Source organism: Dermacentor variabilis, chromosome 7 (genome assembly GCF_050947875.1).
Source record: "Dermacentor variabilis isolate Ectoservices chromosome 7, ASM5094787v1, whole genome shotgun sequence".
Taxonomy (NCBI): Eukaryota; Metazoa; Arthropoda; class Arachnida; order Ixodida; family Ixodidae; genus Dermacentor; species Dermacentor variabilis.
Window position 1 is genome coordinate 6342913 of NC_134574.1, and position 72089 is coordinate 6415001.

Consider the following 72089-nt stretch of genomic DNA (forward strand, 5'->3'; position numbering starts at 1 on the left):
GGAATTCCCCTATAAACATGGCTAATAATCTGTGAAAATTTATGGACACAAATCTAAACCACGGTGACCCAATACTACTTTTAGGCGATTCTATTTTGCCAGGAGTCGACTGGAATGCGCTCTCCTTTAATTCAACCGCTGAGTCAGGCTGTGAGCAACTAATAAAACTTGTGTGTTGCTGAAATTTAACTCAAGTCGTAGAAGGTTATACCAGAATATGTACAACATCATGATCTCTTCTTCACCTATTCTTTGTATCTTCCGAACTGCTGTCATATCACTGTATATGTGAGCTCTGTGAGGGCTTGTCAGACGATAAAATGGTTATAATGGATTTGGACATGACGCCAGATCACCCGCATCGTAAACCTCCTAACATGTTTCTCCACTTTGATGCCACTGATGATGTCACTTTGTTGGACTTCCTGCAGTGTTCATTTGACAATTTCATTTGTCTTCTTGATACCAGTGCTACAGTTGACGAACTGTCGGATAGCTTTTCAAACTCAGTTGACTACTGTAAAAGGCGCTTTATCCCGAAACGTTCAATACGCGCAAGAAGAAGAACACAAGGATCACTAGAGAAATTATATGCGCTAAAGAAAATTAAAGCGGAAGCGGAGCGCAAACAGGATTATGTGTGATCATAATAAAAGGAGAGCCATTAGTCACATGAGTAAAAACCTGAAGCGTCTTGTCAGGGAGGCTAGGGACAAGTTTTATAATATAATGCTCAACAACTTTTTAAGCGATGCGCTTAGAAAATTTTGGCGCTTTGTCAATCCTTCAAAGTTTCAAAGTACTGGGTCTAACAATAGTCAAGAACGAGCGGAAAGCCTTAGTGGGACAGAAAAACGTATGGGACAGAAATGCTCAAGTCACCATGACATTTGGCGACACACTGCGCACGATGCGTTGGCAAGCCTATCTTCAGGAGAACCAAGGCTTTTGTTCGATGCAGATCTAAAATAAAGGACGCGAAATCTTGAACGCGTATTTCATTCTCAAAAATCACCCGGGATACCGCGTTAGCACACATTCTGTGGCGCTGGGAGAAATAGCTTTTAAATTAATAGACGGATGTTAGATCAAGCTATATGTGTCATTGTTAAATCAGATGTGCGTACAATAGCTTCTTTTTTGTCTTTTATTTGGTACATGGCAAGATAGAATCGCTGAATGCTGTAACTTGAACCTGAAACTGTTATATCATTATCAAAGGCACAAAACTCGTTACGCCTGCAGCCTAACGGCGACGCTAAATCTCACATACTTCTCCATTTATATTTCTTCCCTGTCTATCTCTTAACACTCAGTTTATTATTAACTTGCGCACTTTTGCGTACTTGTCAACCATACGAGTCCTTTTTCCATGTACACCTGGCCCCTCCCGTTTCTTTTTCGGCTGTCACCCTCCTATTTGTCCTTCGTTTTTGTCTTTGCCTATGGTATGTAATTTTAAAGACCCACACCGACACATTCCGGTGTCACAACGCTAACACGCCTTTTTCGGGGCCTCGACCACACAGAGTCACGCCACTTCTGCGAACCGCCGTGACCACGTCTACGCCGCACTAGTGAGGCTAACGTCCCTTGAACGACCAAGCTGCTGCCTTCCAACAGCCCTATCCATTTCCCAGAGACTCAACGTCGTCATCTTAACACCTTCAAAATTACCCGATGCGTTGCTGCTAAGCTACTCAAGTCTTTCTTTCTCAACTCGTCTGTCCTTGTTACTCGCACATTCACCGGCTCTTCTAAAACCATAAACCCATTCCGTCTACGACACCTTCGAGGGCCTCCTAACCTATCACTCCCGCATAGTGGTGCGACATGCTATGAATACGTATACGTTACGTTATCATACGTATAAGTATACGTTATGTAGCGCATTTTATGTATGCCCAACCATCCTATGTCCTTCTTTATGTCTTCTTTTTCTTTTTTTTTGCCTTCTTGCCATTCTCCAGCTTTTGTTCCCTCGTCTTTGAAACCACGCCTAGACAGGTGAAATGACAGCGCTCCATTTTCTTTTCAGTCTTTCTCTTTATGGCCAGACACCACCGACAACGCCTGCACCTGACGTCACTCAACTAACCCGTTAAAACTTACCTGCCGAGGATCACGAGGCCACCATTGACAAAGACAGGTCCTCCTATGGAAACATTGGCAAGCCTTTCTTAGGCACCTTATTCCTGTTTATATCCGTTATACCACGTGCGCCGCTCCATCTGTCAGTCGCGTTTTTCAATTTTGGACCTTCTTCTCATGGTGTTTCTCAATCCTCTCGCTTCTCTTACTAAGCAGGTAATCCATGTGTACTTGAGCTTCATTTTTTTTAATGTGCAACTGAACTTCATAACGCGAAAACTTATTATGCTTACCTAAAATTTGGATACATCAATATTGGAGCAGTGTATGCCAAAGGAACAACTGCGAAGAAAAAACGAGAGAATTAGGGATAACGAAGCCAACTCTTGAAAGTAAAAAGAATGGCGTCACGTCGTATGAACATGAATGCTTACAAACGTAGTTTTCCAGGAAGTGCACTTGAAAGTCCAAATTGCTTAAACGAGACCTGGAAATAAAAGAGACGGTTGAAGAAAAATGTTGCTTGGTTACGACATTAAGACATTAAGAAGCACATAGCCCTTGGCATTAGAAAGTGAAAAATCTACGTAGACACAATGCAAACAATATCGTCCTATAACATAAAAAGATGGCAGTGTATTTTACGTATAAATAATATGGATGGAGCAGAAAAAGCCAACGTCAGAGCGGCGAACTGCGGCCGGCGGCAATCACCCTTGGTTGGGCCTTAGAAAACATGATGCCGGCCGCTGACTTGGCTCGGACCGAAAAAATCTCTAAGCGAAATTCGTCGCCGGAAGCGGGGAAGGCGTTAAGGCTGTTTCACATGCTGCGACTGGAGCGACGAAAATAGGTGCAGTCACACGCGTAGCAATGCAATTTTTAGAGGGCCCATTTCACATGATTGCGATTACAACAATGCGACTAGTGCGACACCCACGGTTGCCTACTGCCAGCTTGCGTGGCACATGCTGCATAATTCTGTTAATGTATTGAATCAAACGCTTGCATTATATTATTGCTGGCTTTTCTTTATTAGAAGTAAATAATATGCTTGTTTTGTCATTTAAACTCGTGTTGAAGTTAAGATTTGTGTTGGAGTGCGGAGCGGTGGTTTCTGAAGTTCTGTGCGATGAGACACGGCGCACGTAAACAGCTGTTCACAGCTGGTTGTTCAACGCTGTGTGTTGCCTCATCTGCCTTCTACAATCATTTCGTTGAGCCTGCGCTACAACAATCTACAAGATGACCTATCAAAAAGTTCACATAGCTACCCTCACCGCACGTGCAGTATTCGGAATTCGGCCACTACAAACTCGTCCTGCCAGCCCAACGAGATCCTCGCGCTACCCGTGCTCGGCGTCAGCTTCTGCAGAAATTATGGGCGTTTATTGTTCGTGATTGGCAATATGCAGCGCCTGCTCCTAGCAATATTTTTGCACCAAACGGAACAGTAAGCACCAACCCGAAATCCCGCGTCGGCGCCTGAACGAAGCCCCAAATGATCTGTGTGATTACTGAACGCGGAATGTAAATTCGTGACATTCAACCTTAGTGGTAGTCTGGTTCGTCCATCGCGGCGCATTTTTATGAATCCATATATATATATATACATTAATAAGCAAAAGAACCTGCAGATTCAGTGCATGTGTTAGAATTTATGTGACGTGAATTTTTTCATCAAGTTGTCAAATAAACGCTTCTAAAGTAACTGCGATATATATAAGTGGTGTTATTTTAAACAATCCAATTTGTCATCTTTTGCAAGGTTTTTTTAATGCACCGCATGGGTCACAATCTTATCATCATGTAATGCTTATGCACTACACTGTTCACAAAATATCACAAAATTCAAACAGCAGTTAATGTAGAGGCACACTGCGAGACAACACCGTGGCGTTTGTTGAGGAAGGGATGGTGCGAGGTGCATGCAGATGAATTAATGACATGTGCTTATGTATTAATTTATTTATATACCTCGCAGGCTGCAAGGTTGGCGTATTAGGTGAGGGGGAATAAAGAAACAGTTACAAAAGGAAGAAGGGCACAACATCATACAACACTGAACAAGCAATAACACAAAAACCGCCCACGCACCCCGTACAGATGGTAAACCAGCGAAGCTGAAATGTGCGGCTCTACTGTTTATCACTTTGGTAATTATGACGGTTTATTAAAGTCTTTCTAAATTATTGGTTACATCTGTTTCTTAATGAGGTTATGCACACGTTTGGCTTGAGTTTATCACATTGTTTACTTGAAATTCCGCACATCGCCCTTCGCATATTTACCATCATGAAGGGTGCAATGAGTGGTTCATTGTATTATTCCAGCTGGTTCATCAAGGTCTTTCTGAATTATGTTACGAATTTGTGTTTCGCAATGCGTTAATCATAGTATTCATGACTCGGTTATGCACTGTATTTACCAAGTGACACATCGGCGCTGCACATTTCGTTTAATTAAATACAGGGGCAGATTATTGAACCCATCGCGAAGTCGGAGAGAGACGGCTGCACGCTCCCTCTGCTGCGAGAGAGAAACGACGTCACTATCAGTGTAGCCATGGCCCGCCGCCCGTTTGCTGCAAGATAATTATGTCATCAAGATCTTGTCTTAACCACGTACCCCTCTCTGTGCTTTCCAAGCAATACTACATAGATAAACGCATATGTTTTAAATTTGTAAGCATTTCTATGTCTACCCAACGCGAAATTTGTCCATCCGTCACCTAAGACGAATGAAATAGCTCATACCCCCGCAGTAGGGTCGCTGTGGGGGGACCACGAGTCTTTCTTCAAGGCATATAGAGTTTCACTGTAAAAAGAATGAACGCCCTTCTGCTAGAGACTAAAGCTATCATAAGGCGCAATAAAAAATGAAAGTTTATTGAACATGCCGAGTAAATGCTGGTTGACAAGCAATAAATCGAAGTGACACAAGAGGGGGAAACAAGACCTGATATGTGTCTAAACAGATGCCAAAAGGAAACCCAGCCATCTCTGAAAGTGTAACAGAGGCCGTGCTCACACAAGATTCGCCCAGTGTCTTAACATCTACAGCCTCCGTTATTTCTTTAGGCAGCAATCTGCACAGAATTCTAGCTTCTTCCTATACAATGCATCCTCGACATCTGAGAGTGCATTGTAAAGGAAGAAGCTAGCATTCTGACGTAATAATTTTGCGAAAGCCGCAAGGTAAAGAGAAGTAATTAATGAAGGGAAAATTAGACATCCACCCAAGCGTAGCTAAGTGCTACAAAGGAAACTCATACGGTTTCTTTGAAAGAAAAGCTCCGCAGTTGAAGAAAAATTTGTCCTTGTCCGGGACTCGATCCCGAGACCACCGCATTAACGGGGCAGTGACGCTACTATCTGAGCCAACCAGGCAACTAGCAGCTGGCAGTACGAAGTCAAATTTATAAACTTCTCAGAAACAAAGGCAAGAGTTTCACGTAATAATTCGGAGGAAACCTGCAAAGTGGATAGAAGTAATTAATAAAGGGAAAATACCCAAACGTAGCTAAGTGCTACCAAAGAACCCCCATACGGGTCCCTCGAAAGATAAACTTCGCAATTGAAGAAAAATTCGTCCTGTGAAACTTTTCTTCAACTGTGAAGCTTCTTTTCGGAAGAACCCGTATGGGTTTTCTTTGTTGCACTTAACTACCTTTTGGTGGATGTCTCATTTTCCCTTTATTAATGCAGCATTCTGTGCCGATCGGATGCCAAGAGAAATTATGGAAGCTGTAGATCTAAAAACGCTGGGAGAATCTTGTCAGTATGGCCTCCGTTAGAAATGAATGCATTTCCTGTGAATAGATACTCATAATTTTTTGCTTCTCGTTTTTATGTATGTTCGGCTTATTGCTTGTCAGCCAGCATTTACTCGGCGTGTTAACCTTTCGGTTGTTAGATAACCTCGGTTTTCTTGTTCGTTCATGTGTTCTCTGGTGCTGTTTGCGGCCAGGCTATTGTTGATATTTTTAGACTTCAACACGACCCTTTATTGGGCCTTATGATGCTTGTGTGTACCTTATATATTCATTTATTTGGACAATGTTGCAAGGGTGTACAGTGTGAAGCAGTAAGAGCCCATGGCACGCTTACTTCTAATGAAAACGTTTATTGTGAATATGCAGTGATATTTAAAAGTTACCAGAAAATAGAACAACAAGAAAGCCTGATAAAAACCAGTCTCTCATGAAACCAAACAATCAAAGACAGGAAAGAGAAAAAATACAAATAAATGTACAACTCCAGGGAAAAAGGCCTTGTGATCACCAACTGTGCATGCGACTGCCTTCCAAAAAACAAGTTTCTTTTTCCAATGGCATAGAACAAGAGGATTGTGCTTGCCTAAGCAAGCTGCCAGTCTATCTGTAGGAAAAAGAACAGTGTTTCTTGAAAGCAGCTGGCATTAATGATTGGCGATTGCAGTGATTTTTTTTCCTACACTTGGAATTTTTATCTGTGTTTTCTTTCAGTAACATTTTTATTTATGTTTGGTTGAATCAAACACCAATGTTTGCCTTGCCTTGTTGCTGTCTCTTTTTTTCTGGTAAACTGTACACATTGCCTCATTTTCACAATAAATCTTAGTTGGGGTATAGCCCTCATCCCTCTCTAGTGTCATCCGGTTGATACTGCTTCATGCCCTTGCAACATTTATGTGTGTATGTGTGTGTGCTATAGATATGCATTTGAAATGAGGGGCTTCGGCGGGGGCGTTGTTCTTCTCCTGTGCAGCCTCATGGATTCATTAATTACAGAGCAACAGAAAGACAATAGAGAAGAACGAAGTGAATTAAGAAAGTGCTGATATCTTCTCCATTGTCTATTTTTTCGCTGTAGTTAATAATGGATCTATGCCAACTCATCCAGTTTTCATTTCTTACCTTGGGCTCATGAGCCTGCTTGTGTCCTAGAATATCTGCATGACTATGTATCGTGTAATTTAATTTCTTAGCCGTGTGCTTGCAAGTCACAAGTCAATCTCCCAACTTTCCCGGCAACGTTTTGTGATCTGTACGTCCCAACAGTTTCTGGTGATTGCATGAGGGCATGCAGGATGTTCTAGTCTGCAAATTCGCTCTGCAAGTGCTGCTTTGATTGCTCTCAGTTCAGCTTTTCTAGTTGTATGGTATTTATTTTTATGTAGTATCATATACTACTGTTCTACTGTTATTGCGTCATCAGTGTACTGTATGTACTTGGAGTTTGTTTGGGTAATGATTCGCAACCTCTTTTGTGTGTTTGGCAATTGCATATAGTCTCCTAACCTAATTGTTTACTCCATATTGCACAATATGGGCCTCTCATGTTTCAAGTTCAAGTGCTCCTGAGGTTGTGTTTCTGTAAGGAGTGGTAGTCATATTTGCATCTCACATGCTAGCTAGCATAGTATCTTGTAACCAGGTTCCGAGGCAAAGAATTTGGGCAGCTGATCGCAATTCTACTCTGTCTAGGTGCTTGTTCCTTTGCTCTTTCCCACAGAAGTCTTCAAGTATGCTAAAGTTGGAAAAGCCTGTCAGTACCTCACGTCTGTATTCGGTGAGTTGTCTTTTTTGAGCGCTGCTGATAATTTATCGCGTACGATCCCTTAGACGCAAGTACAGCATCTGCGATCTTTCATAGTATCCGCTCGACCACCGCCCATGATTCTGAGATTATTCTTTTCAGTGTGTGTAGAATTTGTGCACAGGCATGGCATAATTATTTAGCCCACGTGCTGGCTTTGCCATCTTGGTCTTTGTGATGTGTGGTGCGCGACGTGGTGCGGGGCTCGGGACGGTCGAAAGCAGACGACGCGGAGTGCACGCGCGCCGAGCTGGAAGGAGGAAAAACGACGACGCCGAAGAGCACCCGGCACGTGAACGCGCGGCGCAGGAAAAACAACAAAAGAAAAAGCAACCAATGAGAAAAAACCACGGGGCGTCGGGCAGCCAATAAGTAAATGCCAAATCGGCCAGACCACGACAAAAAGCGTGGTGCGCTGGCAGAACGGGGGGCGACACGCAAGAGGACACGCAGGGAGACGCCGGGGAGACGCCAGGAAAGTCCCAGGAAACGACGGCAGGAGGAGGTCAACCACCGGAGCGGGCGTTGAAGACGGGCCGTCGGGTTCCGGACCCGAGCCCACCAGGACTTCACCCGCCCGGGGCCTCCTGCCAACCTGTCCTGTGCGTCGCCCGTCTACCTGAGCGTGCCGTCGGCTCCTCAAGGCCGGTGAGCTTTTGCGCCAGTGGGCAGGACGGGAACAGTCGGGCTTCGGGCCCGAGTTCTACGCCAGCTGCCCGGCCAGAACGCCACCCCCGTCTGCCGTGCCGCCTGCTGCCCGAGGCCGGCGTTCGAGCTTCCGCGCCGTGGGCGAGAGGGGAGCAGTCGGGCTACGGGCCCGAGCTCTCTGCCCGGCCAGAACGCCGCCGCCGTCCACTCCTGCCACCCAGCCGCCAGCGTTACCTCGCCTCGCCAGAGCTGGCGCGCTCCCGGCGCCCGGTCGGTCAACATACGCCACGACCTTTGGTGAGGCCGGCGCCACCCCTTCTGCCAGCTTGTCGCCGCGTTGCCGTGTCGAGACCGCGACGCGTCCCCGCCCTTGTGGGCACGCCCGAACTCGCACCCTCGTTAACCTCGTTAAAGCCCTAAGTGTGTTCTTGTTTTCTTGAGTGTGTATTTTAAGCATGTTTTCTGTTTCTTTTTATTTGCTTTATGCTTCTTTTGTGTGTGATTAAAAGTCTTTGTGTGTGCGTCCAAACCAACGGCTTCGTCCTCAATTGGGTTCTCGGAGGCTCCGCCTAAGAGAACCGCTAAAACATTGAGAACACGAACCTTTGCCCATAAGTGGGTCATCACAAATTGGCGTCCGTGCGACAGGACAAAGCCGTTCGTTTGGATCCTTCTTCTAGAGGTTAGGAACTATGGCTAACACAAGAGACTTGTTAGCGTTAGCCGAACGCATGGGCCTAGAAGGTGCAGAGTTGAGGGCATGGCTGAACGAGCAGGAAGCGCGTGCGCGAGAAGAGCAGGCAGAGGAGCGCAAGGCTAGGAGGGAGGAACTTTCATTGGAGGAGAATAACTTACAATTGCGGCTAAAAGTCGCAGAGGCGGAAGGCGCATATCTGGGCAAGAAACAGCCAGAAATTAGTCTGTTTGACTTAGCCACTGTGGCCCAGCGATTGGGTTTGCATGGGGCAGACTTGCACAGGTGGGTGCAAGAGAGATGGTTGTTGATATGCGGGAAAGCTCAGAGAGAGCGTGACAGGCGAATTGCAGAACAGGCAGCTGAGAGGGAGCGCCTGGAGGAAGAGCTTCGCAGGGTGCGCGTTCGCATCGAGGCACTCGCGGAGGCTTGCTCCGAAGGGACGAGCTCCATTGTTCAGGACGCAGCACAGCAATGCAGGGGCGACCCGAGGGTTCCCTCCGACATGACGTCAGGCCTTGGCGAGCAAAAAGTGTCTCAAGGAGAGACACCTTGTAATGATGCCATTGTAGGCAATGATACTGAGGTATGGTCACAAGACAAGGAGCATATTGCTTCCATACCTCAACTAGTGCCGCGTGAGCACAGCGCAGACGATGACTGTTTCGTGCAGTGTTCAGAGCTGCCGTGCATGGGTTTGGTTCAGAAAGTTGGAACCGAGCACCTCCCACAGGCTAAAGATAGCACGTCTGAGGATTCGTACCATGGGCAGGATGAACCTGAAAATATCAGAGCTGCTGAGGAACCAGGTTTGGTATCCATAAAAAGTATTGAGTTGTCCTCACTGTGTTCCTTGAATTCAACAAAGCCAACTGCTTGTGACCCTATGTGCACTTGGGAGGGCTCAGGCATCTGTACTCAATCAACACATATCTTTGAGGATTCAGTACATCCTTTGTGTTCTCATGCACTCGTGTGTGGTTCGACCACTGGCACTGGTGCGGCAACCACGCGTTACAAGGTTCCCTACCTTAGTACGCAGGCAGTGACTTGGTCGACACCAAGCAGAGACATCAATGCCTGGAGCGTTATGGCCACAGACGGGCCAGTGTACTCAAAACGAGAAGATAGATGTCTGGTCCGCCTCATGTGGGAAAGGGTCACCTGAAGGAGCCGATGCTTCGCTTATGGCTTTTCACGGATTTTGACCTCGGACTTGGTAACCTTCAACTTGACGGTTTATAGAGTTGGGATAGCCTTTGATGCTACACTTTTTATTCTATAGAGTTTGTTGTGGTGTTTTTCAATTACTGTCTGTCTTTGATCTGTATGCTCAGTGAACTGTACTGTGAGTTCTTGTGAACGGACAATGACTGTACTGTTGTGAACTATGTCGCGCACTGAGCGGCAGTTTTTCTTCTGAAAAACTTGTTAAAAAAGGGGCTTATGTGATGTGTGGTGCGCGACGTGGTGCGGGGCTCGGGACGGTCGAAAGCAGACGACGCGGAGTGCACGCGCGCCGAGCTGGAAGGAGGAAAAACGACGACGCCGAAGAGCACCCGGCACGTGAACGCGCGGCGCAGGAAAAACAACAAAAGAAAAAGCAACCAATGAGAAAAAACCACGGGGCGTCGGGCAGCCAATAAGTAAATGCCAAATCGGCCAGACCACGACAAAAAGCGTGGTGCGCTGGCAGAACGGGGGGCGACACGCAAGAGGACACGCAGGGAGACGCCGGGGAGACGCCAGGAAAGTCCCAGGAAACGACGGCAGGAGGAGGTCAACCACCGGAGCGGGCGTTGAAGACGGGCCGTCGGGTTCCGGACCCGAGCCCACCAGGACTTCACCCGCCCGGGGCCTCCTGCCAACCTGTCCTGTGCGTCGCCCGTCTACCTGAGCGTGCCGTCGGCTCCTCAAGGCCGGTGAGCTTTTGCGCCAGTGGGCAGGACGGGAACAGTCGGGCTTCGGGCCCGAGTTCTACGCCAGCTGCCCGGCCAGAACGCCACCCCCGTCTGCCGTGCCGCCTGCTGCCCGAGGCCGGCGTTCGAGCTTCCGCGCCGTGGGCGAGAGGGGAGCAGTCGGGCTACGGGCCCGAGCTCTCTGCCCGGCCAGAACGCCGCCGCCGTCCACTCCTGCCACCCAGCCGCCAGCGTTACCTCGCCTCGCCAGAGCTGGCGCGCTCCCGGCGCCCGGTCGGTCAACATACGCCACGACCTTTGGTGAGGCCGGCGCCACCCCTTCTGCCAGCTTGTCGCCGCGTTGCCGTGTCGAGACCGCGACGCGTCCCCGCCCTTGTGGGCACGCCCGAACTCGCACCCTCGTTAACCTCGTTAAAGCCCTAAGTGTGTTCTTGTTTTCTTGAGTGTGTATTTTAAGCATGTTTTCTGTTTCTTTTTATTTGCTTTATGCTTCTTTTGTGTGTGATTAAAAGTCTTTGTGTGTGCGTCCAAACCAACGGCTTCGTCCTCAATTGGGTTCTCGGAGGCTCCGCCTAAGAGAACCGCTAAAACATTGAGAACACGAACCTTTGCCCATAAGTGGGTCATCACAGTCTTACACTGGCCAAGGATTTGGGGCTGTTGACTTGCCGATATATTCGTCCAGCTATATGAAGCACAATGTGCAATTTGGGGTACTTCGTAATTCTGGTCTTATTACTGATGTCGATATGAGCTAATTAATCAGATAATGAGAGGCCAGACTGTCTAAGAAAGTCTTTCATGTAGTTCAGAGCTTGTTTCATCATTGTTGATTTCTGTATAAGTTAGCTTTCCCATAGACTGTAGTACTCGATAGACTGTAGTACTTCTGGTAGTATGCCAGTGCTTTTGATGTGGGCAGTTGAAATTTAGCTCCAACCCTCAGCCAAAATTTTCTTTTCAAATGGTTAAAGTTTAACTTACGTACTGTACTAGCAATTTTTTCTCATCGTTCTTCCTAGTAGAGTAGCATGAGATACCGTATTAAAAGGCTCTTCACTCTCTCCATTCTTTCATAAGTGGTATTACACAATGCCATCTAATAAAGTTACTGCTGCTTATGGCCCACTCATACCTAGTATGAGCTTTCATGTCTATTGATATTGTTGCAGGAAGAAAGCAGGCCCACGAGTGCAAAATAATGTATATTTACAACTCATGTATATGGTGTGCGGGCAACTGCCAGACTTTGTTTTCCTCTAGTCCAATTCAACTTCTTCCTTCCCTTCACCGTAACATCACCTCCCCGGCGGAGTAGTTCCGTCCCGGTGCAAGTTATAGAGCCTTACTTAACGGGGGGACATAGGGCTTGAGTTTGACGACGTGAAAAACATCGCTGGTGACGTTGGAAGGCACTGAAGGCTGACCGACTGGGGCAATCTCGTATGTCACGTCGGACAGTGGGCGTAAGATCTGGTATGGACCAGAATAACGGGAAAGTAGTTTTTCCGACAAGCCGACGCGACGTGAAGGCGCCCAGAGAAGGGCAAGCGAACCACGGGAAGAATGGTTGTCTCGGTGCCGAAAGTCGTAGCGCCGCTTTTGAGAAGCTTGCGAGACTGTGAGGCGATGACGGGCGACATCTCGGGCATGGGCGGCTAAGTCAATAGCATCGCGAGCGTAACCAGTGCTGGGTGATTGTACTGCGGCAGGTAGTACCGTGACAAAGGACAAGGTGGGGTCGCAGCCATACAAAAGGTAAAATGATGAAAATCCGGTAGTATTGTGACGGGACGAGTTGTAGGCGAAAGTGATGTATGGTAAAGCGACGTCCCAGTCACGGTGATTGACGGAAATATACATGGCCAGCATTGCAGTTAGCGTGCGCTTGAGTCGCTCGGTGAGGCCGTTCGTTTTAGGGTGGTACGTGGTAGCAATCTGGTGTTCTGTAGACCAGGAGCGGAGAAGATCATCCACGACCATCGATTGAAAGTAGTGGTGGCGATCCGTCAGCAACTGGCAAAAGGAGCCGTGGTGCAGGATGACGTCGTGTCGTCATAATCATTTATTTTTCCTTAACGACCCTGGTCGGCGTATTACATAAGGGGGGGTTACAGAAGATAAGGATAGAAACAAAGATATGATTACAATTTCTTACGAAACTCAGCCTGTGGATTCGTATTAAAATGAAGCAAAAAAAGCCAAGAGGCACAATGAATAGAATGAAAAAGCAAATCAGCAGAACAGTCACAATGCGAGACGGCAATCACAAAAGAATGAAGGCACAGTACGGTCATTATAAAGTTACAGTTTAAGGTGATCCGTAAGCATCTGCTTGAAGATAACGGGGTTGCGCTCGTTGACAACTCTATCTGGTAAATTGTTCCATTCTATAATGGCGCAAGGCAAAAACGATTGATTAAAGGAAGATGTTGAACCATGCAGATGCCGGATGCTGAAAGACTTCAAAAGGCGACGAGATGTACGGGTTGGTGGTATTAGAAACCTTCCATGCAGTTAGGGGAAGTTTTAATAAAGTCGCTGGAAAAGGCAAAGTTTTCCAATTTCTGACGCAACACCAATGGTTCGAGTCCTAGAGATGATTTAATCGGGCTGACACTTTCTTCACGGCTCTACCTGGAAGTGATGAATCTAGCGGCACGATTTTGTATTGATTCTAATATATTAAGTAAGCTTGGTGCGGGCTGGAATATGAACCTGGCAGCGTTTAACTCTAGAACGTTATCTAGTGAGGCGAGTCTAGCAGTGCTATTGGAGATATTAGAGGGCAGTAAATGGGATATAATAGGGCTCAGTGAAGTTAGGAGGCCAAAAGAAGCATATAGAGTGCTAAAAAGCGGGGAGGACCTGTGCTACCGGAGCTTAGCGGAGAGACGAGAACTAGGAGTCGGATTCCTGATGAATAAGAATATAGCTGGTAACATACAGAAATTCTATAGCATTAACGAGAGAGTGACAGGTCTTGTAGTGAAACTTAATAAGAGGTACAAAGTGAACGTTGTACAGGTCTACGCCCCTACATCCAGTCATGATGACCAGGAAGTCGAAAGCTTCTATGAAGACGTGGAATCGGCGATGGGTAGAGTGAAAACAAAATACACCATACTGATGGGCGACTTCAATGCCAAGGTAGGCAAGAAGTAAAGATGAGACAAGGCAGTGGGGGAATATGGCATAGGCACTAGGAATAGCACGTGAGAGTTATTAGTAGAGTTTGCGGAACAGAATTATATGCGGATAATGAATACCTTCTTCCGCAAGCGGGATAGCCGAAAGTGGACGTGGAGTAGACCGAACGGCGAGACTAGAAATGAAATAGACTTCATACTCTGCGCTAACCCTGGCATCATAGAAGATCTGGACGTGCTGAGCAAGGTGCGATGCAGTGACCATAGGATGGTAAGAACTCGAATTAGCCTAGACCTGAGAAGGGAACAGAAGGAACTGGTACATAAGAAGCCGATCAATGAGGGAAAATAGAATTCGAGAGCAAGCTACAGAACAGGTATTAGGCTCTAACTCAGGAAGAGGATCTTAGTGTTGAAGCAATGAACGACAATCTTGTGGGCATCATTAAGGAGTGTGCAATAGAAGTCGCTGGTAACGCCATTAGACAGGATACCAGTAAGCTATCGCAGGAGACGAAAGAGCTGATCAAGAAACGCCAATGTATGAAAGCCTCTAACCCTACAGCTAGAATAGAACTGGCAGAAATTTCGAAGTTAATGAAGAAACGTAAGAAAGCTGATATAAGGAAGTGTAATATGGATAGAATTGAACATGCTCTGAGAAACGAAGGAAGCCTAAAAGCAGTGAAGAAACTAGGAATAGGCGAGATTCAGATGTAGGCGTTAAGAGACAAGGCCGGCAATATCATTTCTAATATGGATGAGATTGTTCAAGTGGCTGAGGAGTTTTATAGAGATTTCTACAGTACCAGTGGCGCCCACGACGAGAATGGAAGAGAGAATAGTTTCGAGGATTTTGAAATCCCACAAGTAACGCCGGAAGACGTAAAGAAAGCTATGGGACCTATGCAAAAGGAGAAGGCAGCTGGTGAGGATCAGGTAACAGCAGATTTGCTGAAGGATGGTGGACAGTTTGTTCTAGAGAAACAGGCCACCCTGTATACGCAATGCCTCATGGCTTCGAGTGTACCGGAATCTTGGAAAAACGCTAAAATAATCCTAATCCATAAGAACGGGGACGCCAAGAACTTGAAAAATTGTAGACCGATCAGCTTACTGTCCGTTTTGTAAGGTAATTGCAAATAGAATCATGAACACCTCAGACTTCCGTCAACCAAAGGACCAGGCAGCATTCCGTAAAGGCTACTCAACAATAGACCATTATCACACTATCAATCAGGTGATAGAGAAATGTGCGAAATATAACGGACCCTTATATATAGCTTTCATTGATTACGAGAAAGCGTTTGATTCAGTCGAAGCCTCAGCAGTCATGGAGGTATTTAGGGATCAGGTTGTAGAGGAGCCGTATGTAAAAATACTCAAAGATATTTATAGCGGCTCCACAGCCGCCGTACTCCTCCATAAAGAAAGCAACAAAATCCCAATAAAGAAAGGCGTCAGGCAGGGAGATACGATCTCTCCGATGCTATTCACAGCGGGTTTACAGGAGGTATTCAGAGACCTGGATTGGGAAGGATTGGGGATAAGAGTTAATGTAGAATGCCTTAGTAACTTGCGAATCGCTGATGATATTGCCTTGCTTAGTAACTCAGGGGACCAACTGCAATGCATGCTCACTGACCTGGAGAGGCAAAGCGGAAGGGTGGGTCTAAAAATAAATCCGCAGAAAACTAAGGTAATGTTTAACAGTCTCGGAAGAGAACAGCAGTTTACGATAGGTAGTGAGGCACTGGAAATGATAAGGGAATACATTTACTTAGGACAGGTTGTGACTGCGGATCCGGATCATGAGACCGAAACAATCTGAAGAATAAGAATGGGCTGGGGTGCGTCTGGCAGGCATTCTCAGGTCATGAACAGCAGGTTGCCATTATCCCTCAAGTGAAAAGTGTATAACAGCTGTGTCTTACCAGTGCTGACGCACGGGGCAGAAACCTGGAGGCTTACGAAAAGGGTTCTACTTAAATTGAGGACGACGCAACGAGCTATGGAAAGAAGAATGATAGGTGTAACGTTAAGGGATAAGAAAAGACCAGATTGGGTGAGGGAACAAACGCGAGTTAATGACATCTTAGTTGAAATCAAGAAAAAGAAATGGGGCATGGGCAGGATATGTCATGAGGAGGGAAGATAACCGATGGTCATTAAGGGTTATGGTCTGGATTCCAAGGGAAGGGAAGCGTAGCAGAGGGCGGCAGAAAGGTAGGTGGAAGGATGAGATTAAGAAATCTGCAGGGACAACATGGCCACAATTAATACATAACAGCGGTAGTTGGAGAAGTATGGGAGAGGCCTTTGCCCTGCAGTGGGCGTAACCAGGCTGACGATGATGATGACAATGACGATGATGACGACGATGACGATGATGATGACGACGAGGACGACGACGATGATGATGAGGGCTCCGGATAACTGAGGCGTATTCAAGTTTACTTCGAATGAAACTTTCATAAGCTAGTTTTCTTGTGGATGATGGGCACAGCGAAAGGGTACGTCTGACGTAACCAAGTGATTTATTGGTGCCGGTAGCCAACTTTGTTATATGGTCGGACCAGGTCAACTTGCTATTAATAGTGATACCGAGATAACGACACGATTTAACGGTGGATAGGGCTGTCGAGTTTAAAAAGTACCGGTGATCCTTGTTAGAGTGTTTAAGAGAAAGCTGTATAACTTTACATATGGAGATGTTAAATTTCATTTAAGAGTAGGTACACCAGTTTCTAATAAATGTAAGACTTTTTGGAGCATTGCATGGCCGGTTTGGTCTGTAATGTGGCGGTAGATTATGCAGTCATCTGCAAAAAGTCGGATATTGGATGGTATGCCATTGGGAAGGTCGTTTATGAAGATGAGAAAGAGAAGGGGACCGAGGACGGACCCCTGTGGTACTCCGGAGATGAAGCTAGTACTGATTGAGCAATGATTTCCGATGGCTGTGTACTGTAATCGATGAGTAAGAAAACAACAGATCCATGACAGTGGGAGAGGGTCGAGACTTAGGCATCAAAGTTTGGCCAAAAGCCGCTGACGGGGAACAACGTCAAATGCCTTGGCGATGTCTAGTATATGACGTCAGTTTGAGGGGGACGAGTCTAAGTTCCAGTTGAAGTTCAGTAATAAATTCAAGAAGCTGTGTATCGCATCACGAACCTGGCCGGAAACCGTGCTGATTGTGAAAAAAGAAGGAATGATCACCAAGATGACATGCTATTTCCGAATATATTATATGTTTACAGTGAATTCTGGTTAGGGAAAGGGGGAGATAGTTGGAAGGGTCAGAGCGTCTGACTGACTTATATACCGGTACCACTTTACTAATCTTCAAGTCATTTAGAAGCGAACTATCAGTAATGCACTAGGTAAAAATTATTTGTAATATTAGACTGGAAATTGTTTTGGTACCTTTTAGTATCCTAACAGGGATGTTATCTGGCCCGGGGGCACTAGAAATCTTTAGGTTTTCAATAAGTTTCATAATGCCTTGAGAATTAATCGTAATGGGATACATGAGGGGAAAACTGTGGCTGGGCAAATCAAAGTCCTTCACTGCAGGCTCACGAGTGAAAGCAGAAGAAAAATATGAGTTCATTACGTCTTACCGCTGATCAAGCGGCACGTTTGAACCGTCAGGATAAGTCAAGGAAATGTTATTGGAGCAATTGTTTGGTTTCAGAATATTCCAAAATTTTTTGAGGTTGACACGTATGACGTTAGGCCAATCGTGGTGGAAGAACATTATTTTGGATTGTCTCAAAGTGGTAGTGTATTTGCGCAGGCATTTGAAGAACTTGTCCCACTTTGAACAAGATTTAGAGCGTTTCGCATCACGAAAGAGACGTTTTTTCCTTCCCAACAGCCTCCGAAGTGTGTTATAAAACCAGGGTTTTCCTAAAACACCGCAAATGCGAACAAGAGGTTCATGTCTCTCAAAAACCATAATGATTTATTCCTAACTAGCAACCAGTTTACATTTACCGTAGGAGAAGGAGCTGTCTCAAGAAAAAAAATTAAAAAGTGTTCAGTTCCGTGTTAATTTTGCTAAAATCTTTGTTGTAGTCCCTACTGTGTTGGGTGGATGGCTGTCTGAAATGAACTGGGATGCGGAGAATAAATAGAAGTAATTTGTGGTCGCTTAGACCAGCAACGGATGAAAGCAATTTTATTATTTTGGGGTTACAAACAAGGACGAGGTCTACAATGTTCTCCCCACGGGTTGCCATATTAACCATCTGAGTAAAGTTGAATGTAAGGATTGTGTCAAGAAAATTTTTGGATTGCCGGTTATGCGCTGCAGATTTGCCCAGTTAATGTCCAGAAAATTAAGATCACCACAGAGCATAAAATTCGCAGATGGGAAGCGTGAGTGAAGATTCGCTAGTACAGAATTTAGTTCATGGTTGAAAGAAACACCACAGTCAGGAGCACGATAACAAGCAATAATCACAGTCATACTTGACCGAAGTGATATGCTTGCGCAGAAAATTTCATTTTGACAGTTCAATTTGGTGACATATGAAGGAACACTTTCTTTCACAAAAATGATAATGCCGCCTCCCCTGCGCCCCAACCTGTCAAGCCTGTGAACAGCGTATGTTTGTCTATCATTTTATAGTTCGTGGTCAGCATTATTTGGATGCAGTGAAGATTCCGCAAGTATAGCGAGGTCAGTATTGTTGTCTTTCAAAATAGATTCTAGGGCGTCTTTCTTAGGCAGGTCTCTACGCATGTTTGCGAGCAAGACCGACATATTTTGATAACAGGGACAGTAATCAAGGCGAGGCAGGTCTGAGGGGAGAAGAGGGACGCGCATGCCTGGAGAGACGCATTGGCCGCTATGGTCTCAGTTCAACTGCACAATCAGATTGATCATTGTACGTGAATCGCTTGCCATCAAGCAGCAGCCTGTCAAAGCGAAGTTTAAATTATCTGCCGCTCTGTTGTCCGTGAAGATAAAGTTTCCTTCGCGCCTGTCGAACTCTGGCACAGTCATCATCATCATCACCAGTCTGGTTACGCCCACTGCAGGGCAAAGGCCTCTCCCATACTTCTCCAACCAGCCCGGTCATGTACTAATTGTGGCCATGTCGTCCATGCAAACTTCTTAATCTCATCCGCCCACCTAACTTTTTGCCGCCCCGTGCTACGCTCCCTTGGAATCTAGTCCGTAACACTTAATGACCATCGGTTATCTTTCCTCCTCATTACATGTCCTGCCCATGCCCCCCCCCCGTTTCTTTTTCTTGATTTCAACTAAGATGTCATTAACTCGCGTTTGTTCCCTCACCCAGTCTGCTGTTTTCTTATCCCTTAACGTTACACCCAGCATTCTTCTTTCCATAGCTCGTTGCGTCGTCCTCAATTTAAGTAGAACTCTTTACGTAAGTTTCCTGGTTTCTGCCCCTTAAGTGAGTACTGGCACTTCACCTGGCAGAGTAGACCTTCACCTGGCGGGACAGGCAGTCAACGTCTTTATGCAGGCGCCCTGACTTATACATAATAGAAAATGTATATTCTTGTAGATGCAATGCCCAACATGAAAGTCGTCCAGTTGTGTCCTTCAAGGAGGAGAGCCAGCAAAGGGCGTGATGATTGGTTACGACGCAGAAGCTCCGACCGAAAAGTTACGGCCGAAATTTCGCGACCGCCCATACGAGCGCAATACATTCTCTCTGAGTAATGGAGTAATTTCGCTCGGGCGCAGAAAGAAGGGGGCTAGCGTAAGCGATGACACGGTCTTGGCCCTGTTGAGGCTGAGCGAGGACAGCGCCGATGCCATGACCACTCGCGTCAGCTCGCACTTCAGTGGGCGCAGAAGGGTCAAAGTGTGACAGAATCGGGGAAGTTGTAAGCCGGTCAATGAGGGTAGAGAAGGCTTTCTCCTGCAGTGCTCTCTCAGAGAAGGAGACGTCTTTCTTAAGAACGTCAGTGAGAGGGTGAGTGATGTCAAAATGTTTCACAAATCGCCGTTAATAAGAGCATAAGCGCAGAAAACTACCGACATCGTTTGTTGAATCAGGTCAGGAAAATTTCACACGGCGTGAACATTCTGTGGGTGAGGTTGGATTCCGGCGGCGTTTACCTGATGGCCGAGCATGTTAACTTCACGGCGACCGAAATGTCACTTGGAAGAGTTTAGGTGAAGGCCAGCGTGCGAAACAGTATGGTTGTGAGGCACCGCAGGTGGCTCTCAAAGTTCGGCGAAAACACAGTCATATCGTCGAGGTAACGGAGACATGTAGACCACTTCAAGCCACGCAAGAGAGACTCCATCAAGCGCTTGAATGTATCTGGCGCAATGCACAATCTAAAGGGCGTGACTTTAAATTGGTACAGACCATCCGGTGTGACGAAGGCGGTTTTCTCGCGGTCCACCTCATCGACGCTATTCTGCCAATAGCCGGAGCGGAGGTGCATTGATGAGAAGTATTGGGATCCGCGAAATGCAGTCAAGAGCATCATCGATGCGAGGGAGGGGATAAACATCTTCTTTGTTATCCTGCTGAGGTGACGGTAGTCAACACAGAAGCACCACGAGTTGTCTTTTTCCTTTACTAAGACAACCGGTGACGCGCCCGGGCTACTGGAAGGTACGATGATGTCCTTGTCCATCATCCTGTCTACCTCCAACAGGAAGGGCCATCTGTATGATGGCCCTTCCTGTTGCGGAGACACGATATGGCCGCCTATGAATGGGGCTGGCGTCACCGGTGTTGACGCAATGCGTGACAATAGATGTGTGGCCACGGGGATGGTCGTACAAATCAAAGGTGTCCCGATAAGATAACAGGAGGTGACGAAGAGATGCTGTTTGCTCGGAAGGAAAGTCAGAGGCGATCATCTTAGAAACATAGTTCGCAGGTGTCGAGTACGGAGGAGCGGGTGACAAAGGTCCGTTGGTACTGAGGAAGGATTCAGAGGTCAAACAAGACATCCCTAAATCTTCCAAAGGAACGATATGCGCTAAGGGGATACCATGTGGCAGAACATGCAACGAAAATCCAAAATTGAGGATGGGCACGCGAGCGCCGTTTTCGCGGATCTGGATTAAGGTGCTCGGTAGTACTATATTGCGCAACAAAACCACATCAGTAAGCGGCGACACGACGTACTCGCCATCAGGTACGGGAGGACAGGGTGTCAGGAGGACACATTTAGTCACCTGAGGAGAAAACCTTCCAAGCTCAGCAGAACATAAGCGGTCTGAAGCACAAGTTGTTGCGTCGGCAGGAAGCGGCAGATCCAACTGTACAACACCTGCGGAGCAGTAAATTTGGGCAGAGTGTTTCGAAAGGAAGTCGAGGCCGAGAATTAGGTCGTGCGGACAGTGTTCAAGGACGATAAGTATCATCATCATCATCATCAGCCTGGTTACGCCCACAGCAGGGCAAAAGCCTCTCCCATACTTCTCCAATGACCCCGGTCATGTACTAATTGTGGCCATGCCGTCCCTGCAAACTTCTTAATCTCATCCGCCCACCTGACTTTCTGCCGCCCCCTGCTACGCTTCCCTTCCCTTGGGATACAGTCCGTAACCCTTAATGACCATCGGTTATCTTCCCTCCTCATTACATGTCCTGCCCATGCCCATTTCTTTTTCTTGATTTCAACTAAGATGTCATTAACTCGCGTTTGTTCCCTCACCCCATCTGCTCTTTTCTTATCCCTTAACGTTACACCTATCATCCTTCTTTCCATAGCTCGTTGTGTCGTCCTCAATTTGAGTAGAACCCTTTCCGTAAGCCTCCAGGTTTCTGCCCCGTAGGTGAGTACTGGTAAGACACAGCTATTATATACTTTTCTCTTGAGGGATAACGGCAACCTGCTGTTCATGATTTGGGAATGCCTGCCAAACGTACTCCAGCCCATTCTTATTCTTCTGATTATTTCCGTCTCATGATCCGGATCCGCCGTCACTACCTGCCCTAAGTAGATGTATTCCCTTACGACTTCCAGTGCCTCGCTGCCTATTGTAAATTGCTGTTCTCTCCCGAGACTGTTAAGCATTACTTTAGTTTTCTGCATATTAATTTTTAGACCCACTCTTCTGCTTTGCCTCTCCAGGTCAGTGAGCATGCATTGTAATTGGTCCCCTGAGTTACTAAGCAAGGCAATATCATCAGCGAATCGCAAGTTACTAAGGTATTCTCCATTAACTTTTATCCCCAATTCTTCCCAATCCAGGTCTCAATACCTCCTGTAAACAGGCTGTGAATAGCATTGGAGATATCGTATCTCCCTGCCTGACGCCTTTCTTTATTGCGATTTTGTTGCTTGCTTTATGGAGGACTACAGTGTCTGTGGAGCCGCTATAGATATCTTCCAGTATTTTTACATATGGCTCATCTACACCCTGATTCCGTAATGCCTCCATGACTGCTGAGGTTTCGACTGAATCAAATGCTTTCTCGTAATCAATGAAAGCTATATACAACGGTTGCTTATATTCTGCACATTTCTCTATCACTTGATTGATAGTGTGAATATGGTCTATTGTTGAGTAGCCTTTACGGAATCCTGCCTGGTCCTTTGGTTGACAGAAGTCTAAGGTCTTCCTGATTCTATTTGCAATTACCTTAGTAAATACTTTGTAGGCAACGGACAGTAAGCTGATCGGTCTATATTTTTTCAAGTCTTTGGCGTCCCCTTTCTTATGGATTAGGATTATGTTAGCGTTCTTCCAAGATTCCGGTACGCTCGAGGTCATGAGGCCTTGCGTATACAGGGAGGCCAGTTTCTCTAGAACAATCTGTCCACCATCCTTCAACAAATCTGCTGTTACCTGATCCTCCCCAGCTGCCTTCCCCCATTGCTTATCTCCTAAGGCTTTCTTTACTTCTTCCGGCGTTACCTTCGAGATTTCGAATTCCTCTAGACTATTTTCTCTTCCATTATCGTCGTGCGTGCCACTGGTACTGTATAAATCTCTATAGAACTCCTCAGCCACTTGAACTATCTCATCCATATTAGTAATGATATTGCCGGCTTTGTCTCTTAACGCATACATCTGATTCTTGCCAATTCCTAGTTTCTTCTTCACTGTTTTTAGGCTTCCTCCGTTCCTGAGAGCATGTTCAATTCTATCCATATTATACTTCCTTATGTCAGCTGTCTTACGCTTGTTGATTAACTTCGAAAGTTCTGCCAGTTCTATTCTAGTTGTAGGGTTAGATGCTTTCATACATTGGCGTTTCTTGATCAGATCTTTCGTCTCCTGCGATAGTTTGTTGGTATCCTGCCTAACGGAGTTACCACCGACTTCCATTGCACACTCCTTAATGATGCCCACAAGATTGTCGTTCATTGCTTCAACACTAAGGTCCTCTTCCTGAGTTAAAGCTGAATACCTGTTCTGTAGCTTGATCTGGAATTCCTCTATTTTCCCTCTAACCGCTAACTCATTGATCGGCTTCCTATGTACCAGTTTCTTCCGTTCCCTCCTCAGGTCTAGGCTAATTCGAGTTCTTACCATCCTGTGGTCACTGCAGCGCACCTTGCCGAGCACGCCCACATCTTGTATGATGCCAGGGTTAGCGCAGAGTATGAAGTCTATTTCATTTCTAGTCTCGCCGTTCGGGCTCCTCCACGTCCACTTTCGGCTATCCCGCTTGCGGAAGAAGGTATTCATTATCCTCATATTATTCTGTTCCGCAAACTCTACTAATAACTCTCCCCTGCTATTCCTAGTGCCTATGCCATATTCCCCCACTGCCTTGTCTCCAGCCTGCTTCTTGCCTACCTTGGCATTAAAGTCGCCCATTAGTATAGTATATTTAGTTTTCACTCTCCCCGATAAGTATAACAATGGTATAATGGCCCCCAACGGTCACACCTGCTGTGCACATTCCAAGGACAGGTGAATACTCCCATCGGCGACTTGCACAGTGCACAGTAAAGCGGGCGTCAGACCCTTTCTGAGGCTTTGGCGGAGAGTAGCGCTCATAACTGAAAGGTGCGCACCTGTATGAACGAGAGATCTAAGAGGAACACCATCAACTTCAATGTCCAGTAGGTTTCCACATGTAGGCAGGGTCAACAGAGGATTTGTAGGCCGGGTCGGAGTTGCAACTTCACCTCCGGGAGCTGCACCGCCTAGTTTCCCGAAGCGAAGCGACCGGTTGCAGAAGGGGATGAAGAGTGGTGAACGAGGGGCGAACGGGACCTACGACCTTTTGGAGACGGGGAGCGACTGGATCTTGGTGGAGCACTGTGGGCGTTGATGTTCCTAGTCGGCGTATAGGGCGAGAAAGCACGATTGTCTGGCACTTGGGGGCAGTGACTCGGAGACGACTACCGAAGAGGCGACCACCAGTGGTTGCGGCAATGACGGGCGATGTGTCCAATACCGGAACCTATAAAACAGGTGGGTTTATTATCCGCTGCGTGCCAGTCAGCTGGATTGCGACGGAGTGACGGAAAGCTTTGCGTCTGGGAGCGAGCGGCCCGGGGAACTGTGGTAGGTGCTTGCATGGCGGACCGAGCGTAGAGATGGAATGCCCAAACTTGCTGTTTCATCCGGAACGACCGCTTGTATAAGGGAGATAGCGGGGACGCTTTCCCGGCAGTGGTAACGAACTGGAGCTGGAGCCACGGCCTCAAGCTCACGGCGAACGATGCACGTGATATATTCCAGCCCTGTGGGCTGAACGAACCGCGGTGGGTCTGCGCAAGAAGGTGTCGCGGGCGGTATTGGAGAATCGGTCAAAAGTTTGAGTGACGCGGCGGCCCTTCGCTTGTTCGAAGCACCGGCACTCATTTGTAATTGCATCCACGGTGGCACAATCCTTACACATCAGGAGATTGAAGGCGTCTGCAATACCTATCAGTATGTAACCAATCTTGTCTGCCTCGGTCATGTTGTTATCAGCCTTGCGACAGAGGGCCAACACATCCTGTATGCACACGACATAGGATCCTGTGGACATCTTAGCGCAGCACGCAAGTTCTCTTTTTTTTTTGCTGCCAGCTGACGGCCGACATGTCTGCCAAACAGGCCTCGCACGTTTTCTTTGCAGATACCCCAGCTCGCTAGGTCAGCTTCGTGGTGTTGTACCATTGGTTCGCAGTTCCTCTGAGATAAACTATCACGTTTGCTAGCATCATTGTTGGATCCAACCTGTTGTTGTCGCACACTCGCTCGTACATCGTAAGCCAGTCCTCGACCTCTGCGTTTTCGGTGACACAAAATGTCCCTGGGTGCCGCGGGTGAGTGAGGATGACCGTTGGCACGGGCTGCTGAGGCGTTGTCGCTTGTGTCGGTTGATTTGCCATTGTGGCGGCAGGTAGACGACGTCCACTGCGAAGTTCCGTGATTTTACCCCGCACCTTCTACCAAAATGTTGCTGGAGGAAAGCAGGCCCACAAGTGTAAAATAATGTATATTTACAACTGATGTATACGGCGTTCGGGCAACTGCCAGACTTTGTCTTCCTCTAGTCCAATTCAACTTCTTCCTTCCCTTCAACATAACAATATTTATACATCTGTAGAACAAGTTACCTGACATTGTTTACTATATCTGACCATGCTTATTTGTGCACTGTTGTTGAACAATAGATTTGATGCAATGAATGTTTACACATTCAAAACAACAGTAAAAATGCTTGTTATACAATTGTGAGGTTTGTTTTGATTGGTGTTAGTATTGTTTGTTATATATTGCATAAGCGTGCCCCCTTTTGCAATAGTCTTGCAATGTCTAAGGGTTCAATAAATTATGGTCAACTTAATCAAACCGCAAGAGGTTTTTATATCTATGATTCCCATAGAAATGCGACTGCCACGGCTGGCAATTCAACCCGTCGTCTTGTGTTAGCAGCAGAATGTGGCAGACGAATAAATTGAACAATTTCATTGTCTACAGATGTGTTCTGTCGCTTGCCTGTAAGTAGGTAAAACTTGCAATAAGTGTGTCATGGCAAAAAAAAAACAGTTTGTGGTCCTTAATCGAATAAACTGCACATTGTGTATAGTTGAAATGCCAAAATGTCTCTTAAAATCAAAGGATTATGTGTTCTTACAAGCACCATAGTACTTCATTACTTAGAAAGGTAATAGTAACAGAAAATATTGTTTTAATGGTTTACACACTAATAAATATGATCACAAACTTATTAGAATTTGTTATTATAAACATGTAAAGCATGGATATTTCTGCGCTCTTTATTAGCTGGGGACGTGCAAGGACCGTTTATACTTAAAAGGTTCACAGAAAGCAATGCAACTGGCTGACTTCACTACACAGTTTTGATTTACTTTAACGTGTGCTCTTCTACCATGTCGTCTATACAAGAACAGGCTGTTTGCCTGTTTTTCGCATTCTCACACCAGTTTTACGTGACGGTGCAGGAGGCTGCGTTGTCACTGTGTAACTATAGGAAGCCAATTATTTACTAAATGTAGAGTTAACTACAGTTCAAAGCAAATGTTAATACAGGTGCAGTAATGATACCAAGTCCAGAACATATTAAAGGTTTATTGTTTTCTGCCCAGGAAAAAAAGAACATTCTTCCGAGTGGAGACGCAACCTAACGTGTGTGAAATATTCGAAAATAAATTGACGCGGTTTATTCAAGCCACGGAGTTAATGCTATCGCAGAAGATTTATTACGATAGCCTGCACGTTTGCCATGTCAAATTTAATAAGAGATGTAAGATATTATTTCAAGATGCATCGGGAAAGTCACGCTTGGAAACCGGCAAGAAAATGCAACTCAACAGTACCGCGTCCAGCACGTTGAGACTTTGGGTACATTGCCGCCTTGTCATTTGCCGTTGCCGAGGTTGAAGTTATTTAAGGCGCTGCATACGCGTGATTTTTGCATGCTAATCAAAAAAGAAAATTGCAGCCACTCCAAAAGACCATGTCCTCTCGTGGGAATCGAACAACCAACTAGCAAAGGCTCACGAAGCAAACGGGAAACTGCACTTCATTTGCTGCCTAGTCTGTCAGCGAACGCATAGAAATGGGAGAATGGAATCTGCGGTCAAAGTTTTTTTATTCTCCCTTCGCGTACGTACGAATTCGGCAACCTACGTCTGCGCACATTGCACTTGTTGAGCGAGACGCCAGTTTCCAAAACAAAACGGCGAAATAGCTCCAACGCGCAATTTCGTCCCTAAACCACAGCGATCGCTGCGGCGGTGCGGCTGTGCGACCAACCGGTTGGTCGAGGCCGAAAATTGGGGGGTCGGCACTGCGACTGAGATTTTCGTCGCAAGCGAACGAAATCGCACTTTCGGTGCGGCGAAAATCGCATCATGTGAAACAGGCTGTTGGCGGGCTCGGAAGGCATCGTGAGATGTTACCTCAGTCTGACTTACGGTAGCGTGCACGAAAGTATAATTCGTTTGTGAACTCAGGTATGGAACTTTTTTTAATTGTTTCGTAATTGACTGGAAGCTAGAAAACGGACATTCGTCTTATCATTAAGTTTGTTTTACAAACACACATTCATCTAGTTTGGCAACACTGTTCATACGTATAAACTAAATAGTGAGTTGATTCAAGAAACTATTACGCAAGGGGAAACTGGAGAGGGTCTTGAAACGCATCGTGGGAAACTCAACCACCGGGCAGGATGGCATACCTCCCTTGCTGTTGAAGAAACGTGGTAAACGGGCCCGGCAGGTAATGCAGGACGTGATAAATGCAATACTGTGAATTGGATCTATGCCGCGAAGCTGGAGGGTATCCAGGATCGGACTTGCGCTGAAGGGTGCTGACAAATGCCTACCGAAGAGGTATACATCAATAACGGTGACATCAGCTTTATACAGGCCATGTGGTCACATGCTAAGGGCTTTAATCCAACACTGGGCTGAGGAGGCTAATGTCCTAGGCGAACTGCAGAATGTTTTAGGCCTGGCCAACGGGTCGAGGGCAACCTGTTTGTTGCTTCTCAGAAAATAAATATTGCTAGACTTGAGGGCCGAGATATAGTAATGGCCTTCCTGCACATTGCTCAGGCATATGACTACATAGAGGACAAAGTACTGTGTGCCAAACTGCCGGAACGAGCACTACCTGGCAGCTTTCTCCGCATGCTACAAACTGCATACAGAGACAACCGTGCAGTCATAAACTGCGAAGGTGGCAATACTCGGCCAATAGAGGTCCGCAGGGGGCTGAGACAGGGCTGTCCTTTGTCTTTTTAGTGCAGTACTACTTGCCACAGTGATCCCAACGAAAAGACGACGACAGCCCAGCACGGTACGCAAGAAGGCGATCGGCGCTTGCAAGATTGAAGGCCAGCGGCGCTTTTTCCCGCACCCGCCTGATTGAGGGGCCCTGTTAAAATATAATTTGTGGACACCAGGAACCGACAGCTCACTGATTTTTTCTAGCCCAGATTTCCAATGCTCTTTATGTCATTCATCTCTGACATGGACAGACAGCTGGCAGAGTGTAGCCTTCGCTTTCATCTGCCATACATGTAGGAAGGGGCCTATCACAAACGCATTCTGCCAGCTCTGCCACACTATCTATACATTTTGTCAAGGTCTTTACTGACAGTGTACATGAGGAGAGAGCGGTCAAACTCGGTGAGAAACAGTCGAGCAGTCAAGAGCGGTAGGCGCGGTAGGCGCAGTAGGCGATATAAGTCTTTGTGCTTAATTTTGTTAAGGCGTCTGTAATCTACGCACAAGCGAATAGAACCATCTTTCTTTTCTTACGAGGACAATTGGCGACGCCCAGGGGCTATGGGATGGATGAATCACGCCACGCCGAAGCTTATCACTCACTTGTTCGTCGATGGCACGACGTTCAGAAGCTGAGACACGGTAAGGACGCTGCCGGAGTGGGGCGTGCGAACCGGTGCCGATGCTGTGCGATACTGTGGTGGTGCGGTCGAGATAATGTTGATGGCAATCGAAGTAGGTGGTAAATTCGCGTAGCAAGCTGATAAGTTTCTCACGTTGTGTTGTTGTCAGATCACCGGAGGTTGACGGATGGAAGCACTCGAACGGCGGTCGATTGGCACTGTCGAAGCGGCCAGTGACTTCGAATGTGCGTCGTCGGGAGCATCGAAGAGCATTGAAGAATCCCCAGTTTGCACATAACCGAGGCACTCTCCGCGAGGCAAAGTAATCGGCAGAAAAGACACATTGCACGCACATATGACACCTCGGAAAACACTTAGGGCGATGACGGCAAAGGGCAACGAAAGGGAACGGCAACGGACGAAGAAGTCACGTGGCGTGAATAGTACGGTTGCGTCACGTGCTGATGCGCAAAATACGAGACGACGGCGGCTGACTGAGGAGGCATATCAGTAACGTCGGCCACAAAAATTTTTGTAGACGTCAGAGGATCTTGGGGGTCCATGGCTGCATCGGCAAGAAAAGACAATCCAGCTCGGTACGGGCATGGTTAATGATGGCATTGTTTGACGAAAGGAAATCCCAGCCTAGCATAACATCGAGGGAGCAGGACGGCAGCACAACGAATTCCATGACATGAAGCGACTCTTCGATGACAACGCTTGCAGTGCAGGTTCCCAATGGTTCGACAGGCTGTGCGCTCGCAGTACTCAAATACACTCCAGAAAGTGACGTCGTTACTTTTCCTATCCGTCGGCAAAGTCCTGCGCGTAACGCAGAAATTGTTGCACCCGTATAGACCAGTGCGAATGTTCGAATCCTTTGGACGTATACCTCAATGACGTTGCAAGGCCTTTGGCAAATCGAAGGGGACGTAGTTCTCGCCTTGGAAACTGCGACACTTAGTTTCCCTGAGGTAGAGGGCTTGGCCGGCATCTCATCGGCGAGATTGAGTGCCAGTGTGGGAATGGGGACGACGAGCATGGTTGAGAACAGGGGTCTCATCCGGCGGCACAGGAGATTGTAGCTTTCGAGGGGCGTAAGTGCTCATGGGTCGGCGGTTCCCATAAACATGCAGCATACGGCGTCGACAAAAGCGAGAAACGTGTCGCGGAGCACCACAATGGTAGCAAATTGGGCGGTTGTCCGCGGGGCGCCAAGGATTTGGCTGACGTGGTAGCTGTGGTGTAGGCGCCTACGTGGTCGTCTCGTGTCTCCGTCCTTCGTCCGTTGTTTTATCTGGCGCCTTCTTTGTAATCAAGTGAGAAGGGAATCGGGGGCGGTCGCGCAATAGCTTGGATAGGTGGGCGTGAAACGAAGGGCGGCCTTGCAGCGACGTCAGCGTACGTCAGGGGCGCCGCGACGGTAGGCGGTTGAATAACAGCTGCAAGGCATTCGGCGACATTCGTCTTGATGACGCTCTCTAACCCCGGTGTGAATGGAGAGTATGGTTGAACGTTCGTAAAGGGTACCAGGGAAAGCTGCCGAGCAGCTTCTTCTCGCATGAATTCTTTTATGTGGAGCATTAGAGGCGACTCGTCAACATCTAGCGTCAGACCTGAGACAGCGGTGAATGCTCAGGACGGATGTCGTGTGACTACTCGCTGCCTGCGAAGTTCGTCGTAACTCTGACGCAGCACAAGGACGACAGACACAGTGGTCGGGTTTCGGGAGACCAACATTTCAAAGGCGCCGTCCTCAATTCCGTTGAGGATATGCCTGATCTTTTCGGCTTCTCGCATCGTTGAGTCGACTCTCTTGCACAGATTAACGACGTCTTCGATGTAGCTGGTGAAATTCTAACCTGGTTGCTGGGCGCGTCCGCGCAGGCGTTGTTCGGCCTGAAGTTTGCGGACAGCGGCATGACTCAAGACCTCTGTGAAGTTGGTCTTGAGCGGCGACCATGTCGAGATGTCGGATTCGTGGTTACGATACCACAAATGTGCAACGTTGCTCAAGTAGAAAATTACGTTGTTGAGCTTTGCCGTATCGTCCCAGTGGTTGTGCGTGCTGACTCTGTCGTACGGTGCGAGCCAGTACTCGACGACCTGATCACCGGTACCCGCAAAAATTGCAGGATTCCGCTGACGCTGCACGTCAGGACAGATGACAGTTGGTGCCGTGACTGCAGCTTGTTCGAGAAGGTTCGACAGCTTCTCAGGTATGGTTCGAGAAGGCCGGACAAGATCATCCGGCGTCGGCCGAGATGGTTGAAGGGTTCGGATTCGAAGTTCCAGCGTTGATGAAGTCATACCCCGCATTCTCTACCAAATGTCAAGGGGTTTATTCACAAGGTACATGAGGAGAGAGAGGTCGAACTCGGGGCGGTAGCCAAAAACCCTGCGAGCAGTACGAACCGGCGCCGTGGGTAAGGGCCGATTTACGCTCGAGCCGCCCATCGCCGCAAGCCACACCGCACGAGTGCGGTCGCACGAAAGATTGCACGAAAGATTGCACGAAAGATTGCACGAAAGATTGCACGGATCAAACACTTGTGCGAAAATTTCGGTTTGAAATGTGTAAGGTATAAACTGTGTACGAAATGTACACGGTAATTTTTGCACAAGTGCTGGATACGTGCAATTTTTCGCGCAACCGCAAATGTGCGGTGCGGCTTGCGGCGATGGGCGGCTCGAGCGTAAATCGGCCCTAAAACGCTCGTGACGCGTCTGACTTACCAACATATCTTCCTTACATTTCATATGCTGTAGATGCAGCGGGCTAACCGGCGGTCCTTCTTCGTTACAATTTATTGATTTTACTTTACTTTAATTTTCATTTTTTATTGATGTAAATATATTGCCGAACCGAAAGGGGCCAACACAGCTGGGCAGATATTGCGGTTAAATGTAATTAGGAGTAACACAACTTGAAATGCAATACTATTCCAAGTACAATAACAGTGTTATTCAGTGAGAGTACAATGAATGACAGTTACATGTATGAGTAATATAGACAGACAGGTAGAGAAAGAAATTCAAGCAATTATTTCTGTAAATCAGGAATTTTTGCAGAGAAAATATCTAACATAGGAAAATACTACACGACGAAAAAAAAAAGAAAGATACATACTACGGCACATAAAATTTGTGAGAGTGGAAAATAGAAGGAGATACGACAACCATACTTCTGTAAATCAACCAGGCGTGAAGGTATAAGCACAATCTCAGGTGTTTAGCATTTTGCTTTCAATAGCAGATGAGAACTGGGTAGTGTAGCAATTGTTGCTAGGCCTGCTGGTTGAAATGTAAAAAAAGATACATTGTTGCACTAACAGGAAAATAGATTCAGGTGGGCAAGTGAGAAATTACAGGTCGAGCCCTGAACTTCAACTGATTTTATCCTTACAGCAGAGCAGCGAGATTCAACAAATGCGCATGCGTACATCTGTGGTGTCTAGAACGATTACAGTGACGTTTTTAACGCCTGCATCTCGTTGTTAAAAAAAGCAGACGTATCGCTAATCCAACTCGTGCCTCTCTCTTTTATATGATATACCTCCAAAGGTTATCTTGCTAACATGTAAGCACTCCTACCAATTATCTTAATTTCACGTAGTAGTGGCTGACATCTGCCTCCCAAGGAAACCATGCAATGCTCTGGTAAATGTGCATTACCTTTGTTAACTATAAACAATTCATGCTACCTGGCGTGGTCATTGACACATGTCCGTGTTGATCCCAAGTAGGACTTCCCGCATTTCAGCAGTATCTTGTATATAACGCCCATCGCACATTTAACGTGTGGTCTAGTGTGGTTTTTCTGGCATCCTGACTTTTTGTCGAGGCGCCTTATGCGTGGACACTGTTCAGCCAACTTGCGTGGCGCCGAGAAAACAACTGGCACACCAAACCTATAAGCGGCTTTCTCCAAGTTGTGGGAAAGTTTGTAGACGTATGGCACCAATGCGGGTTTGCATCCATTTTGGTCAGGGCTAGGCATGTTTTTTTTTCCCTTCACCTTCTGAAGCAATGTTTTTAACACCGCCCCTACGACCGAGCTCGCGTAGGACTGTTTGTAGCCTCGCTGACTGCTTATCAAAGCTAGCCTGCATCCCGTCAGGGCACGACTTCATGAGAGCGGACTCAAGGCAAAGAGTGGCGATTGCTCTTTTAAATAACTTTACATGTGCCGAGTCATACCGCAGCTACTTCTCTTGCGCACTTGGGCAAAACAGCCAACAGACGTTATTTTTGTCAAAAATTAGAAACAGATCACGTAACTGAACCGTGCCATGGGAAGGTATTTCGTTTGTAAAAAGCATGCCCTTCCCATGTAGTCTAAAAACGGCTAAGACCTCATGATGCCCTGGTGAACGCTAAAACCATGGTTACTTTTTAAAAGAATTGAAAAATCATTGACATATCTAAAAGCCTTAAGGTCGAACCTATCGTCAAAGGAACTGGGCAGGTCGCTGTAAATTGGCGCCAAGAAAATGTCCCACAGTATAGCAGCGACGCAGGAACCAATGCAAATTCGTTCTGTTCAACGTACAAGTCGTCGTGAAAAGAAATAAAAGTATACTTCAAATGAAATTCCAAGAGAACCATAAAATTCTCGATAGACATACCCACAAGATTCTGAAGATCACCGGGGCTTTCCCAAAATCATAAAAGGTCTCAGAATTCAGGTTTGATGTGCCCTCGGCTCCTTACCCTTCTGGTTATTATTTAAGTGGAGTGCTGCCCTAGAAAATGCATCGCTCTCTTTAATTGATATTCTCGAAGAGCGCTGCAAGGAACAACTTACGATAATTGCTAATCAACTCGAGAGCATAAATTCATATGCATCGGAAAAAAGTGAACTCGAACAATTCGTCCAAACTAGGGAGAAAAAATTACTAAATACCAACAGAAAGGTTTTAGAGCTGCAGATCAACCGAAGAAAACTAATATAGCCCCTAAAGCACACAGCTCCACCGATATTCCTACAGGCGAGCAGCCAGAGCACTGCAGCAACATAATAGTATATCTCAGAGTCCAACCCCGAGGAAGTTGGTCTCCTTCAACGAGGATTACGTTTTGTCCCACACGAAGAACGCAGTAAACGAATACCAACTACAGAAAGATACAACGGAGTTTTCAAGACGCATGCGCATCAAGGAGTACTTTTTCGCTAGGCCAGATGTAGGAAAACAAGCTAGAGACTCTCTTAGGCCACCTAGCACGTGGAGACCAAAAATCTATCAGTGCCCAGCCCTGAATATATATATATATATATATATATATATATATATATATATATATAGCTAGCATTGTGTAAATAAAGCATTTTTTGTTGTTCTGCATCCTATGGTTGTAACCTAAGTACTTTTATATTTACAGCTTTACTATCTTACTGTGCTACCAATTTATCATGACCTTGTTAACCCTAGCTAAAACTGTATAATCACAAGCCTTTGTACTTGAACGTTCCAACTGCATATATTTGTTTCTTTTCTCATTTGCTGTAACCTACTTCCCCCTCTAATGCCTTTGGCCCTGGGGGTAATAATAAATAAAATAAAATGAAAATAAAAAGGGGGACCCATAAAAGTTCACAAGCCTCCTTCCTTTGCACCTGGGGCGACAACATGCTTTCATTACGGGGGAATGATGTTGGCTGACTGTTGCGTCAACTACCATGTCTTTAAAGTTGCAGCTCCGGAAATAGTTAACGCTTCGTACATCAGGGAACACATTTCTTAGACGCTCGTTACTTGATAATATTGGGTGGCATTTTCGTAGCATGGTATTTATTTTCAGGAGTGCATTAGATTATTTTGTTATAAAGGCAGATGGTTTGCCATATTCTGATATAGGCTGGTTCTTTGCTAATTTCGACTGTCTCTCCAATCTTCACGCTACATCAAAAGCCCTATCAAGAGCAACTTGTGGAAAACCTTTTTTTAAGATAATTCAGGTGGTGGGTATAGTAGTGATCGTCGCAGCAGATTCTTTTTATTCGTTTCGCTTGTCCGAGAAAAATTGTTTGCTTGCAATGTCGCATTTGATGACTGTTGTAGTCTAAATATCGCTGGCTATCCGTAGGCTTCCGGTAAAGTGTCGTCCTCAGTTTTCCATTCTCTATGTAGGCCTTCGTGTCGAAGAAGTTGATCTGACTAGAAGAGTGGTGAGCAGTAAACTGAGTGCAAGCGATTGAAATGGCTATTTAGTTTGGTTAAAGCGCTTGCGCCGTGTTCCCTTATTATAACTATGTCGTATATATAACTATAGTTATTATATATTATAGTTATTATAACTATAACTATATATATATATATATATATATATATATATATATATATATATATAAAGCTGATCTCAAAAGAAATTCTACGGTCCGCGCGGCATTGCGGGAAACGGAAACGTTTGCCCCCGCTCAGCGCCAAATCCTTAAAAAAACTCGCGGAAACGGATGATATTGTACTAAACATAGCATGCAAAGGCGGCATTATTGTAATATGTCCTATAGAAAAGCACATGAATGGGGCCTCCAACCAACTGCAACCACACCCATTACAGAAAACTCCACCCTAACCCAACTTCAGACTACATCAACACTGAAAAACAATAGCGGAGCTCCTGTCCAGCGAACTAATCACACAATCTGAATATGGCTTCATGATGCCAAAGAGCAATAAAGCAGGCCGATTTTAGCTTCTTCCTAAAATATATAAAGTTCGCGTCGAAGGAATATTTACAGGAAGAATCCCAGGTCGGCCTAGAGTGTCTAATGAAAACACACCTACCGAGTCACTATCTAAATTCTTAAATCACCGCCTGACAAGCCTCCGCACCATCCTTCCATTGTTTACTCAAGACACACCGTACTTCTTCTGAATTACTGACGGCATCAACGCCTACCAAATCATTTCCGATTGCGCTATTCTAGTCACTTGGGATGTTTTTGCCATTTGCACTAACCTACCCATGAGTGAAGCAATTGAAGCCCTTTCGAGATCCTTCGCAATCAATCCCAAAACGCACGCTCCCGAAGTTTATCTGTCGCTGCTTAGGATAGTTCTCACGCTCAACTATTTCGAATTCGATACTATTTACTACATGAAAACTTCCGGCACTAGCACGGGAACAACATTCACTGGCACGTGTGCGAACATTCTCATGAGAAAGCTTCAAGCAAACCTCTTGAAATCCTACCCTTTAAAACCCCTTACGTATCTTCGTTGTGCGGACGACATAGTTATAATAAGGGAACACGGCGCAAGCGCTTTAACCAAACTAAATAGCCATTTCAATCGCTTGCACTCAGTTTACTGCTCACCACTCTTCTAGTCAGATCAACTTCTTCGACACGAAGGCCTACATAGAGAATGGAAAACTGAGGACGACACTTTACCGGAAGCCTACGGATAGCCAGCGATATTTAGACTACAACAGTCATCAAATGCGACATTGCAAGCAAACAATTTTTCTCGGACAAGCGAAACGAATAAAAAGAATCTGCTGCGACGATCACTACTATACCCACCACCTGAATTATCTTAAAAAAAGGTTTTCCACAAGTTGCTCTTGATAGGGCTTTTGATGTAGCGTGAAGATTGGAGAGACAGTCGAAATTAGCAAAGAACCAGCCTATATCAGAATATGGCAAACCATCTGCCTTTATAACAAAATAATCTAATGCACTCCTGAAAATAAATACCATGCTACGAAAATGCCACCCAATATTATCAAGTAACGAGCGTCTAAGAAATGTGTTCCCTGATGTACGAAGCGTTAACTATTTCCGGAGCTGCAACTTTAAAGACATGGTAGTTGACGCAACAGTCAGCCAACATCATTCCCCCGTAATGAAAGCATGTTGTCGCCCCAGGTGCAAAGGAAGGAGGCTTGTGAACTTTTATGGGTCCCCCTTTTTATTTTCATTTTATTTTATTTATTATTACCCCCAGGGCCAAAGGCATTAGAGAGGGAAGTAGGTTACAGCAAATGAGAAAAGAAACAAATATATGCAGTTGGAACGTTCAAGTACAAAGGCTTGTGATTATACAGTTTTAGCTAGGGTTAACAAGGTCATGATAAATTGGTAGCACAGTAAGATAGTAAAGCTGTAAATATAAAAGTACTTAGGTTACAACCATAGGATGCAGAACAACAAAAAATGCTTTATTTACACAATGCTAGCTAGAACTGCTCGAAATATTGGTTATCGTAAATGGATACTTAACCATGAAGATGGTTCCATTCCGTCAATGACCGAGGAAAAATATGACTGCAAAATAATTTTGTGTGACATGATTAAAGACCAACTTTATAACGGTGGCCGATTTAAGGCGATACGTACGTGGCTGAAAGATTAAATCGTTGAGGAGTGTTGAATGATGCTTGAATATATGAAGAATGACTAAACATGCGATTTTACGACGAGAAGAAAGTGGGGTAAGTGCAAGGTTGGATTCCATGACAGACACGCTTGCAGTTTTGTTGTAATTACGTAAGGTGAAACGAAGTCAACTGCTTTGCACGAGTTATAATGAATTAATTAGTTTGTAAATGGCAGGATCCCAAACAGCGAATGCATATGCAAGCTTTGGATATATGAGAGTACTATAAAGGAGACTTTTTAGGGATGAAGGGGCGGTAGAAAAGTTACGTCGTAGGTAGCGAAGCGTGCGGTTAGCATTGCGAAATGCGTAGTTGGTATGGACATTCCTAGATAAATTAGCTGAGATGTGCACACCTAGGTACTTATAAGAGTGAACTCCTTCATAGGGAATAGGGAATGTTTAGGTAATATATACGCGTGCATTTAGTTACTCCGGATACCCACATGACCTTACTTTTGCCAAATTTTAGTTCCATTAGCCAATTTTTGCACCAGCTTGCTACACTAATTAGATCAGACCGAAGGTGGTTAGCATACTCTGCATTACTCATTTCATGATAGATAAGACAATCATCTGCAAATAGGAGAATGTTAGATGATAGTGACGAAGGGAGGACGTGAATATATATGGGGAAAAAAGAGGCCCAAGTACTGAGCCTTGAGGCACACTGTAAGTTGCGCTTCGAAGTGAGGAGTGATGGCCGTTTGCACTTCCAATTTGAGAGCGATTAGATGTGACGCATTCAATGCACTTCAGGATGTCAGCGTGAAGTTTCAGGGGACTTAGTTTACAAAGTAGAAGTTTGTGACAGAGCTTGTCAAATGTCGTCGTCGTCGTCAGCGGCGGCGGCGACGACATTTGATAACCTCTGTCTCAAACTTCTACTTATTAAACTAAGTCCCCTGAAACTTCACACTGACATCCTGAAGAAGAAGAAGAAGCGTCAGCGGCGGCGGCGGCGGCGGCGGCGGCGGCAGCAGCAGCAGCAGCAGCAGCGGCAGCAGCGGCGGTTATTCCCAATCCAGGTCTCTTAATACCTCCTGCAAACACGCCGTGAATAGCATTGGAGAGATCGTACCTTCCTGCCCGACTCCTTTCTTTATTGGGATTTTGTTGCTTAGTAGCAGACGACAAACCTTTGCAGCAAGGATGGCTGAAGTTCGCGGCTGCGATTTCTTATTTGTTCGGGTGCCGAGCAGCCGCCGCAGCCGCGGCCTGGTTGCGCCCACTGCAGGGAAAAGCCCTCTCCCACAATGTACTAATTGTGGCCATGTCGTCCCGGCAAACTTCTTAATAATCTCGTCCGCCCACCCAACTTTCTGCCGCCCCCTGCTACGTTTCCTTCCCTTGGAATCCAGTCCGTAACCCTTAAAGACTATCGGTTATTTTCCGTCCTCATTACATACCCTGCACATGCCCCCCCATTTCTTTTCTCGAATTCAACTAAGATGTCATTAACTAGACTTTGTTCCTTTACTCAATCTGCTCTTTTCTTATTCCTTAAAATTACACCCATCATTCTTCTTTCCTTAGCTCGTTGCGTCGTCCTCAATTTAGGTAGAACCCTTTTAGTTAGCGTCCAGGTTTCTGCCCCGTACGTGAGTACTGGTAATACACAGCTGTTATACACTTTTCTCTTGAGGGATAATGGCAACCTGCTGTTCATGATCTGAGAATGCCTGCCAAACGCACCCTAGCCCATTCCTATTCTTCTGATTATTTCAGTCTCGTGATCCGGATCCGCGGTCACTACCTGCCCTAAGTAGATGTATTCCCTTACCACTTCTAGTGCTTCGCTACTTATCGTAAAGTGATGTTATCTTCCGAGACTGTTAAACATTACTTTAGTTTTCTGCAGATTAATTTTTAGACGCACCCTTCTTTGCCATTCCAGATCGGTGAGCATGCATTGCAATTGGTCCCCTGAGTTACTAAGTTAGGCAATATAATCAGCGAATCGCAAGTTACTAAGGTATTCTCCATTACCTCTTATCCCCAATTATTCCCAATCCAAGTCTCTGAATACCTCCTGCAAACACGCTGTGAATAGCATTGGAGAGATCGTATCTCGCTGCCTGACTCCTTTCTTTGTTGGGATTTTGTTGCTTAGTAGCAGACGACAACCCTTTGCAGCAAGGATGGCTGAAGTTCGCGGCTGCGATTTGTTATTTGTTCGGGTGCCAGGCTGCTTCTTGTGCGGTGACAGCTGTAGGGAAGACGCTGACCTGTGTGCGAGCGGGTATGAACACGATGTTACCGGTGTTTGGGACAACATGGTCCACTTACGTGCAAGGTGTGCCTTGCAGACAAACGCCATGAACCCCATTTACATCATGTGGAGCTCATGTTCACTAGCCGATAAATTTTGTTGAGTGATGTGATCTCTCGATGTTTTTTTTATTCCACCCTTGCCGCAATGCTGCTTCTGTACCTGAATAATAAGCACCCGTCGTCATTACAGGCTTATATCAAACAAATCCGCACGGTGCAATCTCTGCATATGCCGTTGTGATTTTTCTGCCGATGAATACATGTGACATCGCCGAATAAGTGCAGTCATAGTCGACTCAAGAAGAGTAACTGCCAATTTATTATTAAACGCGTACACTAGCCAACGAAGGCTCCAAACACATGGGTTAATAAAGCGCGTGTTAGTGCTGCACAGCCGATGCCATTCTGCTGCATACGCCGATGAACTACCGTTCCCGCTGCAGTTTGTGCAATTTTAAATTCCCCAAGGGATCTGCTTGGAACCGTACAAAGCTAAAGACTGGCTAACTTTTCAGTACTTTCTTATATTACTAGAGAGGTGCCCCGTGATATATTTAAAAGCAGAGCAGCGCCAGTCAAAGTAGATAAGCGCTGGCGGCAAGGCCCGGTTAAGTCGTCTGCAGCCTAAGTGTAAGAAAGAATTTAGTTGAGTACAAAACTCACATGCAAGGAAGGACTACGTTGTGAAACAAACAAATCACTCGGCGTGTTAAGTTTGCTCAGGCAGCATCGAGATGTGATGACTTCCCAAACGGGACGCGAACTTCTCAGCGAGAAATGGAACAAAAATACCATATGCAGCAGCTATTAGCAATTCTCGCCCTGAGCTACCGGTTTTCTAAACACATTTCCAAAAACGCAAATAATATCTAAGATGCCCTCGGGCAAAAACAATAAAGCTGTTAAAGAAGCACTTCCTTGGTAGCATTCCGATAAGACACAGCGTGATTTATACCCTTTACAAACAAGGCAGGGTGAAAACTTCGCAGCTCAAAAGAATCAACAAGAGTTATGCATGGAGCAACTAGCAACAGTTAAACATGTGCGAAGCGACGCATAAAATAGATGTAAAAACATGAAGTGCGCGACAGCTGGTGCGAGGATTTACCGCGCCAAATGAAACTAAAACTTTCAGTTCTTACAAACTTCAGTAGCTTTAACATACAACGCAGTGCGCTCGTGCAGTCGGGCTGCCTAGCTAGCGCAACGCGGTAAAGAAGCTGAAAACAATATAAGCGGCAAACAGAATTCCGAACTTCAGCGAAATGCCTTTAAACCTCATGCTGCACGGCTGACGAACTTCGTTGCTCACGCGTCTAACTATGATCGAGTGGAAAAAAACACCGACGAGAGAAAGGAAAACCGACGAGAGAAAGGAAAGGATGAGAACAAGGAATTTCCCTTCGAAGCGACGATGCATTTTTGCTTCCGTTGCTCCTGCTGATGAGGCTATTAGCAATTAGCTAATTGGCAATTAGGCTAACCGTATCACCGGCACGTTTACCCCGCTATTTGAGCCCCCCACCTTGCAACAATTCTTCTCCGACATTCCCTGAAGCTTTGGGCACCCCCCACGTGCGAATGGTGTTGCCTACCTTGCTTTGAAAATGTGAATAAGACAGAGAAGCACGATCAGCGACACAACAAACTACGGCGCCCGCCAGGCTCCTCTCCCGCGTGTTCTGCGCAAGGCCGCCACCAGTGGCGCGTCCGTCGGCGTACACGGCGTGTACATAGCCATGATGTGTTCACCATTGTAGTGCCAGTGCGTGACTCTTTGTTATATGTAATTCAGTAATAAATTTCGATAGAATACTTGTTTTGGTATAGTCAATGGACAGGCATGGCAAATTCACACAGAACTTTAATATAAAACCACACAATAACGAATGCTTTTCACTAGCGATTTCAATCATCAACACGGTGGCGACGGCGATCAAAGCCTTTCACTTCGAAGCCGTAGCGGACGGCGCCTCAAAAAACGTAGAAGTTTACAAAATACACTGTTGAGATCGCTTCAAGGTTTCCTCGCCTAATCTCATAGAGAAATGGCAAACAATTTGCTATTCGCGGCGTCCTTACGCCACTGCAAAGCGGGCACGTGCCAGCCGGCGCGCGGTGTGCCGGCGGCCGAGCTTTCCGCTGAAGCCACCGCTTTCGAGCAAGCCTTGGAAATAGCATTTTGCCTCCCCGTCCACAGACTAGAAGTATTCGGCTACGACGAGGACGTCGTTCGCTGCTGCACGCTGAGCAGCTGCATGTAATTTGTAAGGATATTGTAGGAGAGCAGACGTATATACTAGCCTATAGCATCCAAGAAGGCTGTGATACAAGTTACTCGCCGTGATGTCAGGATACTACTACATACCAGAACCAAAGATTACTCACCGCGGTTGGCGTGATTGGCCCCGCTCACCATTGACAATGTCAGGCAGCTAACTACTGGTGTCTGTTGCATTATATAGGTCTCCAGGAGAGTCGTTGTAACGAGGATTGTTGCGACACAGTCTAATAGGCTACAACTACTATACCCATAGCGTAAATAATGTTGCTGAAGCGTAACCATCGCGACAAGTGACCGGGAAGGACAGCTCCGACTTTGGAGTATGCCGTCTTTCTCCGATCGCCTCTACTGCAAAGCAGTGTCTGCGCCGTGCTAACCGTACTTTATGCAAGAGAGCAGGGTTTTCGCTTCGTACGGACGTTCGTGTTCGACAGCGCCCTGCAGCTTTCTAGAATCCCGGCACTCGAAACAGAGCACAACGCTGCCGTACCTATCTGTGCTGCATTAGTTTGGTCTCCCGTTCATGTCTGGGCATATTCGTTTGCCCCGTACGCTCGTGCCTTTCACTAGGCTTTTCGTACTTTGTAGCTTAAATGGTCCTTATGCATGTCATCTTCGAGAGCTTTTCCTTTTCTTCATACACACCGACAGGCGTATGTGTAAAACTGCAACGCGGAAGTCAGCAATTTGTAAAAGCTTTTTTCAAATTTATTTACCGGATAGTTTCTGTTTGTACGGTTGCTTGTACTCCGCCTTTTAGGAAATACATCTATAGCTGGTCGGCGCCTCCTCTCTCTAGTGTAGTGTGCGCTACACAATGCATCACGGAGAAGCCGCCGCTGACGGGTGGAGACGCAGACGAACCGGCACGCAAGTGACGCTGGATGTACAGCTGTAGTTGCATGATGCGCTCAAGCGCCCACCTTGCTCTGGCGGCAGGGTTTGTGTTCCAGCTGTGGATTTGACGGCTTCGCTTGCGGCGGTGATGCGCTCACACCACCCAGCTACGTGCCGACGGCGCCAGCAAGCGTATTTGGCTTTCGCTTCGAAGCCGTCGCGGATGGCGCTTCAAAACGTCCACAGATGCACACATTTGAGATGGCTTAACCTGCTCCTCATCATAATATCACGCATCGAAATGACAAAGACTGGCTGATATCTGCGGTGTGTAGGCGGAGATGCCTGAGTACGGGCTTGTCTCTCTGTGCGTGAGGAGCCAGGCGGTGCTTTGAGTTGAACTATTCTCGTATCGCAGCTCCCGTTCGAGCTAGAGGCTTGACCCTTGTGTTCGCTTATCGTGAAGGGTTTGGACCTCAGGTTTTGCTATTTAGCATTACTTTCCGTCGAAAATTTTGTTACAGTAGCCGATGTTCGGCCCACCGGTGCCGGCGACGCAAGGTAGGAATGCAAGGGAGAGACGTTCCTCCCCTTATGATTGCCACAAGAGGGCGCGACATGTGAAGTGCGTGTGAAGGAGGAACTGACCCGCCTGAAGGAGGAAAATGGCTAGTTCGTCCTTTCTCGCTCCCTTTTTGAAGAGTGCAGTGGCATGACAGATAACTCAATGCAACTGTCTTTCGACAAAGGCCGTAGTTTTGGTTACTTACTGTAAATTGAAAGAAAATTTACTGCTTAGCACATTAACAAAGTTGTACCTGTATTTATACTAGCCACACTTCTGGTTATGTGATTCTTTAGCTTATGCGAACTTATTGTCACTTGTGAGATAAAAGTGACAAAAACGCAGACTGGGCGCTACTGTCGATTGAGTTCTGTTACAGACAGGAAACATCGCGAATAAATATATTAGCACATCACTTCGCGTGCTGTTCTATATGTTCCAAACATTATGCAGAAGCAATCGACATGGTCAATGTAGGCAGATAGCGCGAAAGAGCGAGTCAACGATGGTCGCCGTCTTCCGTGAAAACCCATTGCGCGAGAGTACTTGCGCTTTCCCTCGGTGCCTTCCCGTGGTTCCTTCGTGAAAGAGGGAACGCGTCCACCCTCTAGATGGTGTGTCGGCAACAGCGCCATGAAAAGTTCGACAAAACGCTCGCTTGCGCCTGCAGTGTATCCGTAGGCAAAAATTCGCCATTCATCCACGATCCAATCGTCTCCCATCTCATCACATCCAAGATTACAAACAAGGCGCCAAATAAAACAACGGACGAAGGAAGGAGACACGAGATAACCCCACTCTCCTTCCCTCGTCCGATGTTTTATTTGGCGCCTTCGTTGTAATCATGCATAACCAACTCACCCACCAGCACGTGCTCATCTCATCCGACCATTCACGATCGGCGGGTTACCGCCGGACGGTCAAAGACGCGTACGATAAAGGAGGACGGTATCCATAGCTGCCCTATCTGCTTCCTCCCCGCCGCTCAGATGCCAAAGAGCATGAGCCCTTTCCGTCGCCTTCTCGCGACTAGCGAGTGACAGTGCGCTCCCAACCCCCTTAATCCTGACCCTCCCCGCTGCGAAGGGTCGTGCAGGACGCTGGCTTTCTCCCTTCCCTCGCTCGCTATTGGGAGCTCGTGTTCTTTCCTTTGGCACGCCTCCTCGCCTTCCCTCCCACAAGTCCTTCAGGCCGTCGTACCACCGGCCTACCACGAAAACGACCAAAAGAGCCATAGAAAGCTTTCGCTTGAAAAGCTTACACACGAGATTACTTAAACATGACATGACGCATTCAATGTAAATTGGGATCACCCACTTTTTTCATAAGATCATATAAGGAGCATTGACCGCTATTCTTAATTCATAATACACAAATAAAAAGCTAGCCCATAGACAGTTACATACATGCTAATTCCTTTAGGAAGGTTGTCACAAAAGCGTTTTTGGCCCATTTCTACGCCTTATCGGCTTGAAAGGAAGTGTTCTATCATCCACAGATGTGGGAAGCATCGGAGCCACTCAGGGCTTGTGAGAGGCCGTACATGAGCATGCACGCGAACGCCAGTTCAAGAACTTGTACTCAACCTAAAATGAGCACCATTAGCATCTTTAGAATTTATTTCTACTTCAAGTATTCGCGGTACAATAGTTAAATGGACGGCTGAAATAAATACGAACATCAACGCTACAAATACTGGGGTGGCACTGGTAGGACATGAATGCGACTGTAACCAACCTTTTTCATAATTACGGTGCACTGTTCTGATGAGTAACTGTATCTGCAAGCAATAATTAAGAACATAGGATTCACAAAGTACCTGGCAAAAGGTTCACAAAAAGTGGAGAATCGATATGTTTTACAAAGTTCCTTTGTGAGCTAGGTGCAATTCACAATATCGCGGGCAGCACTCAGGAAGCTCGCCACTCGGCCTCCCGCAATGCCTCGTCAACCGCGACTCCTAACAGCTGCGAAGAAAGCATGACTCCGCCTCGAAAAAACGAAAAGCACGCTTTCCCGCTTAAACAATGGTTTGCAGAAGGTGATCACATCTTTTCGAAAACATTTTGCCAGCGATTTAAACGTTGAGATATAGTTTACTGTGAGACATCGTTGGACGTCGGAAAAATGTCACAAATACGTGTTACTTATTTTATCCGTGAAATTGGCACTTGCTACCAGGGCATTATAATGCTTAATTTTGGCCGGCATTGACCTTACCACAGCATGTTAGGAAATGTCTGTGAACCCAGCACCATTGGCAAGCTTAATGCCTCCGTTGGCGTGACCACGCCATGGCCCGAAAAGAGTACGAACCCATGACCATTAGTAGAAGTCGAGCCCACGATGTTTGGTGTTATGGCTGGCTTCGGCATGATCACACCATAGCCTGGAAGAACTGCGAACCCACGTCGATTAGAGAAGTTAATTAAGGCAGGCGTTGGTGGGACCGCACCATAATTCAAAAAGGCTATGAACGCGCGACCACTGTTAAAAGTCGAACTCACGTTCTTTGGTGTTGAGGCCGGCGTCGATCTGACCGCACCATAGCGCAAAAGGGCTGCAAACTCACGACCGTTCGCGAAGTTTACTAAGGCCGGCATTAGGGTTACCGCGTCATGGTCCGGAAAGGCGACAAACCCACGACCACTGGTGAGAGTCGTGCCCCCGACACTTGGTGTTAATTGAGGCCGGTGTTCGCTTGACCACACCAACTTCCGAAAAAAACTGCGAACCCACAAGAATTACCGAATTAAGGTTGGCGGTGGCGTAACCATGCCATGGTCTGAAAAGTCTATCAACGCAGGACTATGCACGAAGGCAGTGTAGGCCGGTGTTGGTGCGACAGCGCCATAAAACGAAATGGCTACAGACACTCGACAATTGGTGGCAGCCGAACCAAAGACCTTTCGTGTAAAATATTGCGAAGGTAATTAAAGCTGGCATTGGCATAACGACGACATAGACCAAAAAGGCCACCAACCCGTGACCATTGGCGAAGTTAAATACAGTCGGCGTTGGTGTGAGAACACCGTGGTCGGAAAGACCTATGAACCCAGGAGCATTGTGGGGAGTCGAACCTGAGACGTTTGGTGTGGTTGAACTCATGAGCTTTGCTGTTAATTAGGGCTAAATAATTCCCTGCCGGTGTTGCCTAACCATGCCATAGTTCGAAAAAGCTACGATCCTACAACGATTCGTAGGAGTCGAAACCATGAATTTTGGTGTTAATACTAAGTTAAATAAGGCCGCATTCGCGTGATTACATGGTCTGAAAAAGCTATGAACCAAGGGCAGTTGTGGGGAGTCATTCCCACGACCTTTCATGGCAGTCGAAGACACGATTTGTTGTTAGTTAGGGCAATGTTAAATAGGGTGAGCTTTGGCGTGACCACGCCACTGTCCGAAAAGGCTACGAGCTAAGGACTGTTGGCGAAGTTAATTAAGGCCGGCGTCTGCGTGACCACTCCATAATCTGAAAATGCTATGAACCCGCGGCCCTTGGTGGGAGCCGAACACACTGCCCTTGGTAATTTAGGCGTGCTTCATTAAAGGACAGGCAATAATGCTATAGATAACTTATTCGAAGGCCCGAGAAGGCTACAAACCCGCTACCATAGGTTGGAATTGAATCTGCGGCCTTTTGTGTTAAGGCGAAGGTAATTAATGTTGGCATTGGCATAACCGTACCGTAGTCCAAAAAGGCTACGCAACCGCTACCATTGGCGAAGTTTAAAGCCAGCGATCGCGTGACGATGCCATGATCTGAAAAAGGCTAGTGCGAACACATATAACAATCTGACGTAGATTTCATAATGGGCTGGTGCGATAAGTGGCTTATAGAATTAAAAATTAGAAAAGTAAATTAATGCGTGTTTCTACCACAAACAAACGCCATCCAGTTCATATACTTAATATAGTACGCTTGAACAAGTTTCACGCTATCGATATCTCGGAATCAATATAACGTCTGATCTAACATGGAAAATCCATGTCACCTTAATAATCAATAACGCAAATCGAGTGCTAAGATACTTACGCCAAAATTTCAGTTAGTGTCCAACAGAACTAAAAATGCTCCTCTATAAAAGCCTTGTGCGCCCCAAATCTGAATATGCCGCTGCTGTTTGGGCACCTGACCGTGATAACCTCATTAATGCACTTTAACCGTTTCAGAATTATGGTACACGTTTCACAGTAGCCAATTACTTTGGTGCATCCAGCATAACAGCTATGAAAGCTAATTTAGCGTTCTCTCAGTTATCGCGACGCACAAAAGGTTTTCGCTTATGCTTTTTTTTTCAGAAAGTCTGCCATAATCATCACCTAAACGCTGAGCTTATATCTCCACTTACGTACTTTTCATCGCGGGTTGACCCCATTAGTAAAGTGAGGTGTGCATCCTCTCGCATAGCCAAATTTCTACACTCTTTGATGTGGAACACCTCCTGGGGCTGGAACTGCCTTCCTGCCAATCTTGTTTTCATAATGGATCATGCTTTCTTCAGGTAATCTTTATTTGCATTTTTTCTTTGTAACTAACTATGCCATATAGGAAGTCATTTTGTTCGTATCAGGCTGTTTGTTTTAAGTTTTGTCATTATTTCTTGTATTCTGCCTCGATAGGTTTTGAATTACCGCTTCTTTAGTATACCTTTGTATAACGTAATGTCCCTTTGTAAGCACTACCCTCTACATTGCATTTGTTTTTGAATGTATTTGGAATAAATAAATTTATAAACCTATCACCATTGTGAGGCGTCGAATGCACGAATTGTGATGAGAGTCGAAGACAGAAGCTGTGGTGTTAATTATGGCTAACTTAATTAGGGCCGGCGTTGGCGTTACCCCGCCAAAGTCCAAAACTGTGAATGCAGCACCATTAGCTAAGGTTATTAAGACGGTGTTTGTACGACAATGGTATAGTCCAAAATGGCTACGACGCCACGACCATTTCTGTCAGCTGAATACAAGATATTTGTTGTTCTTTAGGCTTAATTAATGCTGGTATCGGTGTCACCATAGAACGTTACAAAAATGCTACGAATCCTACACTATTGGTGGGAGCCGAACCCGTGACCCTTAGTGTTAATATGGCGAGGTTAACGAAGGCGCTGTGAATAAGCTTAGTTATTTAGGGCAGGGTACCAAAAGGCTACGAACCAATCACTATTCCAAGAATGCAACTCACGATTTTTGGTGTTAATTAAGGCTGGCGTCGCCATGACCCCACCCTAGTCCGAAAAAACTACGGTCCCATGACCATAGGCGATGTTAAGGCCGCGTTGGTGTGACTGCAGCACATTGCAAAAAGACTATGGACCCACCAACATTGGTCGGAGTCGCACCCACGACCATTGGTGTTAATTATGGCTAAGATAAATTATGCCGGCATCGGGATGACCACGTCATAGTTGGAAAAAGCTACGACCGTTGGCGAATTCATCAAGGCCATGGTCCAAAAATGACAACGCCATGGTCCAAAAAAGTATGAACTAAGGACTAATGTGGGGAGTCGAGCCTACGACTTTTGGAGGGAGTCAAACTCACGAGCTTTGCTGTAAATTAGAGCTAAGTTAATTCAGGCCGGTGTTGCCGCAACCATGCCATACTTTGAAAAGACAGCAAACCTACGACCATTCGTAGGAGTCGAATCCCTGAACTGTGGTGTTAAAGGACTGACAACTGATTTTTAAGGACGAAGGCAACGCAAAGCTCCCCCTTGGTACTGTTTACATCTGCAGCGGTTACTTCCAAAAGCGCGTGGATACTTATAAGGAGAATTTCTTGATTTGGTCAGCCCCTAAAGAAGTAAGAGTCGCCCTTCCAGAAATGTTGAGAAGTGAGAAAGATGTCGATAGCCCGCCTTGCAAATTGTGAAAGCCGCCCATCGTTCTGCATGCAGAGAAGTCAGTGTAACTGCGGTTAACCACCTATATATTTTTTTAATTTTCAACCACTTTTGAAAAAAGCAGTGGTGAAATAAGTTGGTGTTGCACAGACATTTCTTATATTTGTACTGCATTTTCCCCCAAGTACACGCCTACGCCATGGGGCGCTGGCGGGCGCCGTCATTGTTATGACGATAGCCGAACCAAGTCAACTCATCGACGGCGAACGCAGCGCCACTTTTCTACTTATTACAAACGAATTCTTATCTGCACATAGTAAGTAATCAAATACTTATTACAATGAAAAAGTATAATGCATTCCAATACCAACAAAAAGAGCTGTAACCATGTACACTAGTAAAAGGTTACGCGGTGGACCTTTGCAGCGTTATGTTTTTGCCGCAAGAGTCACCAACGGTCATTTTTCGCGACTTTACTGATGAATTAAAAATATAAATCGTCGTTTAATAAAAAACGAAATATGGCTCGCTTTAGCCGCTACGATAGGAAATCATTCCATCAGTTGGGTTATCTCACTTCATCTTCTGAGCGGTTGTCTGTCCCTTTAAGGCTAAGTTAAAGCCTGCATTTGCGTGAGCGCGTCATGGGCCGCGAAGGCTGTGAACCAAAGACAATTGTGGGGAGTTGTGCCCACGACCTTTGTTTTTAATTAGGACTGTTAAATAAGGCAGGCATTGGCATGACCAGGCCATAGTCCGAAAAGGCTACGAACTATTGACCATTGGCCAAGGTAAGGCAGGCATTGGCATGACTATGCGATGGTCTGAAAATGCTATGAACACACGGCCATTGGTGGGAGCCGAACGCACGACCCTTGGTTATTAAGAAGACCGTAATTAAAGCACAGGTAATAACGGTAAAGTTTACTGGAATGTCTGAAAAGGCTGCGAATCCACTGCCATAGGTTGGAGTCGCATCTCCGAACTTTTGTGGTAATTAAGGTGAAGGTAATTCGCGCTGGCATTGGCTTGAACATACCGTTGTCCCAAAAGGCTACGAAACCGCGACCATTGCCAAAGTTAATTAAGGCCAGCGTTCGTGTGACGAAGCCACTGTCCGAAAAGGCTATGGACCTAAGATCATTGTCGGGCGTCGAACTCACGACTTATGGGGAGTCGAAGACACGTGCTTCGATGTTAATTAGGGCTAAGTTATTTGAGGCTGGCATTGCGAAAGCCACGCCATAATCCAAAAAGACTACGAAACCACGACCATTCACCAAGGTAAATAAGGCTGGTAGTGGCATTACTAGGCCATAGTCTGAAAAGTCTGGTAACATATAACCATTGGTGGGAGTCGAACACACGAACTTTAGTGAGAGCCGAACCCTCGAAGCTTTGTGTTAAGGCTATGTTAATTGAGGCCAGCGTTGGCGTAACCATGCCAAAGTCCGAAAATTGTGCAAATCTAGGATCATTCGCCAAGGTTATTAAAGCCGGTGTTGTCTGACCATGCCATTATACAAAATTCTATCACCCCCGACCCTTTCCCGCAGTTGAACCCATGACAATTGTTAATTAAGAATAAGTTAAGTAATGCCGTCCTCGGCGTGAACATATTGTCAGAGTCGGTAACGTGGCAAGAAGAGGACGATGATGCTTGCCAAAGGGATTATTGAACACTCTTCCAGCCCGTGGGCGCGCCCTGTTGTTCCCGTCAAAAAGAAGGATAACAGCTGGCGATTCTGAGTTGCCGTCACAGGTTCCGTCACAGACAGCGGATGGAAGCAACAATAACATTCCACAAACTTCGGATACATGCAGGCGTTTCCCGCGCAGTGCGATAGAATTTGTTAAGAGGCGAAACGCGGTCGCCCGATAAAGTTAAGCACACGTGTCAATGCCCCCTCTTAAAAAGCATCGACCCGATGCTGCAAACAAACGAAAGTGATGAAGAAAAGCACTCGTAGCAAAGAAAACAAAATAATGGAGTTCGTTAGCGTCCGTAAAAGGGTTTAAGGCGCACCACGTGGACCACTTCAGATCGTGCGCGGCACCGCTGTGAATGTGAAATGCCGTGTGGCACAACCTCCTAGTCCAGTGCGCCAATACGTCGGATGACCTTGTAGGTTCCAAAATAGCGTCACAGTAGTTTCTCTCTGACTCCTCGTCGGCGTATCGGGATCCATACCCAAACACGGTCGCCGGGCTGGTACTCGACGAAGGGTCGTTGGAGGTTGTAGTGTCGGCTCTCGGTCCTGAATGAATGACTAGTTTTTATTGGCGCAAGGGCCAGATATGACCAAAGAGCGCCAGGTCTGCGGTGGTGAGTTTGCAATGTAGGTATGAGATCTATGAAGTTGGTGTGGCGTGGATGTAAAGAGGCCTTAAAAAGAGTCGCTGTATAGTGCGTAAAATATTTCTGTAATAAGATTATGTCGATGACAAATGACGAATACTATGAACATTAAAATCCATCGTAAAAGAATGACGCAGAATAGAAAATATATGAGATGGTAAAAATACCAGGAGCACTGTTGCCTCGCCTGAGCCCTTGAAACACAAGGGCCTAGAGGCACGTGCTATACGAAAGAACTATCACAGTGCCATCCTCCGAAGAGAGGAGACGCTACGAACATGTGGGGCTAACAAAATGCAACACAACATCTTTCAGACAACTTAGGACTGCGTTGGTGTTAAATAGCGGTTCTCGGCCGAGTAACATTACTGGATGAAGAGGAATGTGCTGCCGGTATGCTAAGGGAAAATGTTCCTTTCTTTCAGATTCGGCTTTCTGGCCCTCCAGGAGGACGGGGAGGACGGTAAGCCTCTCCTCGCATCTACCGCAGGTTGAAGGGTCGTTTCCGGTGAGTAGAAAATTATGGGTGCCGAATGTGTGCCCTATTCCGAGACGACAGTATAGGACATCTGTTCGGCGTGATTTTGTTACAGAGGGCCAGAATCCTAACTGTGGCTTTATCACGTGGAGCTTATTGTTTGTTTCCGCGTCCCATAGGCGTTGCCAGTGGTTCCGTAGTTTCCTCCGTAAGAAGGGCTTCAGATCTGTGACAGGAACTGCAGCGGTGGGATTAGCAGAATGCGATGCAACTGACGTGGCCATCTGGTCCGCCAGAACATTACCTTCGATGCCCCTATGACCTGGCACCCAGCATATGATCACATACTGATTACCTATATACGCTTTACACAGAACGCAATAGAGTTCATTAATTACCGGATTTTTGTGGTTAGAGAATGACATCAAGGCCTTCACAACACTGAGGGAGTCCGTATATATTGTTACGTAGGAAGACACCGACGAAAAGCTGTTTACAAGTATATTTACAGGGCAATACGCCGCAGTTGGCCAAGAGGCAAAAGCCTCTTGGCCAACTGGCCAAATTTTTAAGAAGCAACCCGGTTTGACGCATACGGTTACCGTGCAAGAGACCTTATCTGTCTTTAAACGACACGGGAGGGGTCTAACCTTCACCCACGAATTACCTGAACAAGACAGATTGCAGTTTTTAGATATTAACATCACTTTAACACCAGATCACAAGTGTTGGAAGTACTCACCACGAGCCCGGAAAGACCTGTTGCCTTTTGAGTCCGCTCATTCTAAGACGGTAAAACGCGCCATTGTTATGCTGTGCCTGAAGGAAGCCCTGCAGAAATCATGTGTTCACCTGGTAAAGGACAGCCTCAACAATCAGATTGGCAGGTTACAGAAGGCTGGTTTTCCCGTTTCCGTCGTGGCTGCTGTGGCAGAGAAGCTTCTGCAAAGCTTGAAACCTAGAACACCTCAAGAGGGTGGCGGTCAACCTAAGACCAGACCGGCGGTTCTCCCCTATATTCATAGGGTCTCGCACAACCTAAAGAATGTAGCCAATCGCTACGGTGTGCCGGTGGTATTTTCTGCCCCGCGCAAGTTGGCCTCTTTGTGCCCTCGGATTGTCTCCGGCGAGGAGTGCGTGCGAGACTGCATGAAACGTCATGCCACCCAGTTTGTCAGGTGTTCGGTCGGGGCTGTGTATGAAATTCCCCTGACATGTGGAAAAGTTTACATTGGCCAGACGGGCCGTTGTATAAATGAACGACTAAGGGAACATAAGCTTTCTATGGTTAACGAAAAAGGGTCAAATTTGCCCTTACATTGCGGCGCATGCCCTTTGGCTACGCCTGATAAAGCATGCCAGCCTTTGCTGGCTAGAACCAAAATCTTAAGGCGCAGTCGTAACCAAGTAGCACGTGAACTCGCAGAGGCTTTCTACATTGATAAGTCAGGTGATAAATGCGTAAGCGATTCTAGCATCAATTTGTATAAGAAAGAGAAAACGTTCTTGGCATGTGCGCTTAGGCAATGATTGAATGAAAATTTAGGTATATATATATGTATGTGCTTTCTGAATAAAATCAGTCGCGAGTTTGCGCCCGTCCATGTCCTTACTCGTCCGTGTCTTTTTTTAGCGCAATTCCCTTCTTTAAGGCAAAAGCCCGCGCTAGCTTCCAATCGTCGTCGTCTTCTTACTGCTCGGATCTTCGTCATTGGAAATACTATCCCGTAGCACTACCCCCAGCGGCAAAAGCGCCGTCCCGGAGCGACTACAGGCCGGACTCTGAAGCAGTGTAGTAGGTCTTGAGCCTACTGACGTCCGCGACATCTCTGGATGCCAGAGTAGATGACGAGGTTGAGCTCACAGGAGCAATTTCGTACGTCACAGGCGTCACCTGGTGCAGCACGCGGTAGGGCCCTGTGTATCGCGAAAGGAGCTTTTCTGAAAGTCCGACGTGACGAGAGGGCAACCACAGGAGCACGAGTGCACCAGGCGAAAACTGTACGTCACGGTGGCGGGCGTTGTACTGATGCTGCTGCGTGGTTTGCGAGTCCGTCAGTCCAGCACGGGCAAGCTGGCGTGCATGGTCGGTGAGGGCGATGGCGTCGCGCGCATACTCGGTTGTTGAGGTCGCAGCAGGAGGAAGTACCGTGTCAAGGGGCAAGGTCGGTTCGCGACCGTAGAGTAGATAAAATGGAGAAAATCCTGCGGTGTCGTGCCGGGAAGAATTATAAGCAAATGGGACGTAAGGAAGGGCAACGTCCCAGTCGTGGTGGTCCTTCGAAACGTACTTGGACAGCGTGTCGGTAAGAGTACGGTTTAACCGCTCTGTCAGGCCATTGGTTTGAGGACGGTATGAGGTAGTCAGCTTGTGTTGAATAGAACAGGAGTGCACAATGTCGGCGATAACTTTCGAGAGGAAGGTACGACCACGGTCAGTAAGCAGCTGTCGCGGGGCGCCATGCATTAAGATAATGTCACGCAAGAGAAAGTCCGCGACGTCAGTGGCGCAACTGGTAGGGAGAGCACGCGTGATAGCGTATCGGGTGGCGTAATCAGTTCTGACGGCTACGCATTTGTTCCCAGAGGATGACGTGGGAAAGGGACCGAGGAGGTCTAATCCAACACGAAAGAACGGTTCCACAGGGACGGTGATCGACTGGAGATGACCGGCAGGTAGCACCTGAGGTGTTTTCCTACGCTGGCAGGGATCACAGGCAGCAACATAGCGTCGGACGGAGCGAGCGAGACCCGGCCAATAGAAGCGGTGGCGGACGCGGTCGTAAGTGCGGGTTACCCCAAGATGTCCTGCAGTTGGTGCGTCATGCATCTCAAAGAGCACAGTCTGTCGTAGATGTTTTGGCACGACAAGATGAAGATCAGGGCCATCAGGGAGGAAGCTCCTTCGGTACAGAATGCCGCCTTGGAGGACATATCGGCGAACGGATGCGTCGGTAGGTGTAGAGCGCAGACGCTCGATGAGTACTTGCAGCGATAGGTCTCGGTACTGCTCATCGGCTATGTTAGCGAAGGCAGACACAGAGAAAATGCCGTCGGCGGTACTACTGTCGGCGTCGTCAGGCTCGTCTACCGGGTAGCGAGACAGGCAGTCAGCGTCCTTGTGTAGTCGGCCATATTTGTAGGTGACAGAACGAATATTCTTGGAGGCGTAAGGCCCAGCGACCAAGTCTTCCTGTAGGGTCTTTCAATGAGCATAACCAGCAAAGCGCGTGATGGTCTGTAACAACGGAAATAGGTCGGCCATTTAAGTATAGGCGGAGCTTCGCAACCGCCCGAACTAGGGCCAGACACTCACGCTCAGTGATGGAATAGTTGCGCGCCGCGGGCGAGAGGAGCCTGCTGGCGTAAGCGATAACAAAGTCGTGGCCACGATGGCGTTGTGCCAGTACTGCGCCAATTCCGTGACCACTGGCATCAGTACGGACTTCGGTAGGCGCAGAAGGATCGAAATGGGCCAGAACGGGAGGCGTTGTGAGAAGGTCGATTAGAAGCGAGAATACAGAGGCCTCGTTATCGCCCCCACTGGAAAGGGGCGTCTTTTTTCAAAAGCTCGGTTCATGGACGTGCTGTGGCCGCGAAATTTTTCACGAAACGGCGGAAGTATGAGCAAAGGCCGATGAAGCTGCGCACATCCTTGACACACTTTGGAACAGGGAACTTCGTAACAGCATGGATCGTCCCTGGGTCCGGTTGCACTCCGTTCGCGTCAACGAGTTGTCCAAGGACGGTAATCTGGCGACGGCCGAATTGGCACTTCGATGCGTTGAGTTGCAGACCGGCTCGCCGAAAAACGTCCAGGGCTCCTGAGAGGCGCTCGAGGTGCGTAGCGAATGTTGGGGAGAATACTATAACGTCGTCCAAGTAGCACAGGCACTTGGACCATTTGAAACCGTGAAGAAGGGAGTCCATCATGCGTTCAAAAGTGGCAGGAGCGCTACATAGACCGAACGGCATCACTTTGAATTGATGAAGACCGTCCGGTATTACAAAGGCAGTCTTCTCGCGGTCCAGATCGTCCACGGCAATCTGCCAATAGCCGGAGCGAAGGTCAATAGAGGAGAAAGAGCGAGCACCGTGGAGGCAGTCAAGGGCGTCATCAATCCGAGGTAGGGGATACGCGTACTTTTTGGTAACCCTGTTAAGCTGCCGATAATCCACGCAAAAGCGCCATGAGCCATTCTTCTTGTTTACCGGCACAACAGGTGGCGCCCATGGACTACATGACGGTTCAATAATGTTCTTGGCAAGCATTTTGCGAACTTCGGTGTGAATAACTTGACGTTTAGCCGGTGCCACTCGATACGGGCGTCGATGAGTAGGAGGGGCATCGCCGGTATTAATGCGATGTTTAACAGCTGTTGTTTGGGCCGAAGGACGATCGTTAATGTCAAAAATATTTTGGTAGGAAATCAGAACGCGGTAGAGCGCACGAGCGGGCTTGGACGGCATGTCGGGTGCAATCATTTTCTGTAAGTTGGCGATGGTACAAGTTGCCGACTGCGATGGTAGAGGAGGATCGGCTGAATTGTCGTCTACTGAAATCGATGCTACAGAGTGATCCTCGAATGAGCAAAGTTGGGCCAGAGACATCCCGCGTGGCAGCACTTGTGCCATCAAGCGAAAATTGACCACTGGCAGGCAGACGCAATTCGCCGTAATAGATAAAACTGTATGAGGTATTGTGGTCCCGTTTGTAAGGCGGACGTCTTGCATAGGAGCCGCGATGTAGTGACTGTCGGGGTCTGGTGGGGATGACATGAAGTCAACGGAAGTCAGTGCCGAAGGTGGCAAGCGAACGAAGTCGGCGGAACTGAGGCGAGTAGGGTGTTGTTCAGAGGGATCAAGAACAAGCAGGACGAGGCGGAGAGTACTGGCGGAGCAATCGATGAGAGCAAAATGTGCGGAGAGGAACTCTAAGCCGAGGATGATGTCGTGGGGACAGTGAGCGATGACTGTGAATAGCACGGTAGTGGAGCGATCGGCGAAGGAGACGCGGGCGGCACACATACCAATTACAGGGGCTGTTCCGCCATCGGTGACACGGACAACATGCGCCGTGGCGGGCGTGATTATTTTCCTCAGCCGGTTACGAAGGTCAGCGCTCATTACCGACAAATGCACCCGAGTGTCTATGAGAGCAGATACAGTAACACCGTCGACTTGCGCGTCAATAAGGTTCAGATGAGTGGGCACCGTCAGGAGAGGATTTGGCGGCGTAGGTAGCAATGCAGCGTCACGTCGAGGCGCTGCATCCTCTAGTTTTCCGGCTGGGAGCGGCGTCCGAAGGGAGTCGGCGAATAGGAGCGACGGGGTTGGTGGGGCGAGATTGTCGTCGTTGGGGCGAAGGCGAACGAGAATAGGGGCGGTTCGGCGCAGGAGAATCGGTGGCGGCATTATCTGAGCGGGCTGCATAGGGACGAGAAAGGCCACCCAAGGGGCGAGAGTAGGCAGTATATGTAGACTGGTTCGGGGCACTCCAGCGACTGCGACAGTGCCGAGAAATGTGCCCAATTCGATGGCAGTGAAAGCAAATTGGTTTGTCGTCTGCAGTGCGCCATTCAGAGGGGTTGCGGAAACGTGGTGGGTAAGAGGGTGCGAGACGGGGCGGAATCGAAGAAGCCGGGTGGGTATCATGGCGATGGGCCGAGCAGATCACGTGAATACCCATGTTGGCGAACTCCTGGCGGACAACTGCCTGGATCAGGGAAACAGTGACTGCAGGTGCATTGGAGGGGCTGGAGTCGAAGGCAGCCGGATAGGCGGCCTCGATCTCACGCCGGACAATCCTGGTAACATCGCCAGTGTTGTTGGGACGAGGAGCGTCGGCACAGGAAGATGTCGCTGGGGTGTTGGGCAGACGGGCAAACTGTTGGTCGATACGTCGGCTTTTAGCGAGTTCCAGGCGGCGGCACTCTTTTATAACTGCATCCACCGACGCCACGTTGTTAAATACGAGCAAGTTGAAGGCGTCATCGGCAATGCCTTTGAGGATGTGGGAGACCTTGTCGGACTCAGTCATGTGTGCGTCAACTTTGCGGCACAGAGCCAAGACGTCCTGAATGTACGTTGCGTAGGGCTCCGTTGACGTCTGCACACGACCGGAAAGCGCCTTCTGCGAGGCAAGTTGGTGACCGTAGGGGTTGCCGAACAAGTCTCGGAGCTTTTGCTTAAGCGAATCCCAACTGGTGAGCTCATCTTCGTGCGTCCGATACCACACTGGAGGTGTGCCACCGAGGTAAAAAGAGTACGTTGGCGAGCATGATAGTAGGGTCCCACCGGTTATTGCGGCTGACGTGTTCGAACAGGCTGATCCAGTCCTCGACGTCTTCCCCACCTTTTGCCGAGAATACGCCAGGATCACGGGGAGCGGGGAGAGTGATGTAGGTCGTCGAAGTGGCAGCAGGTGTCGGAGCCGGCGGGGTCGAGTTGTCGTAGCCGGGAGCCATGATGGAAGGCTCTACGTACCGTCCCCTGCGAAGCTCCGTGACGAGGTACAGGGAACGTCCACCTCCACCAGATATATTACCTAGGAAGACACCGACGAAAAGCTATCTACAAGTATATTTACAAGGCAATACGCCGCAGTTGGCCAAGAGGCAACAGCCCGCGCTAGCTTCCAATCGTCGTCGTCGTCTTCTTACTGCTCGGCTCATCGTCATTGGAAATGCTATCCCGTAGCAATATGACTGATTTCTGGAGTTTTGATTTCCTGATCTGCTTCACAGCCGACAATAGTGCGTAGGCCTCAGCCGTAAAGATACTAGTTTCCGGATGCAGTACATCGGTTTCCGAGAAGGATGGACCGACGGCTGCGTAGGACACCCCGTCGTGAGACTTCGGTGCGTCTGTGTAGAACTCCCTGCAGGAGTGTTTGGGCTGGAGTTCCCGGAAAAGCATGTGGATTTCAATCTCTTTAGCGTGTTTTGTAACTTGCATGAAAGATATATCGCATTGTATCAGCTGCCACTCCCAAGGAGGTAGCAGCTTGGCTGGATGCATTAGGCGAAGCTCAAGGAGTGGAACATGCATTTCATGACTAAGCTCCCTCACACGCAGCGAGAAAGGCTGTCTTACGGAGGGACGATTATGAAAGAGTGTCGCACATGTCATCTCGTTAACGGTATTATAACACGGATGTTCAGGATTAGAGAGGCCTTTCAGAAAATACGTTTGGCTGATGTATATTCTCTGGAGATGAAGTGACCACTCATTCGATTCTGCATATGAACTTTCAACGGGACTTGTCGTGAAAGTGCCAGTGGCTAAGCGGATACCGAGATGGTGAACAGGGTCTAGCGTCTTTAGCGCACTCGGGGCGGCAGAATGAGAGATCACGGCGCCATAATCTAATTGTGACCGAATCAAGCTCTTATAAAGATGCATTAAGCACTTCCTGTCACTACCCCACGTAGTCTGGGATAGAAGTTTCATTAGGTTCATTGTTTTCAGACAGTTTAAGAACAGAACAGAACAGAACAGAACCGAAACAGAAGATGTTTAATGTGGGGGACGAAAGTGAGTCTATAGTCAAGTATAATACCTAGAAATCTGTGTTCTTTGTTTACAGGTATCTGTTGTCCACATAGTTTTAAGCAAGGATCTGGGATCAGGCCTCTTTTTCTGGTAAAAAGAACACAAGAACTTTTGTTAGGAATGATCTCAAATACATTTTTGTCTGCCCACATTGACACTTTGTTCAGGCCATGCTGTACGTGTCTCTCGCAGACTGCGAGGTTACAAGATTAGAAAGCTATTTGAATGTCGTCCACGTTGACAGAGTAAAAGACGGCCGGTGGCAATGAAACGCGAAGCGTGTTGATCTTCACGATAAACAGCGTGCAGCTAAGCACGCCTCCTTGGGGTACACCAGTTTCTTGTGCAAAAGGACGTGAGAGGCCATTCCCGACTTTTAACCGGAAGGTACGAGTAGACAAATAGCTTTCTATTAGGGTTAGCATATTACCATGGATTCACATTTCTGACAGGTCTCTCAACATTCCGTAGCGCCACGTTGTGTCGTATGCCTTCTCCATATCGAGGAATATGGATAGGAAAACCTGTTTGTGTACAAATGCGTCAGGGATGTTTGCTTCAATACGTACAATGTGATCAATTGTGGAGCGCCCTTCCCTGAAGCCACACTGATAGGGATCAAGCATTTTCCTCTGTTCAAGGAAATGGATGAGTGGCCGATTATTCATTTTTTCAAATACCTTACAAAGGCAACTTGTGAGGGCTATCGGGCGGTAACTTGCCGCTGAGGAAGGATCTCTGCCTTGTTTCAAAACAGGAACCACAATGGCTTCTCTCCATGCAGTTGGAAGGTATCCTGCAGCCCAAATGGTGTTGAAAATTGTGAGTAGTGTAACTTGGGTGTCATTGTATAGCTTTTTGATCGTTTCATACATGATTCCGTCAGATCCCGGTGCAGAGCTCTTGCATGAGCTCAAGGCAGCTCTCAACTCGGCAATACTGAAAGGGCAGTTGTAAGATTCATTCTGCAGACATTTTCTTTTGAGTGGCTTACATTCTTCTATTTGCTGTTATGTTGCAGAAAGGATTTCGAATAATGTTTTGAACTTCACACGCTCTCAAAGTGCTCCCCAAGTGAGTCTGCCTGGTCTTGCAGCGTATCACCCTGTGTGTTTACCAGAGAGAGAATATGTTTGTCGCCCTCTAATTCTATTTACGCGGTTCCAGACTTTTACCTCATCTTTAAACGAGTTGATGCCGGATAAAAACTTTTGCCAACTCTCTCTTCTGGCCTGTCGGCGGGTTCTCCTGCCTTGAGACTTAACTCTCTTAAAGTTAGCAAGATTCTCTGCAGTGGGCGAAGCGCGTAGCGACCCCCACGCTTTGTTCCGATTCCTACGTGCGATTCTACATTCATGGTTCCACCACGGGACATGTCGTTTTCATGCCGAGCCACTTCACGTATGCATTTAGATGCGGCATCTATAATGAAGGCTGTAAAGTACTCTACAGCTGCATCAATTTCTAACGAGGACATGTCATCCGATGATATGCTAGTTAAGGTTCGGAATTTCTCCCAATCTGCTGTGTCAATCTTGCGCCTAGGAGCCTGTGGTGGATATTCGTTTTCTTTAAGTGTTCTTAATAGTATGGGGGAGTGGTCGCTTCCGTAAGGATTGTTCGTAACTTCCCATTCAAGTTCAGGCAGTATGGACGGGGAAACTATGCTCAGATCAATTGAGGAAAAGGTGTTGTTCGCAAGACAGTAATATGTGGATTTCTTCTTACTCAGAAGGCACGCACCAGAAGAAAAAGGAACTGTTCAACAAGACGACCTCGCGCATCGATACGAGAGTCGCCTCACAGGGAGTAGTGTGAATTGAAATCGCGAACAACAACATAAGCTTCTGGCAATTGATCTGTAAAGGATTGGAATTCATGTTTCGTTAATTTGTAATGTGGGGGTATGTAAAGAGAGCTAATGGTGATGAGTTTGTTTAGGAGAACAGCTCGAACCGCCACTGCTTCAAGGGGCGTTCCTAGCTGTAAAGGTTGACACGCTATGCTTTTATGAATAAAAATTGCAACACCGCCTGATGATACGGCAGAATCATCGCGATCTTTGCGAAACGTGACATACGGTCGGAGAAAGTTTGAGTGTTGTGCTTTTAGGTGTGTTTCCTGTAGACACAGCACTTTTGGATTATGTTTTTGTATAAGCTCTTGCACATCATCAAGGTTCCTAAGAAGACCTCTGACGTTCCATTGAATTATTTGCGAATCCACATTTGAAGTAAATCGGTGCTGTGTAAACAGAAACATAAGTGATGCATTAGGTTTCAGTGCTCTTTCGAGGCCCTGTAACCGGGGCTTTGCTTTTTCTGAAGCAATCGAGGGAGCCTCGCTGCTCCTTTGGAGCTTGGTGCGCCTTGAGGGTAGTAAACTTACCCTCAAGACGTGTCCATTGCCTCTAGTGAGGCGCCGGACACGTGCTCTTGCGAGCGAGAAGTTACCAGCGAGGGTCCCACCATGGAGGGCAAGACCCCTGCGCCCACCAGCCCGGAGGTCGATGGCGCTCCCTGAGGGATTTGGCTGCACCGCCTGTGGCCAGCGCTGGAAGGGGCCGGGGAGGTTGGGGCAGCCTCGGCTGCGCCCACCTTCGGGGTCGATGGCCCCGTCTGCTGTGTTGGCGTAGGAGCGCCAGCTGCAGCCGCCGGGGGGGGGGGGGCGGTGGCGTCACTGCCGCCTCACTGGGTGTGGGTCGGACAGCCGCCGGAGACCGTTGTGGCGCTGCCCCCTGACGCGCCACATCGGCAAAGCTTTTCTTTGGCAGGTATGCTAACCGCCTGCGTGCCTCTTTGAAACTTATGTTTTCCTTAACTTTGATTGTAACAATTTTTTCCTCTTTTTTCCAGGACGGGCAGGACCGCGAGTATGCGGCGTGCTCCCCTTCACAGTTTACACAATGGAGAGTGTTCACGGAAGCTTCAGAAGTATGTTCGTGGGCACTGCACTTCGCACAGGTTTGGCGGCCTCGGCAGCTCTGCGAGCTGTGACCGAAGCGCTGGCATTTGAAACATCGGAGTGGATTTGGCACGTACGGCCTAACATGGAGCTTGATGTACCCGGCCTCGATTGACTCAGACAAGATACTTGATACAAAAGTAATTATTAGGTGCTTTGTCTGAATCTCTTTACCATCCCGCCTCATCTTAATTCTTCTGACATTGATCACATTTTGTTCGCTGAAGCCCTCCAAGAGTACCGCTACAGTCAGCTCAAGCAAATCATCATCTGACAACACCACGGGTGGTGTTCATTGTACGGTGCGGGGTTACTGTTATGGGGGTCTCCCCAAATGACACTAGTTGCGGTAGTTTCTGCTATTGTTTTACATGGCGGAGCTCCAAGAGGAGGTCACCGCTTGCCATCCTCGACGCCTTGTAACCTGGACCAAAAACATCAGTCAGGAATTTTGAAACAAGGAATGGTGAAATGTTTCGGACTACTTTGTTTGGCTTTTCAGAGTGAATAACGTGAAAGCGGGGAAAATTCTGGGTTTGGCGTCCGAAAAACTTGAAGACATCTTGGGTGCGCCCTCGTTTATGAGGGCGATCAGCAAGGGAAGGGAAAGAAGTTTCCATGAAAGGATGTATATTTTCGCCAAAGCGCCGACCGCCCACCACGGAGCCCAACGAGGGGACACGGCAGAGCTTGCAAAGAAGTCTGCATGACGCCAGTCGCACGCCGTCACTATAACCGAATATGGTGTACCCAAGGTTGGATAGCCATACAGGGTGAACCCTTGCCGCCAGGAGAAAGGGAGTAAAAAGAAGAGAGAAGGAGACAAGACAGGTCAAAAAGTGAGAGATAAAGACGAAGATTCGAGGAGGGAGAGACAGGAAAAGAGACTGCCGATGTCCTCCAGGTGGGTCAGTCTGGAGGTGCCGTCTATGTGAAGCAGAGGCCAAAGGGGTGTGTTGCCTTCCCCGGGGGGCCTTAAAGGTCCAAACACCTAGCATCAGCTCAACCCCCAGGATCCCCCTTTCCGCAGACACGGCTAAACCGCGCACGGCTACACGCGGGGGGTCGAACCCTCGTGTGCGCGGGTACGTGGTGTCGCAACGCACCAAACACCTGCTGACACAGACGCCCCTGCGGGGGGCTGTCGGTCCTCTGCTGGTCCGTAGGCGGGCGAGCTGTCGGGCTTCTTCGGCGCGTTAGATATGGGTGGCGACGTCCAGATTCTCTTCGTCGGTGACGTGCGGCAGCATGGCGTCGAGCGTCGTCGTCGGGTTCCTGCCGTAAACCAGCTTAAATGGCGTGATCTGTATTGTTTCTTGCACCGCCGTGTTGTAAGCGAAGGTTACGTATGGCCGGACGGCATCCCAGGTCTTGTGTTCGACGTCGACGTACATTGCTAGCATGCCGGCGAGGGTTTTATTCAGGCGCTCCGTAAGACCACACCTCTGTAGGTGGTAGGCAGTTGTCCTCCTGAGCCTTGTCTAACTGGACTGAAGGATCGCTTGGGTGAGCTCCGGTGTAAAGGCCGTTCCTCTGTCGGTGATGAGGACTTATGGGGCGCCATGTCGCAGCAGAATGCTTTGGACAAAAAATTTTGCCACTTCGGCTGCGCTGCCTTTCGGCAGAGCTTTCGTTTCAGCGAAGCGAGTGAGGTTGTCTGTTGCCACGATGATCCATTTATTCCCGGACGTTGACGTTGGAAACGGTCCCAACAAGTCCATCCCGATCTGCTGAAAAGGTCGGCAAGGAGGCTTGATCGGCTGTAGTAATCCGGCTGGCCTTGTGGGTGGTGTCTTGCGTCGCTGACAGTCTCGGCATGTCTTGACGTAATGGGTAACGTCTGCGGTGAAGCGCGGCCAGTAATACCTTTCTTGTATCCTCGATAGTGTACGGGAGAAGCCGAGGTGCCCGGCGGTGGGATCGTCATGTAGGGCACGCAGTAATTCTGGACGCAGCGGCGACGCAACAAGGAGGTAGTTGGCACGGACTGGTGAGAAGTTCTTCTTCACGAGTAGATTGTTTTGAAGCGTGAAGGAAAATAATTCGCGCTTAAATGCCCTGGGAACAACGTTGGTGTGCCCTTCCAAATATTCGACGAGGTCTTTTAGCTCCAGGTCTGCCCGTTGCTGTTCAGCGAAGTCTTCCGCACTTCTTATTCCTACCAAGACGTCGTCATTCTCGTCATATCGCGGTGGCCGGTCAAATGGGGGCGCGTGATAGGCAATCAGCATCGGACGCTTTTCTTCCACACTTGTAGGTAACAGTCATGTCGCATTCTTGTAGTCTGAGTCTCCACCGCGCCAGTCATCCTGAAGGATCCTTTATATTCGCTAGCCAACACAACGCGTGATGGTCGCTGACAACTTTGAATGGCCTGCCATATAGATAAGGGCAAAATTTAGCATTAGCCCAAAGGATGGCGAGGCATTCCTTTTCGGTCGTAGAATAGTTGCCTTGCGCTTTTGACAGCAACCGGCTAGCGTAAACTATAACCTGTTTGACTCCGTTTCTCCTCTGGACTAGAACGGCACCGGAGGCTTAGGCTACTGGCGTCAGTATGGATTTCTGTATCGGCGGACTGGTCGAAGTGCGCAAGTACCGGCAGCGACTGCATGCGTGTTTGAGTTCTTTAAATGCGTCGGCCTGCGGCGTTTCCCACTTGAACTCAACATCACATTTAGTTAGACGTGTCAACGGCTCACCGATGCGTGAAAAGTCCGCGGCAAATCGCCTGTAGTAGGCACACATGCCAAGGAATCTACGCACTGCCTTCTTGTCGATGGTTTGCGAGAACTGTGCGATGACAGCTGTCTTTTGCGGGTCTGGATGGACACCAGATTTGCTGATTACGTGGCCTAGGAAGAGAAGCTCATCGTAAGCGAAGCGGCACTTTTCTGGCTTTAGAGTAAGCCCTGATGACTTGATGGCCTCTAGTAGTGTCGCAAGCCGCCTGATGTGATCGTCGAAATTTCAGGCGAAGACGATGACGTCATCCAAGTAAACGAGACAGGTCTGCCACTTCAATCCTGCTAAAACCGTGTCCATCACGTGCTGGAACGTTGCAGGCGCCGATCACAGTCCGAATGCCATAACCTTGAACACGTAGAGGCCGTCTGGGGTGATGAAGGCCGTTTTTTCGCGATCTCTTTCGTCGACTTCTATTTGTAAATAGCGAGACTTGAGGTCCATCGACGAAAAGTAATTAGCGTTGCAGAGCCGATCCAATGCATCATCTATTCTTGGGAGGGGTATACGTAATTCTTTGTGATCTTGTTTAGAAGGTGATAATCGACGCAGAAACGTAGGGTTCCGTCCTTTTTTCTTCACCAAGACTACAGGAGATGCCCACGGGCTTTTGGACGGCTGGACGACTTCGTCGCGCAGCATTTCATCTGCTTGGTGCCTCGCGTTCTCGCGTAGAAACTCGATAAGAGCTCTGGCGGACTGGTCGAGCACACTGTTCGGTTATTATGCGATGCATTGCGACTGGCGTTTGTCGAATCCTTAATGACGTTGACAAGCACTCTTTGTAGCGTCGAAGTAAGCTTCTCAACTGTTGTTGCTTAATCATGGGGAGACCTGGATTTGTGTCGAAGTCTCCCCATGATTAAGCAACAACAGTTGAGAAGCTTACTTCGACGATACAAAGAGTGCTTTTCGACGTCATCAAGGATGCAACAAACGGAAGTCGCAAAGCATCGCATAATAACCGAAGAGTCTGCTCGACCACTCCGCCAGAGCCCTTATCGAGTTATCGCGTCCGCTTTTATACATCAGTCGTCGAATGCTCCAGAGTAATCGCTGGGACCCGCGTGCCTTCTACAAAGTTCTACATTATTCGCGTCGCGCCTACATGCGTTCAAATTACACAAGGTTCCGTCACAGACAGCCGGCGGAAGTATCGATAACATTCCAGAAACTTCGGATACATGCAGGCGCGTCCCGCGCTGTGCGATAACATTTGTTAAGCGGCGAAACGTGGTCGCCCGATAAAGATAAGTACATGTATCACTATCGCCATCTAAACACAAACACCAAGAAAGATGTATATCCACTTCCCCGCATTGACGATGCTCTGGATTGTCTCCGCGGTGCCACTCATTTTTCATCTATAGACCTTCGCTCTGGATATTGGCAAATTACCGTGGATGAAATAGACCGTGAAAAGACACGTTTGTCAAACCAGACGGCATGCATCAGTTCCGGGTCATTCGTATTAGCTTGTGCACTGCCCCGGCGAGCTTTGAACGGATGATGGGCATGCTCTTGCGTTGTTTGAAATGGTCCATCTGTTTGTGGTGCTTGGATGACGTCATCGTATTCTCAATTTTGCGACTCATCTTGAAAGACTTATTTGTTCTTTCTGTTTTTCGCACTGCTGGCTTGCAGCTCAACTCGTCCAAGTGCCACTTCGGTCAACGCGAAATAACCATGCTCGGACACGTCGTCGATTCGTCAGGCATTCGCCCTGACCCCGCTAAAGTTCATGCTGTGCAGAATTTCCCCATACCAACTTGTGCCAAAATGTTCGCAGCTTTATCGGCCTTTGCTCGTACTTCCACAGGTTTGTGGAAAATTTCGCTCATTGTCCCGTCCCCTGACTGACCTTCTGAAGAAAGACGTTCCTTTCTGTTGAGGCTCTGAACAAGCGTCTGCTTTCTCGCCGTTGATCACGCTGCTCACCACACCTCCTGTTCTCGCCCATTTTGACGCCTCCGCTCCGACAGAAATCCGCACTGATGCCAGTTGCTACGGCATCGGCGCAGTTTTAGCGCAACGCCGATGTGGGCACGACCGCGTCATCGCCTACGCTAGCCGCCTCCCCTCTCCAGCAGAGCGCAATTACTCGATTACTGAGCGCGAGTGTCTCGCACTTGTTTGGGCGGGGGCAAGTCCCGATCCTACATATATTGTCAACCATTTTCAGTTACAGCCGACCACCACGCCCTTTGTTGGCTTTCTTCCCTCAAGGATCCCACCGGCCGCCTCGGTCGCTGGGCCCTATGGCTGCAGGAATACACATACACTATGGTCTACAAGTCGGGTCGTCTACATCTGGACGCCGACTGCCTGTCTCGGCATCCCGTCGATGTACCGGACGGTTTAGTGGATGTCGCACCGATCTGCGCTGTTTCGCTCTCCACCTTGCAAGACATTGGCGCTGAACAACGACGCGATGAGTCATTACACCGCATTATCGAATGCCCGCTCTCTGATCCGTCTGACCGATCCCTTCACATGTTCTTACTACAAAATGGCATCCTGCATTGCCGCAACATGCACCCCGACGGGCCCTAGCTCCTAACAGTCATTCCGTCTCGTCTTGTACAGATTGTACTGCAGCAACTGCACGATGTTCTTACCGCTGGACACCGTGTCGTCACGTGGACCTATGGCCGAATTCGGCGACGGCTTTTCTGGCCCCGTCTCAACCACTCCGTCCGGCGCTCTCTTGCCGCGTGAGAGTCGTCTCAACGCCGGAAAAGACCAGCTGTGCCTCCTGCCGGAGTGCTACAGCCTTTAGATATACCGGCCGACTCTTTTTTTCACGTTATCGTTTATCTTCTCGGACCATTCCGTATATTAAATGACGAAAACGGAAATAGGTAGATTGCTGTCGCTACGGACTATACAACTCGCTACGCCATTACTAGAGCCCTACCGACCAGCTGCCCTACAGACGTCACTGATTTCTTGCTTCACGACGTTATCTTGCACCACGGTGCACCTCGTCAACTTCTCACCGATCGCGCCAGATGCTTTCTTGCCACAATCATAGACAACCTATTTCGATCACGTGCTACGAAACACAAACTTACTACCACTTGCCATCCTCAAACTAACGGTCTTACCAAACGCCTGAATCGCACATTAGCTGATATGCTAGCAATGTATTTTACCTCTGATCATCGCGACTGGGACATTGCTGTACCATTCGTCACGTTCGCCTATCATTCCTCGCACCACGACACAGCTGGCTATTTACCCTTCTATCTCCCCTTCGGCCGTGAGCCGACTTTGCCTTTTGAGTCTCTCCTTTAGACCACACTCGACTCGCCGACAGAGTATACTCGGGATGTCATAGCCACAGCAACCCAAGCACGCCAGATTGCCCGCATTTGTCTTTCTGCTCCACAGACACGTCAGAAGTGCCGTTACGACCAGCGCCATCACGACGTGCACTATGAACCAGGTGCTCTTGTGCGCGTTTGAAATCCAACTCGGCGTGTTGGTTTTTCGGAGAAATTCTTCTCGCGATACTATGACCCTTACCGCATCCTTCGCCAGGTGACCCCTGTAAGATATGAAGTGTCTCCGCTGGATGCCACGATGCCTTCACCTCTCTCTGACATCATTCACGTCAGCCGTCTCAAACCTTACGTTTCTCAGATCGATGAGACGCACCAATAAGGTGTTTTTTCCGACTGGGATGATGTCACAGTGGGAAGTGTGGGAAGAAGAGGACGATGATGGTGACCTTGGAGACGACGAAGGAGAGTTAAGTTTTTATTACTGCCCTGCGCTTGTTGGCTCAACCATTAAAAGCCATCTGTAAGTAGACGCACGCTTCTTCCGTCCCGTAACAATATTTTACAAAAATGCTGGGAAGCGCCGACCACTGAAGCCCTTCGTGTTATAATAGTGAGGTTAGTTATGGCACGGCTAATAGAGTTATTCGAGGCTGGATCCGAAAATACTACGGACCAACGACAATTGGAAAGAATGAAAACCAGAATTTTTGGTGTTAAGGCTGGCGTTCGCATGACCACACCTTAGTTCCAAAAGGCGGCGAACTCGTGATTATTGGCTAAAGTGAGACCGGAGCGGGCGTGGGTGCGCAATAGTCCGTAAAGGCTATAGAACCATGACCTTTGGTGTTAATTAGGGCTAATATAAGTTAAGCCGCCATTGGCATGACCACGCCATTGTCAGAAAAAGCTACGAACGCAGGGCCATTGGCGAAGTTAAGGCCGGCTTTTGCGGCACCACGGTATTGTCCGAAAATGTTACGAACCCACGGCCATTGGTGTTAATAAACGCGAGTTTAATTAGGGCAGACATAATTAAGGTATAGGCAATTTACGCCAAGGCCGAAAAGGCTACGAACGCTAAATCATTGGCGAAATTAGTTAAGACCGGCATACGCGCTACCAAGCTATAGTCCAAAGGGGCTATTAACAAAGAACCATAGCGGAAAGTCGAACATACGACCATTGTGAGGAGTCGAAGCCACAAGCTTTCGTGTTAATTACGGGTACCTTAATTAAGGCTCGCGTTGCCATAACGACACCATAGTTAGAAAAAGCTATGAACTTAGGACCATCCTTTAAGGTAATTAAAGCCGGCAAAGGCGTGATTGCGCCATGGTCCGGAAAGTCTTGAAGCCAAGACCACTCGTGGGAGTCACACTCAATAGTTTTTGTGGGTATGTTGTGAACCTTCGAGTGAAAGTGTGAAATTTGTGTTAATTAAGGCCAAGGTACATGTGGCCAGCATTTGCGTGACCACGCTAAAGTCTGAAATGCTGCAAACACATGGCCACTGTCGAAGATTATTAAGGGCGGCGTTTGTGTCACCATAGCATGGGTCAAAAAGGCTCTGAACCCACCACCGTTGGTGGGAGTTGAACCTACGGCTTTTGGTGTTAAGGTAAATTTAAATAATACGTCCTCAGGGGGGAGGCGAGGGGGGCGTGGAAATACCACAATAGTATGCAAAAGCTACAAACCAACGACAATTCGCGAAGTTAAGGGTGCGTTAGCCTGAATATGGTATCGCCAGAGAAGGCTATGAACGCACGACGACGAGTGGGAGTCGAAACCACGTGCTAATTAAGAGCAAACTAGCTTAAAGTTAACTAACATGCTGGTAATTGAGTCCAGCGCTAGAAATAACTATGAACCCACGACCATTGGTGGGAGTCGAACGCTTTTAATATTGTGTCAAGGCCAGCGTTAGCATGACCCTGCAATGTTCCGAAAATGCTAGGAAGCCACGATCATTGGTGGGAGCCGAGGCAACGACCCTTGTTGGTAGTCATGGCGAGGTTATTAAGGGCACAGTTAATAAAGGTAGAATCAATTTCAGACAGAGTTCAAAAATATTACGAACTCACCACCGTTGCTAGGAGACGAAGCCATGATCTTTGGTGTTAAGGCTGGCGTTGGCGTTACCGTGCCATAGTCCTCAAGGGCTACAATACGACGACCATTGGCTTGAGTCGAACCCCCGACCTTTGGTGGGAGTTGAAGCTACGAGCTTTGGTGGAAATTAGGACTCAGTTAATTAAGGCTAGCGTTGCCGCAACCACGCCATAGTCTGAAAAGTAAACGAACCGAGGAGCACTTGGCAGTGGCGATGACCTCGTTGTGCATCGCCTTACGTCTGCTATTTCCTTTGGTGCAGATTTTCTCTGCGCAGCGGCATTTGTGCGCTACGTCACATCGGCCGAGACCACGTCACCTGACACGCTACTCGGCGCGCATCGACAACAGGAGCCGCGGCACTCTTCGGTGGTGCTGATATCTGCAACAAACGCCTGACGTCACCCAATGCAGAGCTACAAAATGATCCTTTTTGCGCTTACTGCATTCACTTGTCAGTGGCGACGAACTGAGTGCGCATCGCTTTACGCCAGCTGTTTCCTTTGGTGCAGGTTAGTTAGGGTTTTTTTCTTTCTTCTTTTATCTCGTCGCGGCTCCTAAGTGTGTGTCTCGCCTTGCTTCTGTGACGGTGTCAAAAGAGTTTGCGAAAGCGAAAGACCAAATCTTTCAGAAACTAAAATATTAACTGAAGACAAAATTGAAATCGTCCCGCGAAGCGTACGAGAGAGACGTGCGCAATGAAATTCCTGATCTGAAGGATGAGCAGGGAAACACGACACAGAGCATCGAATTCGCGCACAGAGAAATAGAAGACTTAAAGAAGTTATTTGAAGCTAACGTAGCACAAAACACTCAGTTTTTGAAAGAGAACCAGGCCATCAATGCAAAGTACGTTTCCTTGGAAAGAAAGAACGCCGAACTTCAGAACCAGATAGTTAATCTTGATGAGTATTCTAGGAAGGCCAATCTCGGAAATTCAGGGACTCGTAAAGATAGAACATGAAAGTGTAGTGATGACAATAAAGAAAGCGACAGAAGCCCGGCTTACTAATAACATCCTAGGACTCCGTAGCGCAAGTCCTATCTATGTAAGTGGGCATCTTTGTCCTACCCTCAAGAGACTTCTCAGTAGGAGGATCAGGCGTAACAAGGACTGCCAGTGGAGTTTCATTCGGCCCCATAATGGAAGGATTTTCGCTAGGTATTCGAAAACTTCTAGCGCCATATCCATAACTTGTGAAGACGACCTCAATAAGCTAACATCGACGTAATTCGCCCCCCACCCCCTCTGTTGCGTACAATTTAATATTTCAAAATGTGCTACCACGATTTTTCGCTGCCCCATGAAATTCTTCCGTGTTATTCTATGTACGGTTCTGTTTTGCATGTGGCCACATGCTCTTCCCTCACTAAGTATAACCAGATTGCATATTTTCTATATCAATTCGCCTTTCAGTACAGTATTTTAATGCTTACTGAAGCATGGTATTACGACGGGTGTGCAATGCTCCATCTTAATGGATTCAAAAACACGTTTATCAATCGCAGTAGTTCTGGGGGTGCTG